This window comes from Strix aluco, chromosome 13, assembly GCF_031877795.1.
Source record: "Strix aluco isolate bStrAlu1 chromosome 13, bStrAlu1.hap1, whole genome shotgun sequence".
Taxonomy (NCBI): Eukaryota; Metazoa; Chordata; class Aves; order Strigiformes; family Strigidae; genus Strix; species Strix aluco.
The window spans coordinates 14,599,081-14,671,169 of record NC_133943.1 but is presented as its reverse complement, the minus strand read 5'-3'; positions in this window follow the sequence as shown (position 1 = coordinate 14,671,169).

The following is a 72,089-nucleotide window of genomic DNA, read 5'->3' as shown; positions in this document are numbered from 1 at the left end:
GTAACGCTATAGTTATATTGGTGGAAGGAACACAGTGTTCAGATTTCAGTTTAGATGCCAGCAGAAGAGATCTGAGCACAAAGTCTGACAGTCAGAACATTTTAAATTTTTTTTTCACATTATCATTACTTCACCAGTGATCTGACACACCACTGACACTCACTGTCATGGCCTACTAACCAGAAGATAGGGAGGGCGGGGGGGTTTGCAGGAGGTCTTGTCTTTTTCTCCCAGAAACGAAGTGGCAGAAAGAGGCAGGTTTTCATAAGACTCAGGCTTCTGTAAAACAGTAGATTTGTTCAAATGCGGAGTGATGCATGGGTTCAGATCCCCTCAGGGAAATCATCATTACAGAGGTGGGATATACACTGACATCTAAAAATAACACAACTTTAGTGTCAGATGCAGCCCCTCTTTCTGAAACCTGCCCCTGGTCTGACTTCAAGAGAAAACATTCAGATCCTCAAAGACCTCTCTCCTGAGCTAAAGAAAATCTCCATTATCATTTGTCAGCAAAAGATTTGACATCCTCTCTGCATGTTCCTACTGCTAGAGGGCATGAACATTAGACGTGCAAGCAAAACACACGTATGTAGAAAAGCAGTAACAAAAAGTGCACCGAGGGGAGTAGTTGTCTTTTTACCAAATATCCCATGGCCTATTTAGATATGTCTATGAAAAAATTTATTCAAAAATTAGGGGGGGAAATGCCAATCCTATCTCATCCCTTTAGTTTCCAGGTAGCTGACCTCATTTGTCGTTTCAAAGGATGACTGGATGAGCACTAAAAGGCAGAAGGTATTATCAGGGCAGTGACCTCTCTGATGCTTTATAGATTCACAACAAAGCAGCTTTATTGATATGATTTTAAAGAGCTCTCAGAGGCACAAAATGCAGTTGCTGTAGGAATAAATAGCAGACATCCCTTTGAGAACAACAGATGGCATCCAAGGTGACTTATCTCCCAAACAGGTAAGCACTTTCACTTATTTGTAAATAGCCATCATTTATCCTGGTTTGTTCAGCAGGTCCCAGTGGTGTCACCTGCATCAATGACTAAAAGGAACGGATGGCAAAAATAAAATGTAAAAGTGCAAGTTTAACTTCTTTTGCTCTGCAGCAATTCTAAGACCTGAAGTGTTACATAAAGAAACCTGTGAAAATAAAAAGTAATGGCACTCTTGATAAAAATTATGTGTTCCAGTAGATTCTGAATTCAGCATAGGGGAATACTAATATCCTTTTTTTTTCCTGCTGATATTCTAGTATAAAAAGAACTTACTTCACCAGAACATCTGGGTAAAACCAAGTTTTGTAACTAGCCTGGATATCAAGAATGAGCATTAACAGCCTAAGCGGAAATGCACAGCTGCAAGTTGCTTATTAAAATGCTTTATCATTCATTAAGTCCCAGTGGCAGAATCAGAAGAGCTGGAAGACCTTCCAGGCCGTTCTTTGAAAGTGTTTCACGATTGTCATTAGAGGCAACTCAGTTAAGGACAAATCATGTCTCAGCTACCCCAAAAAAACCCCTGCAAAGACAGACCTCCCTGGCAGACATAGCCCAAGCTGATGTTCAACTCATCAGGTAGGACTGCAGAATGGTTCGATCTTTAGAAGAAGAAAGGTGCCTACATTAGCACTGTAGTTTGGATCAGTAGTGCACTTTGGAAGCAAATCCCTCAGCTGCCCCTCTGAGCACACTTTGGTTTGTGTGACACTTGGTCTTACAGCACTGTAATGGGGATTCCCCTTCAGAAGATGCTGAAGAGAAACTGCTCGCTGACAGCATACAAAGCACACTCAGCTAGTAGAGGGCATTTAGTCCACACACCCTGACTAAAGGTGGTTTAAAGTAAGCTTCTCCCCACTCCTACCAGGTTCTTCCCATCAACTTCTGTTCTACAGATCTGCTCCTACCTGCACCGTACTGTGGCTAATGCATTTATTTCTAAAGGCAGGGGCTCAACACTGAAGGACCCCACATTAAATTACTGAACTGCAACAACAACATATTTCACAGAACTCAAGATGCCCTCTGATACAGAGGCAGCATTCCTCCTCTTCCTCATCCTGGGTCAGACTCTGTTCCAGTCTAATTACCTGGTCTGTATCTTGCTCCTAGGATATTTCTAGACCAACCTTTCTAAGTTCCCAAATAAGAAGTACTACTTCTCAGATATTTGGTACCTCACAGAATTTGTAATCTTTAAAGCTGATAAATCACTATATTTTTGGCAAACAGTACTATTTCATGTTAGAGCAAATATCACTTTTCTTATACCTAAAGAATGAACTAGTGATCAGATTACAATGCTTAGTTTTTCTGTTGTCACATCTTCAGTCCTGACAATGCAGGACAAAACGTTAACTCCCATAATAAGATCTTTCTTCCTAAACGTCTTGAAAAAGAATCAGGGGGAGAAAGGAAGAGAAAGGGTTGCAACTATTAGTTCAATTTTGCAAACCAAAAGGATTAAATTGGCTCCATTTACAAACAACTTCAAATTGCTACTCTCATTCCTATAGTTCAGAGAAGTTTTGATTTAAGTTGCTGCAGTGGGGTTCACATACCCTTCAATTATCTCAAACCTCTCAAGCAAGGCCATTTATGCCCGTTTTTGCATTCAGGTTGCATGCCTGAAAGGAATGAGAAAGGAAACAGGTTTGATGCCTATTCCCATTAGAGGATTTCTACAGAAATCCGCTCTCACAATTCTATCCCATGGCCACAGGAAAACCCATGAAGCACTAAGCGAGGAGTGAAAATCTGGGCAGCTATACCAAGCAGAAAGGATATTTTGTGTTGTCTGGGAGCATCACTGAAACATGCAGCAGCAAGAATGAGGCCACAAATAGATGTTTCCTCACTGCACTACACTGTTAACGTCTCACAGACTTCCCTTACTCTTGACCATGCTTCACCTCCATGACCACAGCCATGGAAGATCACTGCCTACTGTCCTATTTCCAGGAAAATAGAATGCATACCTAATATAATTCTGAGGACTCCTCAAGTGTTCCCTTCTCACGGTATTGCAGTATGAAAAAAAAAATCACCCTTTACAACGAAAAGGATTGGCAGTGTTGAGGACTTGCTGTGAAATAACACGACATCCTTCCATAGCTGAATATTGCCCTCAGAATAATGCCCAAACCATCAGAGGCTTCAACATTTGAAAGAAGTGTCATTGAGACATCAGCAGTGCCGTGATGCTGCTAAGTCACACTCCAAATTTAGACCACTCTTCTCTCTGCTTTTTGCACAATTCTGAACAGTGGGGGACTTAGGGAAGTGGCTACGAACAAAAGAAAGAATGACAGAAGAGATTTGCTTTTCCTTAACAAATTGTTAAAGAGAGATGAAAAACGCTCATAGTTTACTGATATGAAGATGTATTTTGGTGATAAGTTTCCATACTGCATACAACACATCCTCCCCCACTCCCAAAATGTTATTCATGAAATATTAGCATTCAAATTCATCTGTCAAAACGATTGTTGATGTAGTATAGAAGGGCTACATTATCATCTGCTCTGCAGTTTGCCTCAGAGCAATCTTGATTCAGATATTTACATAACCAAAGATTATGACATCTTTTCCAGCCCTTTTGATGTGTCTGTCAGCAAGATGTCAGTGGAATCAGATTAATTCCAGCTAGATTCTTTCCTGATACCCGAGAATAGCTGTGAGGCATGAAGCAGTCATTTTGCCGAGCAGAAAGTTTGTTTTCCAAAAAAAAAAAAACCTGACAAATCATTTGAAGCAGAAAACACATATACACAAAAGTGAAAAATGTGTGTTTTATTATCCTTGAGGACCAAGATGTAGTGGTTTTGAAGGCAAGTATGACCATTGGTAAACCATCTTTAAGAATAGTTTAAAAATACTAAAACATCTCCCATATCTTATATCCAATATCTTATTTTTTATTACTAGTCCTTGCATTATAGTGACAGATGTAAACTGTGAGAAACTGCATATGCTAAAGGACATAGAATTGGTCACTCTTCAGGTGAATCTTGCAAAGAATAACTCTTTCCATATACTGTTGAGACTTTGTCAAGGTTTACAGGTTACACAACTTAAATCTTTATGAAACTCCCCACACACCTCCCACCCTCACCCTACATCCACTTTGCTTAACACTCTCATTCCTCCACAGTAAGAAGAATGGAACAGAGCTTGTTGACATTAATGGAAATTGTCTTCTAACTTTTCACAACTGATTCAGATGACAAAATGGGCAAAGACACTTGTGCTTTGTCAACATTAAGGCTGCTTTATGCCATTGCCAAGGAAGCTAAACTAGGTAGTAACAGAGAAGAAAATTCTTATAAAGGTCAATATCCAAGGACAGAATGAATTGGTGTAGAATAATTCTGTACTAAGACCTTACAACATAAAATATAAAGAATATTTACAGAGAATAATGTTTGTGTATAAACTGATGCTGAAGGAGAGGAAAGAGTTACTGAGTAGATAATAGAAAAGGGTCAAAAAGGACAGATTGACAGAATAGCGAGCGAAAAAATGTACTAAAAGAAGGATTGGGACCTTAGACATTAGCAGGAGGAAATAAAAACAATGCAGCAGATGCAAATCCCAAACCGGGACTCTAGAAGAGACCGAACAGCATCAGATAAATTGTGAGAATTTCTCCAAGCCTTTCATCCACCTCCTCCTGCTGATGGATGAGTAAATCCGGTGCCCCTTACTACCAAAGGCTGGAAATGATAGACAAGTGATGGAAATTAATTTGTCTTACAAACATTCTCATAGTTGAACTTCACAATCCCAAATATTTTACGTTTTCCAGTTTGTTTTGCAAAATTTTAAATTCTTCCAGAAAACATCTGTCCTGTTTGTCTAACATCTCTCATTGTTAGGAAAAGGTTACTTAGCAATGACATATGGTGATACAGTACGTCTGCTGACCTTATTTGCTTGTCCATTTACAAATATATCATACTAGAGATAAAACTCTTCGTCTAGAAAGGCCCAAGTTAAGTATCATCTCAACCATTCTTGCCCTCAGAATACAGTAACTACTGTCATTACCAATCACTCGTTAGCTCAACTGTCAAGTTTAAATCCTCCTCCATAATTTTAAAGCTTTCTTCTCCAGTGTACCAGCACCTGACATTATATTATGCGTACAGATGAAAGACAAAGGTATCTGACTGATATTAAATGTTGTCACTCAGCTGGGGCTGGGAGGATGCCAACTGGTCAAATTCTCCACAATCTTTGAACAGATGCTGTGGATATTCCAGTTATTACTTCAATTTCACACTCTTCCTATCTATGCTGACAGCTGGTTTTGACAGTCTGCTCTCTTCTTCTCAGCTCTCATGTCAACCTCAGACACATAATAGCTGGGTTAGAGCTTAAACAATAGTGATTAGATCAGGTAGAGGAGGAAGCATGGTGGCAATAAAAATTAAGATGCTTCAGTAAACCTTGAAACTCTAGCCACTTCAGCTGAAAGCAACTGTACAGAAACTCATCCAGCAAGACAAAAATTATTCAGAGGAGAAAAGCAGGAATTTTATTAAGGCCTTGCGGTATCTTGTTTGTTTTGTGGGTGTTTTTAATCACAGTAAGACTAATTTCCATCAAAGAGTCTGACTGACTGATTCAGTCTTCAGTCTCAGGATTTAGATGGGTCAACAGTTATGGTGCATCACCTTATTCTTGGCAGTTCTCTTTGTGAAAATTCTTACACCATCCAAGTCATTTGATGCAATCTAGCCCTCATTAAAGTAATGAAGCTCCTTGGCTTTGTAAACCACTTGAACATAGGTAATATCAAATAAATAATCAGAAGAAAGAGTTGCGGATCAGACCCCACCACATTTAAGCATGCCAAGTAGTACTGTATGCTGTTAACACTAGAATCTAGCCCTACATAAACACTGCTCTCGTCCACAGTAGGGATAGCTGTAATAACTGAAATGCATTTTTGCCATCTGTTAAATAATTCACACAAACAAGAACTGCAGATGTATTTTTTTCCAGAAATGCTGGCTGTATATTTAAAAAGGTAACCTCTACAATCCTCACATTCATAATTAGGTTTGTGGGTAGACTGAAGAAAAGAATTCCATTTGCAGAAAAGCTCAACAGATGGTATTGTGTATTAAAGTAGAAGCATGTGAAAACTATTTGAACAAATGGCAGATGTGTCTGTCAACCTTATCCTGTGCCATTAAAATAAAGATTGGCATTCGGGCCATTATTCAGACTACAGAATTTCACAAAGGTCCTTTGAAGCTTGTGTTGGTTAAGGACCTTTGCAGGCCCAGAGACAATTAAACAGGAGGGGAGGGAGAAGAGGAGAGGAAAAAAAAAAAAAAAAAAAGATGTGGGACTTGTATGGCATCTAGGTTTGTCTCCTTATCCATTCTCAGATTCTTTCCAAAGGCCCCTCTTTAAGTACACAGAAGAGATTGGATTTAGCTGGATTTCAGACAACAGTGAGTGGCTGTCCATTATGGCAACCTTTTGGGGTTTTTTTCGTACATATTGTACATCCCATCAAGGGTTAACACTGCTTCAAGAAACACTAGCTTCTATCCAGTCTCTTCTGCAGTTGCTTTACTTTAATATGACTCACGCAAAGTATGCAGAAGACAAATAGTACAGTACAGAAAAGGCAATCTATTATAGGTTCACAAACGCTCAATATTTTTAGGATTTGCATTCTACCACATGAAATTTAGGTTTTCCCAGATGCCACCTATCGGTGATGCACCCTTTGTATTTAAAAAATACATTATTTTTTCATGGGACCAACAGCAGTTCACTCTGTATCATAGTCTGTGTAACCTGGTACCACTACAAAAAGTTAATGTCTCTAAATACATATACCTAACATATACAGACTCTCTCCTAAGTGCCTATACCTGCTACTACTGAAGTGAGGTAGGAGTTTTTCCATTGGTATAGCAAAGTTGGGTGCCTATTCACTGAATCGGTAAGAATAAAAAATTTTGTTCAGTTACAAGAGAAAATGCTGCTTAGGAAATACACATAATAAAATGAACAATCTGTTTTACCTTTGAAGAGCTTAGATAATTTTATTTTTAGGAATACCTTTGAAAGAGTCAAATCCTCTCTAAGAAGCAATTGCCCAAAGCAATAAAACACATCAATATTTTCATGATAAAAAATCCATAGTTTTAAACTCAGCTGTTACGGAAGTTAATTCTTAACTAAGGCTTATCTTAGGCTTTCGTTTACCCAGAACACACGAGGTATCTTCCCCAGGGAAGAACAGAGAGCCTGCTAGCTAGTTCTGATTAACAGGGAATCAAAGACTGTCTCACACTCCAACGCTTTAGGAACTGCCTGGTCCCAGTTCGGTCTGACCTGCAATCCAGGCTCCAATTCTGCATAGCGCCAGAGACTTCCTTACTGTGATAACTCTTTAAGAGTCTCTTTCATTCTAATGCATTCTGTTACTAAGAGAAACCTTGCCTAGATTTAAAATGAGAAAGTACCTTTAGAGCCAGCATGTGTTTAAAAGCTTTCTCATTGTGCATGCTGGTTTTAAAAACGGGGGGAAGTCTATTGGTCCAAATTCAATGCCAAAGGGAAGAGCCTGTCTGCCTCTTGGGAGGCCGAATATACTACCATCACAGAGGCAGCTTAAACTCAGGTTATCCCATTATACACATCAGGATGTGCAAGAGCATCCTGAGCAGCCCTGTCCTCTATCTACCTTTCTTTCAACAGCTCTGCAGTCTGCCAAGGCACAAGCGTGCCAGTGACAAGCGAACAGCACGAGGTGTACGTAGAGGCTGTTTCTCCAGGAGTCTGCCACAGCAAGGAGCACAGACCAAGGAGGAGAGGCCACTCCACTCCCAGGGGTATGAATCACAGCTTCATGCAACACAGTTATAAAGGAAAGGTAGCTGCAACCCATGGGGCATAATGCGGCATCCAGGAAAAAAAAACAAACCTCTAACCATTCACCCCCAGGCCTGGTGTATTTGGAGGGTATACAAGTATTCTGATGGCTCTTTGTGCAAGCCTCTGCAGAAGTAAATCCCTTTACCAAAGCAAGCTTGGATGAATGGATTCCCCAACTCCATGAGCAGAGGTTATGCAGAGAGCCCTTTTCATGTCTATGTGATGCATCTTCTGAACTTTTGGCAGACAGTTGCTGCAAATTTCTCTTCTCCTACTTTACTGCATCTTCCCACCTTCATGTACTCATACTGGAGATGAAAATCTGATCTTCAATAACTACTTTCTTTAATGCAGCTCTTTTTCTTCAATTTTACGTACATTTCTTTTCTACTATCAACTCCAACTACTTTAGGGAACAGTGTTTAAGCCTGTATCTAAGTGGACTGTTTTTCTAAAGAGTTAATTCTCTAAATATTCCAGCTTTCCCAGCAGGCTGCAAAGAAAAAGGATTTAGAAACATGCCTGTAACAATAGACTAAACCATTGACATCACATCCTTACCTTAAAATGGAGGATATGAAGTTTGTAAATTTGCCTGTAATTCATGGACTGTATCACTGAATGAGAGAAAACTTTTTGTTGCTTTTACAGCTTCTTTTGTCACAAAGCAAATAACAGGCAAATGCACCAATCCAAAGATCACACACAGCAAAATTATTTTGCATTGACTTAAAAGTGTTAGGATTGTTTACATTAAAGCAATTCTGTAACCGAACACACAGGACCAATCCACAGCTCTAAAGGAAGATTCACAACTAAGCAGGAACACAATAAATTCAGAAATACACTACAGTGCTTTCAGTTTTGTTGTGGGGTTTTTGGTTTTGTTTGTCTTTTTTTTAAAAAAGAGCAGACAAAACACTAGGAAATACACTGAGAATATCTTCAATGACTAAAAGTTCTAGTAGCTCCAGCTGGTCCGTTCTGCAGCAGTATCTGCTGTTCACTGAATAGACTGGCATAATGTAGAGTGTACAGTGCTAGCTACTATTAGTGAGACTCTGCAATGAAAAAAATAATTATTCAAGTAAGGAAAACAAGTATTTTCAAACAGTAACAATTTCTCTTTGTAATTGACCTTAAAACAATTTGCTTTATAATGGATGATACCAGGGCTTTAAAGCTCAAATCAAAAAAGAATGAAATAATTCTAGCTAAATAAGAGCAGGGGAAGTATTTTCAGGAATGAGTTTGGCATGGCTGGAAGAAGATATCAGACCTTGCTGTTAATCCCAGTTTGCATTTTGAAAAATTTTTTAGAAACAATAGCTTAACTTGATAGTATCTATGGCTAGGAAGAACAAGGGACCATTTTGTTCAAAGGAAAAGAATGTTACATTAACACTGTACCCATAACATTAAAACCAAACCAAACCAAACAACACAAAATCAAACCAAAAAAAAAAAAAAAAAACCAAACCCACCCTAATTCTTTTACTACATAATTCCTAAGAAGCCTGTACTTACAAATTCTGATTCCCAAACTTGCACTTCATCCAAACCAAGCTGGTGGGGAAATATGCCTGTATTTCACCTTTTCCTGTATCTAATACATCTTAACCATCAACCACCCATCAACAGCTAAAATATGACCTGAAGCAGGTTTAAGACACTAAGTTGCACCTAACTGCAGAGATTCCTAAAAGCAGGTTATCTCACACACACCCCCATTTCAATCAAGCCCCTTTTTCTTTCTATAAAGCTTGTGCAGTGAAGGGAAAGACAGGGCACGGAACATGAGGATATTCCCACAGAAGAGGCCCTTCCTACCAGTGGATAATGCTGAACCAGACAGACCCTCTGGAACACCAGAATGCTTAGAGAAGCCACATCAGAGCAGTGCAGAAATTTGATCTTAGAAATAGTTATCCTCTTCGCCCACACTAAGCAGATCTGCCTCCTTCCTCACTGAAGATCAAGCGTTGAGATACACTAATAACAGGAGAATCCAGCACAGAGCTGTTCCGATCCAAATAGCTGAGAGTTAAATAACTTTTCCACCAAGCCAAATCATCAAATCAATACTGTACTGACGGTCATCACTTACAGGTTCCTGGTACGTCATCTCAACAGCCCTAAATAGAGTTGATAGGAATACCAGCAGCAGAGGAGGCTCTGCCAAACAGTGAGGCGTTAACACACAGTTCTGTAAGGGAAATCTGCACTGCCACTACTTGGATGGGCTGGAGGATTTTTTTGAAAGATTACATTCCTCATTGTTATCAATCTTGTTCCTTTCATTTGTGTTAAACTCACTCCAACAAAAGAAGAAATGAAACAAAACAATCTTCTTGCCACCTACTGATCAAACTCTCATGCAGGCTGTTCAGGTGAATTTTAATTTTTGAAAAATATTTATATTCCCCATTTCTAAAGCACGTTGCACTTAGAAAATCACAGCTAACAAATCATGTCTCTAAATGTTTTACAAGAATGAAATCCTATTCAACTATTTGTGACATTACTTATCTGCTCAAATGGAACTTAAATCATCACCTTTACACCTGTGCAGCATGCCACAATGATGTACTGCACGCTGACAATGCTTGGTTTTGATGCTGTTTTTTATACTAAAACCCACATTACACTGGTTATTGATCCAGTGAAAAGCATGATTGATTTCCTACTTGGCTTTGCCATTAAACAGAGAAAGTCCCAGCAAATGGCTCTCTTTGTAAGGTGTCCTAGTACATGAAAATCAGTGCCTACTCCTTAATTGCTGACAGATGGCTAAATTCTAACTACAAGCTATTAGGCAAGTAGGATAAATGCACCAGAGAGTTGACATGTATTAGATGCAAACTTAATATACCTTCTGAAAAAGTTAAAACTTCTGTTTAACAGGAAACATTTTGGGCAACTAAATTCTTACCTTCCTATTCTTGAATCTGCTGTATTTGATCAGCCCTTGACACAGAGTTAAAGACTTTCTGCTATATGACATAATAGGAATCGGGTTGTTTAGCTCTCTTCATCTTTTGACACCATATACCTCTTCAGTTCGTCTGCATGGATGTATCTGAAAACACAAGCTTGGCATCAAAGAAAATTCTTTGCAGTAAAACAGAGATTTTACTGATGATGTGAACAGAACTCAGGAATACCACCCAGTTCACCAAGTTTTCATCAAAACCTGTTTATGTGAGGAGGTTAAAAAAGAAAAACAATAAGACATTACAGCAAAAATAGAATCATGCCATTTCATTTTTGTACTGTCATTACACTAATGTTCTACTACAGCTCCAAACACAAATAAATAAATAAATAAATAGGAAGAACAGGCAACAATGTTTTTTCTAACCTGATTTTCACCAGTATCTGCTTGGTCTGTGAGTAGAACCACTCTCCAATTCACAGAACAAAAAAGAAAATCTCTCTAACCACACCACCCAGTCAATCCTGATACTACATTCTCTATTGTTAAGTGCCTGGTTTCATGAGATTTGAGGGTAACTTAAAATCAGTGCAAGTCCAATACTTTTATAGTAATTACAATGTTTTCATAGCAAGTAACATGAGCCACACTTGGTATTACCCTTGAACAAATAACAGTTTCAGCTACTGAAGAAAAAGGCTGTTCCTCCAGTGGTTAAATCAGCAATTAATTTTTGTATTTAATAAATGTTTTCATATTTATTTTTACATCCATACCAAGATGATAAATGTTACTGAATGGGCTTGCAGGGAAAAAATGGTATTACATGAGAGTGAATCTTTCCTACCTTGTCACTTTAGGAGGTTCATGACAAACGGAGGGTGAGAGAAAGGGAAAAAGAAGAAGTCAGAAAGCCTCCCAATCAGGAAGAAAGGAAGGAATATAGCAAGTATATTGACACCACCGTGGATCCAATCCAATTCAGAGTGTCACATCAGAATGTCCTATCACTTGTCAACACAAGGGTATCGTAAAGCCACCACAGAACAGCAAAGTTAATCCAAAAGACAGAACACATAGCTAAAGGTAAAAAACATACAATGGAACCTAGAGCTGATATACTTCACAGAACCAGATTATTTTGCACTATTTTCCTCTTAGATGGCACTATAATAAGCAGCCCTTTCAGACAGAAAAATATTGGTATTGTACGGACATCTTGCAAGTAGCATTCACTTATTTTAATAAAGCCTTCCCAAGACTTGCAAACCTGCTTACTGTCTCCCCTTATAAAAAGTATTATTCTGCCAGGTGGTTTATCCAGACTCCCACAAGCTTTAATTATCTCTTCACTTAATGAGTACAGTAGCTGATCTAGATTTATTGCAGTAGCTAGAAGCTTGTGTGAATAAAATATCAGTTCTGTTTGTGATGTGGCAGTTATCTTTGTTTGCAGACTCTTTTAATTACTTCCAGGTCATTAAGCCCATCTCCAACAGATATTTTACTGTCATTAGAAAAAGTGTTATAATGACACCAAAAAAGTCAATGAGTACAGAAAAAAAAAGTCAGAAAAGGTCAAAATAAGGCTCAAACCTGTTAATTCAAAGCTGGATTACAGATCACAGAAATCATGCAGATAACTTGGCACACATCCTATGAGACACCATAGGAATCAATAGGTTACACTGGGCATGTGTCACGGCAGAATTTCAGCTTATCAGTCACCATACTACATCATTTGGTTTATACAGATTTGTTGAGGTTAAATTATAAGAATAGGTTAAGTTGCTCACTAGTCTAAACACTGACTTCCCAATATGCAACGCAGTATTTGAAGGTAAGCATATAGATATACACACACACACAAATATATATTGATATACACACGTACCAACGTGTGTGTGTCCGTGCATGCGCACGTGCGTGTGTCAAAACTGACAGAGGATAAAACTATCAAAAGCTGTCTGTGCTTGACCAAAGGCAGCACTGGACCATGTATAATTTTCTTCCATTTCACTAGTGAGCAATCTTTCAGAGGCAGAAATCCAAACACACTCATTTGCTATGTCTTCTTCTCCCATCTCTTCCAGAGACACTATGTGCTGAGGCAGAAACCACGGCTGCTCTAATTGCTTGATCCACTTGTTCACTGAAAGATTGCCTCCATTACCAACATTTTCGTGTACCAATCCTTCCACTATCAGTCCCTTCCTGAGCCATTTGTTTGTGATATATTTTAAGAAGGTGTAGCCATGGGTATTTCAGCAATAATTAGATTCTGCCACTTCAGCTATCCAGTCAATGGCTGTGATTGTAATTCCAAAGGAAGATTTCCAAATGCGATGTCACAGAACACCTAAAAAAGTGCAGTTTAACCGAAATGTTCAATTGACCACTTATGCTGACAGCCCTAATTGCTCACAAGTGGACAAAACTAAGCATTAAAATGTCTTTCAGCATTGTTCTAAATCAAAGGATAACCTGACTTCAGTCATCATGTTTGAATTTGCAAACCAACTGCATCTCTTCCGTTTCCTTTCAAAAGGAGTTCTTCCTACAATTTAAAAGATTGCCAACATATTCTTTGAGAAATACTTCAATCCTTAAAAACAAAAAGGCATTATTCAGTACTCCCCAAAAATGAATCACACAGCTTCATATTAAGTGTCAATTTTCAAGAGGATTCTGACCCCCCTGGCTAGGTGCATGGTGTTGCTTTTCATTCCCTATTAGCTGGGTATGTGTAGGTATAGTTCATAAAGGTGAAAAGAACTGAGTTAAAACATCTAGTTTGCAGCTTTGGATGTAGACAAGTAAGGAGAACTGAGATAAGGTTTAAAGGTAAAATCTACTGAAAAATGTACCTTCACACTATGCCTAACCTCACAATTACTGGAGTTCATCACTCAAAGAAGGTACCCTAGTGAAAAGTTTCCTGGTAGTGTTTGCATTTCCATCTCTAGGGGTTTTTTTACCCAGCCCCTCCTTATTAGGCAGATGTCACGTTAAGCTCAAGTTCATAGTTTTGTATCATTTGATCAAAAAATTTTTGTAATAATAAATAAGAAGCCCTGGGCTGCATAGTGTAGTCAGTATGCTGAGTCCACTAGGTTCATTTTCCAATGTATGTTTTGCACTATTGCTCTTTGATTCATCTGGATTTGGCAGAAAGTCATAATGGTAGCACAAGTTTGTACCTTCATTTGTACATTTCCCATTCTGTTCAGGTATGTACTGACAGAGCACATTGGTTCCTTTCTCTCACGCTTGGGGTTTTAGCTCCCTAATACATGCTGCACTAACAAGTGAATGATAGCAGTCCCCATAATACGAAAAAAACCCAACTTCATCTTCCAGCCCTTAATAGAATCACCAAGTATCAGATCATGTACTAAAGTTTCATAATTCTGTGAAGGGAAAGGATGTGGTCAGTGAAGTTTCCTATATTAAACACACCAAATCAGCTTATAAACTGTAACTGTAAAATGAATACTACTGTAATTTCTGAATCAGCTATCCCACTTCATCACTCAGGAAGTGATCATCTAATGATCACTGATACAGATGAAGCCACAGAAAATACTGTATGTTATCTGTCCAGTGCACTAGTCACTGTACCAAAAGAAAATGAAGTTTTACACCAGAGGCTGGGGAATGCAGAAGGAGGAACTGCATTCTGGAGTGACTATGAAAGCAGGTAAGTCACTGGTGCACTAAGAGGAAATTTTTTATATCGGGGTTCCACTGGAACACTATGCATTTTACATACCATTTTGTTCACAAAGGCCAAAGACAAATACAGATTTTCCTCGGCACCTCCCTTTCCCCCAAAATCAGCAGCAGCAGTCACTGAGCTTTGCTCTTCCTGTTCTTATACTCTCCAACCCCCTGAGGTGTCAGGCAGCCAGGGCTCCAGAGCTCTTGACAGTCCCCTGCGTAGTTATTAAGAATACACTGACAGCCATTTAGGTCCTTTCTCAAGCCTTAACCTATAGCTTCAGATTTAATTCCGACTCCTTAGTGTCTGAGCAGATTGTATTCCTGGAGATACTTCCTTAGATGTATTTCTTTTCTCTGCAGTACTCCAAACAGAAACTGCTTGATAACCTTTTCAATTCTTCATTTACTACCATAGGTCACTAGAAAAGAAGAAATGGTCTTTCTCACTAGACATATATTTCACAGTGTCACAGACACAACAAAATGATTCATAATCACCTAGGGCTACACTGGTCTTTCCTTTGTCCCAGATACTGAAAGATGTATTTTCTATGTTGAAAAGATGGGGAAGATACTGAAAATGCATCCTTCAGCTCAGAATGTTTAAATCATCTCAGTTTCTTTTTTGTATTCTTTGTATGTCCATTCACTTGCAGGCTGCAATGATTGTAAATCAAACAGCATCACATCCAATTGCACTCCAAAATCATAACTTAAAGGATAAATAACCATATATGTTTAGGAGTGTCATAGCGACGCTAAAAAACCATAAAATTTCCATGTTCTAATCAGAGATGCCTTAGCAGAGAGTTAGGGAAGTCTCTCTCACCATGGGCTATTAAGAAACCACTGGAATGTGAGGTAACTCTTCTTGGAAAAGGAATTTAATACTACAATCTTTATAATGCTAGAGAGTTGTCAAATCACTCATAGATTGCATGCATTCTATTCCTTCTTCCAAGCTAAACATGCATTAGAAAAATGGTCACAAGATGGAGTTATTAATAAAAAAAATTCTGTTTCTAAGAAAATTTATGTTTGTAGCCTGATAGATACACTAGATTGGGTAAATTATCTCCTTGACAAAAAAATGTTTGTCACTCATTTCTTCTTTTAAAAATATACAATCTTATACCTGTTATTAAACAGTCTATAAATCTTAAATAGCACAGCCTCCAAAAAGCATTTAATCCAGAAAGAACTCCCACTCTGTAACTGAAGAGTAGCTTCAATCTCAAAAGAAATCTGATGTAGTATGATAAATTCCCAGCTGTTATCTATGCAATTTCTTTTGCAAAAACATCCAAGAAATAAAGTATTAACTACAGAAACACTTCTAGAAGGTATAACCTATGTTGTTGACCTTGGGCTTTCAGTAATCGTCTTACCAACAAGGAACACACCTGTCACTGAACTAGTTTGTAATCCATTTCAGAGTCAAATCATTGGATTTGCAAGATACTACCTCTGGTCTTGATTTTGATCCAGCTTGCTCAGTTGACTAACAAACATAAGGATACAGGAAATTAAAAAACAATACTGACTAAAAGTTTGCTTCCCATTCTTGTCCAAATCATTTACTCAATGATGTGAGCAGAATATCACCACAGCAGATTCCTCCTTTCAGTTCAATTTTTCTGCCAAAGCTTAAATTAATGGCTTTTCCTTCAAACCTAGTGGGCATTCCAGCTCCAGGGTCCTTTGAGACCACACAACTGTGGTCATGTAAGCCAGTGATAATAATCTTACGTTAACCTGGAATTTTCAATATTATGGAATTGGATGTCAAGTTCTTAATTTTCATGCATTGGTTTAGACCAATTGGAAAATCTCAGGGTTTTACAAATTAAAACCAACCATTAAATTCCAGGTGGAAAGACACCGACAAGTAGTGCACTGGTAACACACTGCCACCGGAAGGCTCTCTTCAAGGGTGAGACTCCTTTTTCGACATAGTCTAAAATATCTCTTGAAAAATAATGAGGTGATTAAGTTTTAAGAACGTAAGAGAAAATGAGATCCTTTAAAAATAAGAGAAATGGAACTATGTTATCTTAATTTGTTGTGTCATGTTACTTAACAGTATCAGAAACTGCTAGTTACAAAAGCAAAATTTTTGACAAAAAGAAAACAATATGAGAATTAAAACAACAACCCAAATCCTGCATTCCTATCCATTCAAAATTAAACAGACCTGTCGTCTTTGTCCTATAAAACACTAGCTCCATCCGTAATGCTGATTCCCATGTGCTTAACTGTGTTCTAAATTGGAAATATTTCGACACCTGTTCCAACTTAAATCAGACATTTTAAGGCCATTGACTTCATTTGAGCTGAAGCACAATTGCATAGACTCAAATTTATGTGCTTCTCCAAGCCTGACATCCACTATTTAGCAACCTGCATTAACCTCTACAGCACAGGATCAGAACTCTTACCAGTGACAAGAAAACAAGCACATACATCACTGAAACCACATGCACAACAACTGACTGTTTCAGCAAAGATCTTCTTTAGGTGAACAAAAAGAGAAAGATGATGAATGATTAAATCAAACCTTGCTGCCAATAGCTTCCATGCAAAAAAAACCCCCCTCAAGTGGGAAAGGAGAGAGGCATATTTACAGTGCCTAACTGCAAGCCACAATTTATATGTTAAAGGTGGGGAACTAGATACCTACCAAAGAATGCTGTTCGAGTGCTCTAGAAAAGCACGAATTCTGCAAGGCTCCCAGAACGTCTAATCTCCTAACCTGAGCATCTAAATTAGATTCTTACTAAACAGAAACATCCTTACTTCAAACCCTTGCTGTCACACATATATATAATTCTTACTCAGTGTGCTGGCCCATGTACCTGTCTCCACCATCTGCCACCACTGGGAGCAAACATCCTAAATCAGCAGTCAAAAAGAAAAAAAAAAAAAAATCAATGAGAAGAATTAGCCAAAAAGCTGTCTACTCACAGGGTCACAAAGAAATCAGGTGATTTACTGGATTAAAAAAAATGTAGAGCAAAAAGTCACTTTGTTCAGAGATTTGTGGTCCTTGAATAAGCCCAATATACTATATTGTGGCTAGAAGTGTTGCTCAAAGTGTTGCATATCATGAAGAAATTATTATTAAAAAGATACAAAAACTCAGAAAATAGGCTCATATTAAACATAACTTTACAAGAACTCATTAAAGATCTAATTAACTCATTACTGTTAGTAAATAGCCTTGAGGATTAAAATGGCTATTTAGGCTACATCATACAATATTATTACACCATATTATATATAATGCTTGTATTAACAATGCATTTGAATTAAGTCTGTAATTAAATATATTTATTGTAAGATATCTAACATGAAGCCATCCAGAGAGAAAACTGAGAAAAGGATTTCAAACACCCTGGTTTTGCTTTTCACTTAGAAGTTCTTTTGTCCCCACTTAAATAACTGATTGGAATCAGCGCTTCAAATTCCTTCCACTTGTATCCTACAGATATTTCATCACCTCCACATGTTTAGTTCCTAAACTTTAAATACTCTTAAATAGGTCAAACTCTGTTATCAACTGACCTATTATGCAGTACAGAAACTTTGACCAGCCAATTTTGTCCGACTAGTTCTGGAAGTCCATTTCTCTTCTTTTCACATACTAGCTTCACTAAAGGACTATGAATCTATCACTTTTCTTAAAGTGATTTTTAGAGTTACTTCAGGGACACTAAGCAATTGCAAAGTATGTTCCAAAGCATGTATTATTCTTTTCCTCCTTGGAAAAATAGTTTGATCTAAAATACATGACTGTAATGGTTCAGAAATGTCATTTTCTAGCTACCACTTTTTGATTACTAGTATATTAATATGCATATCATATATAGTTCACACTGACATATGTAAATATATGATGATGATCCATATGACACATTTTATGCTGAATAGTACATTTTGGGTATAATTCTAGAGACGGAGAAGCCCAATCTGAGTTTGTATTTAGAGTTAAGATTAAGCTCATATGGAACCAGGGTTTTGGTTGACCTTATATCTACTAAAAACCTTTTCAGACTTCCATATCATGAAGTTTCCCATTACCACCCAAGCTGAGTTAAAAGTACCCAGAAATGCACAGCCTATTGAGACTTATTGCTTAAATATACAAAAGGTTCAATCAGATAAATTACTGAATCTCATGGTTTTACTTTTCTTGCACAGAGTATATTAGACTACTGCCTTTTACAATATTTAATTAAACAATTCTATCAATTATCCTGAGCAAATATGCAAATACAACCATAGCTGCTTCATGCAGTGTTTTCAGACTTAGCATTCATTAAAAACACTGCTAGACTGTGTAGCATATTAAATTCATTTTGCAAACATAGCAATTGTCTTACCTAAGAAAAGTGTTCCTTACAATTAAAACATTTGCTCTTATTTGGCACTTTTCCATCTGTAAGTTGAATTAAGAAGCTACAAAAGGCTCCCCTGCAGTATTGATCGGTCTCGTATCTCGGGGCGGTAGCACACACTCAGGGCTGGGTTGTGGTTTATTTCCCCCGAATGAGAAAGATATAATTAGCCAACAACAAAACTCTATCTTTAATCTCATCCGCACAACAGGCTTGTAAAACCCATTGCCCCAAGATATTACTGGAACCAAGGCCTCGGTATGATACACAGAGTGGGTACCTACACGGAAAATGAGAACTCTATATTTACAGTGGCAGAATTTTAAAAAGGCAAGCTGTTTGGAAGGGATTCAAGCTCACATATCTGCATGGTTTTGCCTGACACTGTTACAGGACTGCCTGTGCCAAGATACATCTAGGATGTTTAATATTGAGATTGTATTCAACAACACTGAACTGCCTTTCCACCCACATTTGGTTGAGACTATCGGATGCATCTAGTTAGTATTTCGCTTTCTCTGAGCCCAACATGAGTGTACATCAGGTATCCCTACACGAAAGTAGGTATCTCCTAAGCATCCATACACAAATTTGCTGCATCCATCCCTGGACTCTCACCTGCAGCATCCCTAAAATTCAACCTCCTAAAAGAACAGAGAGTTTGGAAGTGAGTGGTAACAGGTCTACATTCAACTGAAAATTCAACAGGGTTCCCACAAGCAGGCTGAACTGCTGTCAAGATCTGAGATTTGAAGCTTACAGTTCAGATACTTGGCAGTACAAGCTTAAGAATAACCTTCCTTTTCCGAAGGACTAAGTTCCACTATCGTAGATGGTATACTGAAATAAATACCCAGCAGAGTAAATACACTCATGGTACAATCTGATACAGCAATCACCATAGTAATCAGCAAACACAGTGTACTCTTTTCTACTAACATCATTAGGTTAAGTTATCTATATCAGTATTAATCTCAAGGACAACTAGCTTCTGCAAAGCAATCACACTGCAAAATAACACTTGAGCTGGATGATATGGTGGTATTAACAGCTTGGTCCACACTGCATTACCAGCTCAAATTAGCAGAAGCATCCAGGTTTCAATCCATAACTTGACAGGTACAACATTTTAAAACTTCGTGCATTCAGTGGAAGAGGCATACAGACACAGACAGAATAGAACAAAAGCATGTCCCACATCCATCAGTAAAAAACAGTTACTTTGTGTATGCAATGTTGGAAATTAAACTGAATTCCATAAACATATATAAAAGATCGACATGCTGTGTCTGAAGGTCTTACCAGCATGAAGACATTGTTGGGATGGGCAACAATGCATGAGACATTGGACTCATAGACTTTAGTAAAGAAAACAGAGAGGGAAAGAACAGATTTCACTGTGTTCTGCCTAGGTCACTTGAAACTTACTCTCTGAAATATTAGCCAGTGAGAATCTCTGAATTAACTGAAGCCACCTGCATGGACAGTCTTTGAAGAGATGATCTTCACACTGTTCTAGACAATTTCAAGAAGATTTGCTGGACTATTTTTTCCATTCATCTCCACACTGACTTAGTAAAACCAAAAAAAAAAAAAAAAAAGTGAACAGGGGTTTTTTGTTTGTTTGAATGCCATGAGATCTCAGGCTCCACCTAGAGAGCAAGCTAGACTCCTAAAGCAAACAAAAACCTTGTCTTTCCTGTGGTATGTTTAAGTAGACTGGTCCATGTTATACCAGCCGTTCATACCCGTAAAATCCAATTTAAGTCAAGAACAGTGAATTGTCACACACAAAGATACAGCTTTATAACAAGTTCTCACTGCAGGAAGAACACAGCAACCTTTGTGGATCAGGCTGGTACTTAAAAGACTAATCAGGAGAGAAAATGCTAGAAAGTTTCTAAAGAAATGATCCGGGTCAAGCTAACTTACTATGAGATATTCCTCTGTATTGGTGCAGAGCAGGTCTGTTTTTCATTCCAATATATTTTAATAGTATTTTTCTTTTATTTTAAGGCAAATCTGTGCCTAGATATGATTCTTTTTTACAGAAAAGTTTTGAACACCTTTTTAAAAAATTAGAAGCATGTAACATTTTTCTAAGTGGTTTTAAATGGACCTGCACTTTATGCAGGACTATCAGTTCCATATTTAAACAGTGGCACCACCGGCAACTAATTAAAATAAAGTGCAATTTTATGCTGAAAATGTTTACTGGAGTACCTTCATGAGAAAAATATTCTTCACAAGTGAAAAACCCTTGTCTGACTTTTTAAAAACAGCTTACTAATAAATCTGTTTATCAATAAACAATAATTTAAGATATTATTTTAAGAAATGGATCTTATATGCACAAACAGTCTTTCTACCATTAGAGATTAACAGAAACTTTTAAGCAAAAATGCAGTTTAGGAATTCTACTATTTTTCCTTCCTTTTAAAATCCAGAGCTGAAAGCTAAAATGAAAGTGCAAACCACTGCAACCATGAAATCATACATTGAAACTGCATCCTGAGCATCCTAAAGTGTTTGGTGGGTTATATTTGATACATAACACATTTTCCAGAGCACTTCCTGTTCTTATCACAATAGCTTTGCAGCTATTTAGGGAATTTAGTCACTTCAGCAAGTCTTTGCACATAAATAAAGACTGAGAGCACAAAAGAGAAAGTATTTTCAAGGCTTTTAAAAGAGATAAGAGATTATACAGAATGTATTTTACCATGTTACGGGTTCTGCGTACTGAAAATTAGTGTTATGTTTTTCTTTATAGGCCAGTATTTCTGTTTGTCAAATTAAAAGTCAACAGTAAGATCTAAAATCCTTTCTCTTTTGAAAAGAGTCTGAAATGGTACACTCGTGAACGCCACAGTGGAGGTAACAAAAAAAGCAATCACTTCGAAGTTTCCTGTGTACTCCAGTGCATGGCATTCATCCTGTAAGATAGAAGGAGACAAAGAAAAAAAAATATTCATCATCTCTTTGGGAGCTGGGAAGAAGTGGAGCTGCAGATCCCAATAGGATCCTTATCCCTCAAAGAAAGGAGGACTGTGAAAGAAGAGTTTATTGCGAAGCTAACCCAATAAATGCTATCCTTTGGTTCTGTGTGGCATTTTTAAATGTTCCAGTGTCTAAAGATCACTGACAGGACTCTAGAATCCTGCTCCACTTACTAGCCCTCACAAGAACAAACACTTTAGAGAATTGATCTGAGCCTTGGGGCACCTAAGTCATTTTTCATTTCTGAAAATATTGGCCACTGATACATTTCACACAAACAGTTATAAGTTAAACAGGAGAAACTTGTTTTCTTTTCCTGGTACACTTATTAACTCCTTGTTTCTATTCTGTTGTACACATGTTATCATCCACATATAAGTCTTCCACTTATTTGCTAGAAATCCAGACACAAGGTGGTTAGGGTTGTTGAGGTTTTTTCCCTTCCTTTCCTGCTGGAAAGTGAAGGGCAAAACAAAAGACTGGAATCAGTTTTTTCCATTTGTTAAGCAACTCTATCCAACTGAGGATGCAGTTGGTGAGATTGACAAGAAAACGGAAGTTTGCAGAAGCTTTACATGAATTTTCATGTAAATGAAATTCATCTACATGAATTTTCCAGGGTTCAAAGACGTCCTGTATGGCAGATTCATTTTACTTTGAGAAAAACCACTAAACAATTGATTAAACTATCCAATTATCAATGTAGTAGTTTAATTTCTATTTTGTGAAAAAATGACTAAAAAGGATATTTGAAGTTATCACAAGTAGTGTATGTGCCACACTATATGAGTCTCTCTGGGGAGTGAAATACGTTATGAACAAAGCCTTCTCATTATCAATAAAAAAACGTAAAAATTATTTTCTCATCACTGGGAACTTTAGAGTCCCAAATATTGATCAACACCCTACAGTAACAAACACAAATACAGATCAGTATTATTGAATTTTCATCTTTTTCTGATTTTATACGTGTATATGCATATAAAACAGTGTCATTACTAGTAAGACTACCAAGAGGCCAACTGCACAGGCAACAGCATTCTTACTTTTTTTTTTTTTTTTAAACTTCAGTACCTATCCTTGAATTTTTTTTTCTAAAACAAGGTTTAATTTTATTACAGACTTTAGAGTGGAGAACTGCTGGGTTAGCTTTTTCACTGCAATGCTCTAGTTGTAAATAGTTTGAGTAAAAGTTGGAAAATTCACAAGATCAAAACCTACCAATGTAAAGCAACAGTTATTTTCCTCTTTTTTATCATCAACTGTTATTTTCCGCAGAGCACACCTCTGCTGTTATTGCAGCACAGCACATGCTGAAGCTATGTAATCTTTCCATCAGGTTCACTGTGAATTAAACGATTTTTGTTACAGCAAAGACCTTTTGCTCAAGATAGAGAAATGACTTGAGTCTCCATCAGATATTAAAATCACTTGAAGTCAGTGGAAAGAAACTATTGACAATACTGGGCTTTGGATCACACCTTATAAGAAGCTTCCCTTATATGTCACATTATGCTAATTTTTCTCCCCTGATATTTTTCACATTCTTCTTTCTATGACGCTTTATTACTATCCAGTCTCTATAGCAATAAGAAAACCATTCAAACATAATCGGGTATCTCCTTGCTAAAATAGTAAAATTACCAGATTCTTCCCTTGCTCAAGGTTAATATTTCATTGTACACAAGAATAATATTCATACACAACAGCCATGCTAAATGTTGCCCTTCTTAAATCTCAGTGTGTTGCACAAAGACATACTCTTAAAGATGGCATTACACATAAGTCAACTTCTAGTGTTATCAGATTGCATATGCACACCAAAGAACACATTCAATTAGGGCATTAATGATTTTTTTTTTCATCATTACTAGTACAATGGGGTGATGTATTAGTATCTGCATGTGTAAATAAATTCAATTAATGAGTTAATTGCACAGAGACATGAAAATTAGTTTAAACAAGTCAAATCATAAACAGCTCAGAAATAAGAAAGTGTGCTTGTAATGTAATTAGAGTTCTAATATGCTAGTAACTTTAATAAACTGGTTCTTAATTATATGGCAGGTCAAAAAATATTTCAAATTATATAAAAAGGAGCTTTTTACTGCTACACTGCAGAGTCTAGCTGAGTTTAGAGAAAATGATCCATGTTAATGAGATCAAAATGCTGTTATCTAGAATAATAAATAAGAATTTTTTAAATTTTTAATAGAAATGCGTCTCCAAAGTGGTCTAGATGACTGAACAAAGCATTACTAACTGCAAGAAACTAATCGTGCCATGATCTACATGTGACTGAATTATACATTCATATAGTGCTCTCCCAAAAGCTTTTCAGAATAGTAAAACAACTGCTAGAATAAAATATTTGGTAATATTTTAATATTAATCATCATAAATTAATCTTATATTAATACAATGAACAGTACCGCTGCTCAAAAAGAAATGAGTTGTATGAAGTGATGACTCATGGAAAAGGCCATCTCTCTTGTTATTGTGTAATTGTGTGTTAATTTATGGGGCACTGAGATCTATGAGCGGTGCACTCAAGGTCGCTGAATTCCATTCACCAGACTTCCTCTTATCTGTCAAGTTGTAGTGCTCACTGAGAACACTTGTGGTGGAAGGGCTCCTTTCAGGTGGCTGGTCAGTGGACTGGGGGATCATTATTAGCGATGATCAGATTCACTGAAGAGAAGAGCTAACATCTTAAATGCTGAGGACAGTATTTTTATTCAAATTTAAAGGACAACTAGCATGTATTACTCTAGCAATTTACAACCTGTACTTAGGAAAGCACAACAAGGAAAAGCCCCAGAGAGAAAGAAAAAATCTGCTTATCTACAGCAGTAACTTTACTTGTTAGCTTTAAATTTGAATACAAAACCTGCTATACTGCTGGGACTTAGAATAGTTTAAGTGTATGAACAAGCTCCTAAAAAACATGAATTTCACTAAGCTGAAGTCCACAGTACTGATTCTTGCTTGCTGTGCATTCTTTGCTGTGGGCTGGACACAGCGGAGTGGGGATGACGTGCTGCCCCAGTCCCAGCCCACTGCATTGGCAGAAGAGCAACTATGTCCCAAAATCCTGATCTCCCCAACAACCTTGAAATGAGGAGTAGCCATCTGCATCATCAACTGGTTAAAATTTCAATAGCAACTGTCATGAATATTTAATTTCTATACTAAGCAAGCAATAGTTTCCCCCGTAATTGGGGGATGCAATTCCAACCTAAGTAGCATGAGACAAAGCCATTACTTGCCTGCTTTTTAGTTCCAAGAAAAATCTCTAATATTTATTTATTTATTGAATCCACAGTCCAGTAAATTAATGATTAGTTTTACAGGAAGAAGTGGCTAAGAGGATTTTCCTAAGAAGTATTTGTCTAAAGCTCCTACAGTAAAGTCTGAATGGAAAAGATACAGAGGGAGGAAAGTATTTTCCTGCCTAAGGCACTTATACAGACCCATTATCATCCTATCTTGTGACTCATAGTATTAAGCAACTTGATCATAAAAATCATCTCCAAAAGCCATTATCTGCACCATTTAAAGGTGCAATTATAATCTTTAAGAAACAAAAAACCCCCAAAACCCAGAGCTTTAGTCCAGAGACACAAATGACTGCTTTTAGTTTTTAACAAACAAGGTAAACTACTGGGATTTTCTAAATGTCTTGAAATTTGGTCCTAGGGACTGCCCTCTGGAATTAATAATTTGGAAATCTTAGCATATCCTTCTCATTTTTTACAAGTCAGTGGAAATCAATTACTGATATTTTTACAATATGCCACACTTCCCTTAATTGGATTTGCTCATGTTTTTATGATTTTTTTTACTCCTTAAGAATGAAAAACATATTTACCTATTCACTCAGAGCTGCCTTGAGACAGGGACAGCAGCAAAAGGGAAGCAGCCTGTCACTCCCCCAGGAACTCACCACTAGAGCAAATGGCACAGGGACCCCATTCAGGTTGAAACATGTATCTATTCTCTTTTTCTGTAAAGAAACAGCAGTAGAGTAGGGATATTAGCCTGGACTGATTGGGATGGCAGGGGAGGGTAGGGATGAGGGCAGCAAAGAGAGGATGGAGGGGTTCAGTGCTTTTGTATCTGTGTGATAATGGAGCGGGACACAGCAGCACCGCTGACCTTTCAGGTTCTGGTACTATTGACAAGTATCTGGTACTATGAACAAGATGTGGATCACAGGTACCTAATCTGTCACCCTGAAGTCCAGCAGGGATGAGTATTCACTACTCCAGTGACTCGTCAGTGCACATCTCCAGAAAAAACAGCCTTCTTACATTTCCTTACAGCACTCTTATTACACCCCTGCCATAAATCAGAGCATATATGTGCTATTTCTGTCCTTGCCTGACTTTGAAATCACCTGCATATCTTTCAATAGCATATAACTACAAATGGCTATTCAGCAGTCTCTGTTGTTTTCAACGCTTCCATGCAAAAAGATGTTACCAGGAGTGGGACAATATACTTTTTCAGCTGAAAGTAGTTTTTCATACACTGAACTCTAGCAGAATACTAAAGAGCTCCCAGAATTTCACAAAAAAGGAAAAAGATATAACTAACACACAAAACTGTGTAAAAACTTCTATTTTTAAACAAAGTCCTGAAGCCTGATGCCCAAATACCTTCGGAAAGCTCTTTCTGGGTCTTTATTTACATTAGTTACTGCTAGGCTGTCAGCCAAGGGCCTGCTGCAGAGAGCCAGCCAGTCCCTGAACACACCGATCAGATCCACACATCTAACTGCCCTTTTGGTACTTCCCCTTTCCAAACACATGAAAACAAAGCTTGGAATAAAATTTACTCTTTTGCTCTCAGCAAGAACTAACGCAATAAAATCACACTGGGTTAGGAAGCCGCTTTTGTAACTGATTAACTAGTTTTCATAGAAGAAAAGGCATGTCGGTAGCATTTTCATTGAACTGCTTATCTACAACAATCACCACTCACCTTTGCAAATTTCTTTTTTCAAAAAGCCAGTATCTTTGTTTGAAGTAAGTAATGGAATGAAAAAAACATTGTATATGGTGTCATATTTTGTTGTAAAAGAAGGTCTGGACATTGAGATTCTGAGAATTAGCCATTCCTTGGAACTACCAAGCATAACACAGAAGCAGCAACATGGTTTTTTCTGTAGCTGAAGCTGCAGCACGCCAGTCAAGCACAGCGTGTGCAGGAGTCTTGGGCTCTTGATTTCTTTGCACTTCTCTTGCCTGGCTACTGGAAAAGCCTCGTAGAGCAGCGACCTGGCTCATATTTCATCATTTCATCATAACGATAACCAGCAGGATAAAATACCTGGGCCTCGGAATATTTGCAAGAGTCCCATAATCAGTCGGTGACAAAACAAAAAAACTTGCAAGAGCCTTAAATACCTAATGAAAATAACCCCAGAAGAACCTGTGCTTTCACTCTGCCTGGAAAAAATGTGTTAGTATGATGAACCACAGAGACAGGCAATTCCCTCCCTTAAACCAGTATTTTGGGTTTTTTTCCTAAACATCTTTCATTTAAAATGTTATGCCAATGGGATCATATCCATAGAAAATCTTGGGCCATACCACATTACCACTGCCTGGAAAGCAGGAAAATATTACTCATGTACTACATAAGAGGTTAAATTCATTAACAGAGAGGAAGTTCCATGCTACTCCCACAGGAGAAATAATATAAAAAGCTGAAGTCTTAGATAATACAACAGTCTGTTCTCCTTTTCTAATCACCCCACTTTCTTCTCTAAGAAGGAAAACACCCTGTGAATAACCCATGTCTCAAAAACAACAAGAGAAAGATCTCTATTTTACTAACAGGTAGAGTGAGGTACATTTATTTTCACATAGTGTCTGAGAAAAACTAAAAAGGCTAAATTTCCAAAAGGCGAAGCTTTGCAGTCAAACCCCAGAGCTCTTAACGCCACCATGAAGAGTTTTTTCCATCCAGCTCTCAGTTTCCAGTTCCTCAGTACCAGCCCCATCCTCTGCAAATCCTCTGGTATGCGTCTGTCCAGCACACCCCAATTTTCCAGCTCACAGAACTGAAGGGTTTGCAAAAACAGGCATGTATATACAGCTGTATCTGAGACAGCCTAGAGACATAATTGAAGGCAAGGCTGCAAAATTCAGCTTAGTCCACACAGAGCTCAGGGCTTCTGCTGTTTGAATTCAGTCTGTTGTCAAGACAGTTCAAGAGTGTCCAGCCCTGGAGCACACTCCCTGTGTCTATGGATGGCTCTATCCTGTCATACATACCATCCATTTTGAGCTCTGAACCTAAAATCTGGAATATCTATTAATTTTTAAAATAGGTAATATACAAATCTTGTAAACAGTCTGATTCTTGATTCTGTCCAATTTGTACAACATATCAGAAAAATACCAGGCAGAGTAAAGATCCAAGAATCTTCATTAAAATCAAACTTAGTTTCTGCTGCCAAATTTCAAATAAAATGCTAGGTTGACATTTAAAACACCTTCTTGCACAAAGGGCACTGTTCATATTACAAAAAATTAATTAACCAGATCTCACATACTTTTATGTATTGTAATTCATGGATTACTGAGATTCATAATTGAATAATATGTAGATGTCACCTAGAGGTACTAAACCAATTCTCCTACTTGTAATTGCCTGACTAAGTAAGAATGACACTAACTTTAGCATTTTCTCTCTGATTAAGGCTGCTATAGATTTGCGGTTGCCTCCATGTAATATAAATCAATAAAGAATAATTTTCCAGGCAGTAAATCAATTGTCAGTTCACAGACCCTAATACCCCTGTGCAGGATTTATCGAAAAAATGAATGGCAGTCTTGTTAGTGGACGTACAACATGCTTTACAGGCACACAACGGTGTAAGGCCCAGTCTATTACACACACTGCTATACCTGCCAAGTTCATTAACGCTTTCCTTGCCTTTTAGAACTATGTTGAAATAGGAGGTGAACAGGCATCTTAACAGAAAGAAAGAAAACTAATAAATTGTATTTGCATTATACTCTTCCACATTAGCATCTTTGTGTCCAGATATTCCCATCTCTCCCATGGAAGCATGCCACTAGGCAGAGTGAATGTTGTGAAATTATTAGCCGGTAGATAGAGCTGAGACTTAGATTTTAGTAGTTAAGCTGTCTGAAAAAGCACCAACAGAAAAAAAAAAAACAAACCACACACATTGGAAAATGCTAACCTGATTAGATCCAAGCATTTTGTATGCATATTTTTGTCAATTTTAATCTTTTTTTTTTTTTAAATCAGATCAGATTCCTTTTTCTATATTTCTCTTCTCGACTGTTATACAATACTGCACTGCTACAGGGTACAGTTCTAGATCCAGTGGACCTCTTCCTGGATCTGTCATGGTATTGTTCATGTTTCCACATAAAAGTTAATTTTTTTTTGTCACTAAGAACTAGTTTTATTATCTCAGTGCCAAAAACAACGTGCCAAATGGTAAAGGGCTACTGGTAAAATCATATCTAGACAGCTTGGAAGTCCCAGTCTGTCAACCTGAAGAGCACGCACAGGTGAAGAGCATCCATGCAGACCACACCCCAGCATTAGACGGAGTGAGTGTAGCTCCTTCTTGAGGGAGGTAAATGCATCTTAAAGACACTCAGCAAAAACATACAGTTGTCATTATCTAGCAATGAGCAACAGGCACATTCTTTGCCAGTGTTGGAGGAAGATTGCAAAGATGACTCTACCTCCTTCACAGACAACTGCCAAGGGCAAGTTCAGCCCCATCTAAAGTGGGAGCTAAAATTTTAAAAATCATAATAATAATTTTAAAAACCCACACCATGGGAAAGTGTCAAGAAAGAGTTTTAAGAGACAGTTCAAAAATCTGTTCTATGACAGTCAATCTGCATCACTGTAATTCACTTTCGAATCATTTAGCAATGCCACCAATGTCACCTTTAAAAATGAAAGGTATTTGAACTTTTCTCTGTACAAAGAACAATGGTTGCTCTCTTTCTTACAAAGCAGTGGAAAGAAAAAGTAAAATAGAAGCTATACACATAGAATTTTATGCAGAGAAGGCAAAAATTATGCCTTATGCCAGACTATTATGAAGAAAGAACTTGTCATAAATTCAAACTAGGCTCATTCTCTTACACATAAAATAAAGGTTGAGTGCAACCTTCAAGCAAAGGAGACAGAAAATGTGCAGGCACTGTAATATCCACACTCTCCCACAGTGCTGAGAAAATAGGGCCTTAATTATCCAACATTGTTGTCACCTAAAGTAAGAACTAATGCTCCCCCACTGGTTTCTGAAAATATGTTCCACCCTCAATTCAGTATCAAACCCACACTGCATACTCTAACTTCTCATCCTACTTCCAAGGTTTGTATTTTTTGGTATTGTGAATTTCATGTCTTTGCTGGGAAATAAATAGAATTGGACAAAAAGTATTCATTAAAACCCATTTCTCAAACAAAATAGCCTTCAAATGAATACCATTTTCCCCCCAGCCCCTGCCATTACTGATGACATTTTTCAATACAAGAGTCAGATTCTACTTAAAACCAGTTTGTGGATTCTTTTTGTCAAGATAAGTTATGCACATCTAATCTGAGAGAACGGCACATTTAGGGATTCTAAGAAAGAAGGAAAAATAAGCCAAACTCAAACTATTAATTCATACATATTTGTCTTTTGACATTTATTTAAAGTAAACTTATTTTCTTGCTCTTCATTCTTCTTGTTACACAATAAATATTTTCAATCAGCTAACCCTAGAATAATACAGTTTAGGCTGAAAGGGAAGTTTGGAGGTCTCTAGTCCATTCCCCTGCTCAAAATAGGTCCAATTAGTTCAGGTTGCTTAGGGTCTTGCCTGGCTGAGTTTTCAGCATCTCCAAGAATGATATTCAAAAACCTCTTTGGGCCCCTATTCTACTGTTTGATTAGTCATGTGATGGGTTTTTTTCCCCTTATATCTGACAAAATGAAGTTACCATTCATCCCTACCACTTGCACCCTCCATGATGAATCTCCCTCCAACTTCTCTAAATAAACTGGATCCTGTAATTTATTCTCTTCTGTCATGAGGAGTATCCAGAGACTTTCTCTTTTTCCAAAAGCCCCAGCTGCCCAATCCTGCAAATTCCCACCCATTTCCTGCTATTCTCCTTGTAGCTTCTCCAGCCAAACAGGGCCTTTTCCAAATGACTTATATCCTATAGCTAGCAAATAATGCATAGAGAAACACTGGGAAATGACAGAAGGACCTGCTGGAAGCTATTTTCCTGCCACATAGCATGAAAAATTTCTCCTTTCTAACTGGGATTTAGAAGTGACCAGTAAATGACCAGTAGCTACACGTCATTCTTAATTTTGTATTTAAAACAAAAAAATGTAAATCACGGAGAGGAGAACATCCCCATCCTTCCATTGTAACCACCTGATGACTAGAAGTGATGGCAGTCAAGCTTCTGAGTAAGCCATTAGATATACTGATGATAAAAGGAAATGTTATGATATAAAAAAAATACATAATGCTATTATATAAATTGACAAACATTACAATTTAAAACCACAAAATCAGCTTTCTAGAACTGGAAATTTGTGCATAATTAACATGTTTGTCACTTTGCTGAGGCTGGGGATTGCCGGCTTTCTTTTCAAGATTACATTTTCTTGCTTTTTTCCCCATCTTCTCTTTATAAACTGAATGAGAAGGATACTCAATGCATCAACTGAACGCAAATTTTAAAATAACAGAAAAAAAGATGCACCAGACTTAGAACCGGAACTTGATTTTTTTTCTACAAAGTTTGACTAAAGGGAAATTGTTCCAAGGAATTATTTCATGAGAAAGAGCTTAATTCACTGCTTACATATGAACCTGAGTAACATAGGTTTCTCCTTTAAAAAGCAGAGTGAACAAAAACTGTTCTGACATTCCTGAAATGTTTCATTTCATTATTCCCCACACTATTCCAAACAATGCTTTGAAAATAAATCTAAATATTTCTAAATATTTTCAATACTATTTTATCATCTGTCTGTGCTGCTGTAGGACTTTAGACAGCAATTCCCACTCAATTTCCTGACTGATCTACATCTCCCATAAACTACTGGCACCTCAAGCCTCCTGCACAATACCACACAACTTGCAGGGCAGCCAAGGATTACAGCACACAACACTGCCTGAGTCCTCTCACTTGGTTTTGGGGTGTAGTTTGTCACAAATGATTGCAACCAATATTATAATGTTTATTACTTATTCAGTCCAAAGAAAAAATTATTTCAACAAATTTACCTAAAATTGAATGTTTCATTCCCCACATGTGACTTACCACCTTTGAGGAGAATGAAGAAAGACAAAACCAAACATTTTCCATGATAAATTTCTGAGAAGTTTTGTGCAAGAACAAAGGAATTATCCACTAGCTCTACAATAACCATTCTTTCACATGAAAAAAACAAACTAGAGGCAGGTAGCTAAGTGAATATGCTTACACCTCCACACACAACTCAACACCACTTCTGCATACGTTTCAGCATGAACTTTTTACTCCGTGCAGCTGAGTACGTGCAGAAAGCACCTATTATTGCCAGTGCTGAGAAGCTCAGATTGTATCCCGATCTACCTATCCCACTTACTGCATAAACACGAAGTTGCTCAGGTTATACATTCGATTTGCAATACCAGTTTCCAGAGAGTCCCTAATGAACAAGACTCCACACAAAACTTAGAACTGGGCTCAATTCTCCTCCCAGCTCCAGGTCTCATCTTTGCTATAGAAGATTTATCTCACACACAGCGACCTAATTCCAAGCTCCTGGATGAGAGGAAGTGTATCAGATGCCCTTCTTGTGGAAACTATTCCATTTTTTATCAAATCACTCAGTAAAGAGAGAAAGAATAGCAAAGAATATTGCTGTTGCCTAGGGGAGCTGAGAGGGCAAAGACTAGGTGTCTAGTCCCTGTCTCAGTTACAGCTGCTGGATGTCACTGAATATCTGCTTAACATAAAACGGAAGCACTCAATGCAGGGACTGTGAAATATTGAGCTGTTAAGTGAAGAGGGGATTATGACCAAATCCTCCTACTCCTGAGGTTATGTTGTATAAGAGTAATCTTACCTTCATTCTTGAAAGCAAATCTGAAATGATCCAGAGCTGGTGTGAACCCCATTCTGAGCCATCACCTGGGAAGCCTTAAGGGCTGAAAACTGTGTACTGAAGGACACATGCCAAAACCACACATACTGAAAATCTCAATCTTGTGTTTTCTGTCCCACTTAACTCTTCTGCAGATCTAGCCCAGGAACCTTAAAAACTTTAGAAGGCAACATGGTTCACAAGGGCTAGCCATGCTGCCATGCTCACAGAAAACCACTCGAGCGCTATTCCTGTGGGTTAGACTCTTTTTGAAGATTTCAGAAAGTTGGAATGTTTCCTGAGGCACACAGACTCTGAATGCCTCCCTTCTGCTATGCTCACGCTTTCCACACTCACACTCAGGAAAAACAAATTCAACAAATGATGCCTGGGTCTGATCTATATGATCTATATCAAATGATGCCTTTACATAGGGTCTGATCTATAGCCCCAGAAAGATGTTCCTACTGACACTAAACTCCAAGGTAGGTGGCTAATTTCTATTAATAAATTCTAACCATACTTCTACATTGAGAACAGTATTAAACAGTCTAACAGATCCAGATGGCTGGATGACTTGCCTGAGATGCAGTCAATATTTTCTTTTAAATGAGTTCAAATATGTCTACAGCTTTTCTGCTATAACAGGTCATCACTAACAGTAATCCAATTTACCATTTTTTATGTATGTGCATCATTTTTAATACTTGATCACTCGAAATATATCAGAAACAAGAGAGAAATGGAAGGAGATCTCATCTGCAAAACTAATTTCATTGCAAAGACACCCAAGCTGACAAGGGATTTGAACTCAAGAACAGTGAACATAAGCTTCATCCAATAATTTCAGAGCTGATTTTAGCCCTATTTTGTTTATTTTTAAGGCTTTTGTGCATATTCTCCTCTATAATTTGCACATCACCTTGTTCATTATTGAAATAGCATTTCAGTACATGTCTAATCAAAATAATTACTACAAATTGTTTAGAACTGTGAAGCATGTGGGACTAAGCTTTCAGTTCAGCAGTAAGTCTATATAATCACACAGAGAGCTGCTCTAGAGACTTTTTATAAAGTAATCAAATTGTGAAACTTAGCAATGCAATTGATTTTCTTGTCAGAAGATCTCTATCACTGCCTGGGATGCCAAATGGCTGATGAGAAATTCATTCACCTACAAGCCTGGGAGCAATCACCCACCCACCAAAACATTTGAGTAGGTGGGGGGTCTGTTTTAAATGAGTCACCTAATTATCTGCAATACACTGGTACAGCAAAGCAAGAAACACTGAGGAATATGCATTTTACTCAACAGTTTCTTTCTTTTTCATTTCTCATTGGCACTTTTTCCTTCTCAGATAAAGCTCTCTTCTTTTATGCCATGTCAGAAAAGACTCATGATAATGTTGTAGCATTCAATGAGGAGCTGCTTCATTAACAACTGAGTTATGTCACATCCTTTCATACCTTGCTATATGACTGCAACAACTTGACAAGACAAACCCTAACACAATGCATCAGCCAAAGTGGATAGAGAGATATCGCTTTCAGAAGCCTGCTGTCATGACAGGATCTCTTTATTTTTTGCTCTGTAGGTTCTCCTTGCTGAAGGCTGCACAGGTCTTTCAAATACATCTTGGCAGGCCACACACTGACTCATACATCCTACTGTTATCCACTAACTAGCCACATGGCACAGAACAGTTTGAAGTAAAATCGTAGACAGTACCACAGTACTGTACACCAACTATTATTCCTTTTCAGCTTTTAATTTCAAATTTCCAAACACAAACAAAAGGCATGCTATTATGTGGGGCTTCATATAGTGTTCCTGATTTTTCTATTCCCTGTATGGTCTTTTCCATAACACTTCACCTTGCCCAGTCTGTTTTCCAGGCTGAATACAAATACTTAATACAATACAGTTTCATTTCTCAGGACTATTATAGGAATGCACTAATGGTTAAATGGACTAAGAATTTTTTCAATAGTGGCTAGGGGACTCAAACATTCAAAGGCAGCAAAAGACTTACACATAAGTACAAGATATTGTTTTTAACCACTTTCTCCCCAGGCAGAGTTGCTGGAGACCAGGTTGTACCACTACAATCTGCGGTTGATTTTCAAACGTGCCTCAGCAGACTAAGGTCTGCAAGAACCACTAAAATTCAGACTACTTATGCTCCTAAACTCCATTTTGTGCATTTAAAAGGTTCATCCTACTTCACATATTAGCCACAAGCTTTGTGGATGAGTACAATCATCATAATGTGCAAATTAAAAGTACACATTTCTAAGGCTAGGAAAACTGTATGACAAAACTCTTTAACAAAGTTATATGCAGGGGGTTCATTTCATTGAAATGCTGAGTGCTGCAGTTATTAGTGAACCCACTTATTGTGTGCCCTGTGGAAAGCTATAGGTGGTAGCCACTCTTCTCTTATGAATCACCGTATCTACTTCTGATTTTACCTTTCTGGAGAAGTAACTCCCAGTTCATGATGTGGAACAATCTGACCTCTCCAAGTCTCCATTTTATAGACAAGAATTTGTAAAAGAGAGATAAAGATTTTATATTATAAATGCTGACATTCTTCTAATACACTCAAACCCCCTAGAAGATGGGAGGAAATATGAGGCCTTGTTAGCCATGAATTTATTTTCATGTGTCTACTCAAAACATGCGATACAGTAATGTCACCAAAAGAATCTCCTTCACCACAATGAACTCAGATTCATACAATGATACTTGACACATGTCTTAAGTCAGACACGGTACTAATATTCAGTAGGATAACATGCCTGGCCACTTACAATGCTCACAAAACCAATTCTCACATGTGTGTTTTCCACTGACTTCAATACGTGTATTTTTCTGCTTTTTCAGACAGCTGATGCATCAGACAACACTTCCTGAAGATTAATTTTTCTGAGATTTTTGTTAAAGTCTAAATAATTCTAGAAATTACTTTCAAGAACAGAATGAAAAGGGAGCTCAATATTTTATGCTTAAGATTGAAATATCAAGCAACTAATTGACAAGCCAAGGTGAAAAGAAGTATCATCTAGCATACAATAAAGGATTGACGGGTACCTCACACGTTCATCATCTTAGCAATGCAATGCCAGTTAAAATACGGAACATCTTTATGTTTACTAGTGTTTTTACTGAGACACCAAAGATTTTAGTTCATTTGGTCATGCAATGGGGGCTTGTGTTCAGCAGAAGTCCTGGGAATGCTTTCCCAAGTAGCAGGGGTGAGCTTTCAAATACTGGCAAAGGGAAAAGCAAGTCATTTTACACAGCTCTTACTATGCATGTGTTGTTGGGAGACGAGCCAAGTGTGCTCCAGAGCTTGAACAAGATCTGCATGTTTAGCTCCAACTTCTCTAACTCAGCTGTTTCCATTATCCATCAACCACAGTGCACCTCACAAATATATAATGTGCTTGAATTATGTAGATGCAGATTATGAAGACAAACACAGTCTGACTATTTTGTCTGACCTCCTGCCTAAGAAAAGCCCTAGTACTTCCCTAACCGAGCATCCCTTGAACATCACTTCCAAACTTGAATTAAGATGCCAGAGAATGCAACAGCAATGGTGAGTTATTCAGGAAGTTAATTACCTGTACTACTAAAGCAACGCACCTTATTTCTAGGTCTGAGTGTGCATCTCATTATACATCTATGCAGTAGAACAAAGAAACTTTCACTTTCTCAGCCCTTATGTACACACTGATTAAATTCCTCTCCAGTTCTCTGATAAAGACAATGGTCTGTACTCCTTGAATCTCTCAGTGTAATATGTATTTAAGCTTACTCTTCCTCCAACGTCTCAATATCATTCCTTAATGGTGTATTGTTTAATAGCCACTGCATCTTTATCAAGTAGTCTTTACTACTAGTAGTGTTTTTCTTGTTGAAACACTAATAATTTCTGATGATTCCAGGGACAGGCTGATGGGACTACTACTCAGGCAAATCCTCCAACTTCTTGTTTGAATCTTTCCCAGAGCAGTTCTCTGCCCTAGAGACAGAAGTACTTTTCATTTAAGCATATTAAAAACACATCACTTTATCATACTCTGTTTTTCAAGGGGAAAAAAAAATAGCTCTCTGATCAGGAGCTTCTGCTGTTATTTACCATTTTACAATCGTTGGGCCCTTTGTGAATATCACCAGTGCTAATCATATCATAGAATCACAGAATGGTTGGGGTTGGAAGGGACCGTAAAGATCATCTAGTTCCACCCCCCTGCCATGGGCAGGGACACCTTCCACTAGACCAGGTTGCTCACAGCCCCGTCCAACCTGGCCTTGAACGCTTCCAGGGAGGGGGCAGCCACAGCTTCTCTGGGCAACCTGTGCCAGTGTCTCGCCACCCTCACAGGAAAGAATTTCTTCCTTATATCTAATCTAAATCTACTCTCTTTCAGTTTAAAACCGTTACCCATCATCCTATCCCTACATCCCCTGATCAAGAGTCCCTCCCCAGCTGTACCCCCTTTAAGTACTGGAAGGCTGCTATAAGGTCTCCCTGGAGCCTTCTCTTCTCCAGGCTGAACAACCCCAACTCTCTCAGCCTGTCCTCATAGGGGAGGTGCTCCAGCCCCTGATCATCCTCATGGCCTCCTCTGAACTCAGTCCAACAGGTCCATGTCCTTCTTATTACTCTCAGTGGTCATTTCCCTTCATTCCCTCTCTTCTTTCTGATATTCCACTCTAACCACCTCCCTTCCACCCACAGCACAGTGAACAAATTACCTTGAATCACAAAGCTCCTGCTGACACTTCTCTTCAAAACATTCCATTCTGGACCGCTTGTTTTTTCATACTATAACCCTGCCTGGAAAACAAAGAACCACCTAATTTTTCTTCTCCTATCTGCCTCCCCACAAGTTAGGCTACAGTCAGTTTTTATCCTAAGTCTCAGGTCCATTTCATTGTCATCTAGGGATGTGTAACCTACCAAAAGACTTCAAGTACAGCAAGTGATCCCAAGAGTCAGATTAAAAGGAAAAAACCTCCAAAGAAGTAAATTTGAGTGGCTTCATCAAGTGGATAAAGCTATACTGGTTTTTATTAATTAAGAGTATTGCTCTACAGTGTTTAGTAAGTTTTACTGTGAGGTGACTGAAGAAAACATCCTTTTTCTCCTTGTAAATCTACAGATGTTTCCCTGCACATTCACAGTATTAGAGAAAAGACTGTCATCTGTGACAGTGGACCTGCAGCATGGAAAGAGACATTGCACAGTAACACAGACACTAACAGTCTTTTCCTTCGGATCAAAAATCTTCCATAAGCATACATTTCATTAACCTAGGCTACAGAAAAAGTTGAGTACAATCTGGTTCCACACTCCTTTGTAGCATACAAGCTCAAGTGGGGTGGAGAGGGTATGACTCATCTGAAGATCATTTGGAGGTGGAAAAGGTACAAGTAGATGATCCATTCACCTATCTCACCTTAATACTAAAGCCTGTACCAATACAGAGAAGCATAAACAGATTCCTGTGGCTGTTGAAGATCTGTCCTCATATTCTCTCAACTGCTACAGTCTCTCCCCCAGTGAGCTACCATTTTAACCAGTCTCTATAAAAAGAACTATTGGAGTAAAAGAAGCTCATTCCAGACTTGCAAAATCTTGTCCGACCTGAAGACAACTTTTACAAAGGCTCAGGCATTTCTTGCCTTTTTTTGTTAACGTTCAGCACAACGCAAACTTTCTTTTTTTTCCCTAACTACTTTTATTACATCTTTCTCTCTCATTCTCTCATTTAAATAAAAGCCCTGGAAACCTATGGTTTCATAGATTGCCCACAACCCACAATTTATGGATGCTACTTGCAACCTTCAAAAGCTTTTAAAAATAGTACTGGATCTATTATTGTGAATTACAGTAATTGCAGCAAAGATTTAAGAGGCACTTTGAGAAATTTCAATTTCATGGTATGTTTCTGAACCCACTTCCTTGGCATCTGGGGGAAAACGCAGTTATGTTTTGTGAAAGAGCTTTTCTTCATATCTTTTGATATAAAGTTTCAACTGAAACTTCAGTATCAAGATTTCTCTTAAAAAAAAAAATAAATGCTGGGTTTCTAATTCAAACTGCAACAGAGGGGAAGACTGTGTAAGACTAGAGCCTCACCTCAGCTATATGAGTGTAAGCAAAAAGCAACCCCATCAGTAGAGAACAGCCTTTGGGATCTCCATTTTCTTCAACTTTCTTGGAGTTTCTTTTTCCAAGGTTTTAAATTGAAGGGCCTGATGTGGTCAATATACTCTTAGATGAACTATCAAAACTGAACTTAAGAACATGCTATTCATGAGAACATGAGTATGTTTGTGCTGAAGAAGTAAGAGTTCATTGATATATAGGACTGGAAGAAAATTCAAGCTGGAAACTCCAGCTTCCCTTACACAGCCTGCCCACTACCCTATCACAAAAACTGATCACTTGCACTTGGAGAGGACAGGAACCATGTAACAAATCAATAAACTAAGCAAAGAGGACAAGGTTTCCTCCTTTACTTTGTCCTTCTAAAAAAGCAGTTTTTCCTACCTTAATCCTAAAAGTATCTCTACGGCCTGCACACTCAGGGTACAGGCTGGAACAGACACACCTACCACCTCACAGACAGACAAGAACTGAGCATGCAGCAAGACAGAGGAGAAACAGCGGCAAACATGATGATCTAGACATTAAAAATATCCTAAAAAAAAAAAAGGGATCCTTAAGATCCTAGGGGCCTCACAAAGAGTTTGCTTTCACTGGGCTGAGAGCAGTCCTAGCAGAAAGGATCAGCTCACAAGGACAAAAGCAGATTTGAGACCAAGTCCTCCAACTTCCCCCAGTGACCTCCAGTGATTCCTTCCTCTTGAAAGAAAGAAAGAATAAAACCAAAATGTTCTAGTTAACATTCTTATAACAGCTGGGTTTCATAATTCAAATTCTTTCTGGTGGATTTCAAGTGTTCATTCCAGTGACAAGTAGTACTTGAAATTTCTAGCTGATACTACTGTAATAGCTTGAAGTCTAAGTCTCATCAACTGGGCCATCACTGATGCAGACTCTGTTACATCCTCTGGAACTACTTTGTAAAATTTTGTAGACAAGCTCCTGAAATTTCCCCCTATCAATATACAAGGGAAATTCTCTGTCTGGTACAATATAGTAATTTTTACAGCTTTAGATGCCACCCAGGTGGTTTCCCTTAAAGTCAGCTTAGACCACCTCTCTCTTTGAAGCTGGAATGTTACACTTCATTCAGAGAAGAGGAAAATATATTTTTGCTCTCAATTTTACATAAAATGGGGAATGAATCAAAAGCAGTAAGTTCTTTCCATGCAACTATACTGGCAGTAGCAGAGTAACACAGTAGCAGAACAGAAGTATCTTGTCCCCAAAATACAAGCAACTTTTAAGAGGAAAAGAAACGATCATTAGAATCATTGGCTTTGACTTCTGATTTGTGTGCTCCTTGCAAGGCAGTTTCATTGATGGCTCATCAAGTTTTAAATTACTGGTAGGGGAGCAATCATGTTGTTCAGATACCAGGAGGATTAGCTATTACCATAGGAACAGGAGCTGAATCACATTCTCCTGTCTCTCTTCCCCTTCCCTCACCTCCAACTCCCTCATACTACAGATATTATCAATGCTTATGTTTGGATGAACAGCCTGCAGAACCTTGCTAATACCAATCTTCAAATGACAGATTCAGACAACTGCTCTACTGATTAGACTCCTGCACAACTGCATTAGTTGGTGTTGGACTTGGTCTTAAATTTCCTGTTCAGCAGGTTTTGAAGTGAGTATCAAAATTTCACTGTCATGACCTTGAACTCTCTCTCTGAAATCGCCAGCCCCAGAAAGGGCAGAACTAAATCAGAGGAGAACAAAGACTCTGGACCTCTAAATTTGCCTTCTCAGAAGCAACAAATGAAGAGCCTCTTGGTTCCTTTGGATTAAAAAGAGAGTTGCAATCCTCCTAGACATGTGAATCCAAAACCACCCCCAAAAGTAGTTTTGTTTTTTCCTTTGGTGATGAAGCATACACTAACCAGAGGACAAGATGGAAGCAGAACAGACTAAGAGTTGTGGAGAGAGCAGGAGGGCAACAGAGGCTTAGGACATACTACTGCCTGAACAGTAAATGCAGTCAAGTCTATCACATAGAAGGGAATATGTCAAATATTTACAGTCTATGTAAATCTTGTTACAACAGCATGGTGACAGCACAGTAAAGGGATTCCTTTCTCACTCTCATCTCTCCTTCATTTCTTTGAATATCAGGACAACAGAAATAAACTTGCCTCTTTCAGAGGCTGAGCTGGGCTGCCTCTGTTACTCTGACATACACAGACTCACGGGCATGCCAGCTCCCAAAATGCTCTCCCTGTACTGCACTGATCTACGTCAGTATTTGCTGCAGCATGGCAGAGGTTGTTGAATAAGCTCTTTCTGAAAAAACACTGTTAATGAAGCACATTTTTCCCAAGGTTTGGTTTGTTGTATTTTTCCCCCTACTGCTCTCCTAATGAAAAGATAACTACATTGCCCACATACTGTAAATACTAATAAGTGCTTCTGCTCTGTTTTGTATGGCTCAGATTCATGCAAATTTTGACATGACAAGCAAGCTTACTCTGTCCAATAGTATTTTATTATTTTAATTTCTCCAAATGCTGTGGATTTTATTCTATTTTACCATTCAGTGTGCAGAATTTTTACTTAACAGATGCTCCTTTAATAGGTCCCCTTAAGAAGAGGAATCTGGGGACCCCTCCTCTGCCTGGTATTAGTTTAAGCTACAGGACAAATCTGGTTTTATCGATATACATTTTTTTCCAAGTTAGCTGACAATGGGATGTCTAGTCAGAAAACTGCAACAATATTTCGTGAGTGGTAGAGGACATATTTGATTCCTTCAGGAATGTTCCCCACCAACACGTCTGGTTTTCAATGGCCTTACTGCTTCCTTGTTAGCAATATACTGTAGAGCCTGGAGCAACATGCTACAGTTCAGAAGCCAGCCAACTATCACTGCTTTACAAAACAATTCTGTTGCTGAATCAATATTTTCATGGCCTCCAGCTACTAGAAATGTCATTATTTTTAGAGCTGCCAAAACACTGAAATGTCATTTTCAAATCAAGGCCTAGATGATGATCTCCATTACACTTGTATAATTGGATGTCAGCAGAATTACTTAGGATTTGCAGATGAAACTGCTCAAAATACAGCATCACCTTATTTATTTTCTACCTTGTCTCTTAAGCCATTATTTTTAGAACCCCTAATCGTGAGGGAAGGTAAGAAGCCAGAGACCTGACTCCTATTAGAACAGCTGTTATGGCTTCTTAATTCTCCACTGACCAACCTCCTCGCAGGCTGTTAAAGTTCTGCTGCAGCAATGGGTAGAAACGTCATCAAAAGAGCAGATCCCTCAGCTGGTACACTGACCAGATACTCTTCCCAGCAAACTCCATGCTCCTTTTGATCTTACTCCCTAGCTTTCGTTCTATCATTTATTTTCTCCTCTTCCTGTAATATTAGCCAAGTTTCTGGCAATCAGTTATTTTCCTGATAGGACTCCTGTGACTTTCTGAGCGCTGATAATCCAGAGAACAAATCCTTTACTTAGAAGTTCATTTTTTACTCTGTTACAGAGTTTTTTCTTCAGTTGATACCTCATAACACGATTGCACACACAGGAAAGATGCAGCTTTTAAGTATAACCACTGACCATACAGTTAGTAGTGGGGAACAGAGGCTATAAGGTATCCAACAAAAACAGTGATCACATAAATCTAAAAGGAAAGGAAAGAAGGAATGAGTAATTTTTTTTTTTTTCCCCTATATGGCTATACCCTACTATTCATCATCATCATTGTGAAGAGTAGTGGAAAGGGAATGACATGAGCCAGAAGAGAGCTCCTGCACAGAGTGCAGGCCAGGCACAGCTGTATCAAACAAGCCAGCCCACAGTCTCTTGGGTCAGCAGATAACCAGCAACTGAAGAGAGTTAATTAATATTTTTGGTGCATGACCATGCTCTTCAGTTTTAATTGGTGACAAGTGAGCAACCAAAGAATTATAAGTGGAATTTCATTTATCTGTATAGAGCAGATCAATATTCACTCAGCATGCAACAACTCCTTGCATCTCAAAGGGATAAAATAAATTGTCAGTCAGCAGCATGCTTTTGTTGTTGTTGGAATTTTTCTAGCTAAATTATTCACCTTCTCCAAAGGCAGTCTGATAAATGTTTATTTCTTCATAATTGTGCTGGTTTTGGCTGGGGTAGAGTTAATTTTCTTCACAGTAGCTAGTATGGGGCTATGTTTTGGATTTGTGCTGGAAACAGTGCTGATAATTCAGGGATGTTTTCATTACTGCTGAGCAGGGCTTACACAGAGTCAAGGCCTTTTCTGCTTCTCACACTGCCCCACCAGCGAGCAGGCTGGAGGTGCACAAGAATTTGGGAGGGGACACAGCCAGGACAGCTGACCCCAACTGACCAGAGGGACATCCCCAACTGTATGATGTCATGCTCAGCCATAAACTAGGGGGCAGGTTGGCCTGGCGGTCGCTGCTCAGGGACTAGCTGGGGATCAGTTGGTTGGTGGTGAGCAATTGTTTTCATTTGCATCACTTGTCTTTCTTGGGTTTTATTTTGCTGTTATTTTCCTTTTCATTACAATTTTTTTAGTATTATTATTAATAGTATTACTACTTTATTTCAATTATTAAACTGGTTTTCTCTCAGCCCACGAGTTTTCTCACTTTTACCCTTCCCATTCTCTTCCCCCCCATCCTCCTGGGGGAGGGGAGTGAGAGGCTGTGTGGGGCTTTGTTGCCAGCTGGGGTTAAACCATGACAATAATGCATTCTAACAACTGATTTGTGACACTTGCAGTGAACAGAATTTAAATTCAGAGCAGGGCTCTAGGAAAATACTAAGTGGTACAAACAAGAGCGGGCTGCAAGAATTTTTTTTTCTCCACTTCAGATATTGCAATGGCCTCCCATGGTAGAAGGGGCACTAATTGAATTTAAGAGATGTAATAAGCGAGAAATTCTCCCACTCACTTCATATCACAATGAAAGCCAACTCAACAGTACTGGCAGTAGCAGCAGCACCAGAACAGCACATAAGCACCAATTTCACAGCCAAGCAGAAGAGACTGTGGAGATGTAAAGTTCACTGATGAGTGTTAGCTGAGGGCAGTCCTGTATAGCAGCGGTGAAAGTTTCACAGGCACTCTCTTCAAGAGGGTACAAAATCAGACTATCCATTTTGCCAATAATAATCCTTGACTGGTGTCATTTTTAACGTCACAGAAAATTTAGATTTCACTCATCCCTTATCAAAAAGTTTAACTGTATACTTCAACAGTATACTACAAAATCTGGAATCAGAGTCCTGGAAACAGAGGTAATTACAAATATAATTTCTACATTAAAGCATTTCAGATTCTGAAGTATTACCATCTCATGAATTTAACTTTGTTTTTACTAAAACATAAATCTTCTCTGTTAGTATGAGTTCTATTATTAGTTTCAGTGCTGAAGAGCATAATGCAGGCAAAGATGCATAATTCATGTTACGAAGAGCCCATAAAGACACGCACCTGCAAACTGCTATGAATATGACCATTAGTGTCAATTTGACTTCACATGAACATAGAGCTCAAACCTACAGTATGCTCAGAACCACGACAGAATCACAGTTGTGATTCAATGTCGGCTAACAAAAGACAATTTGAGAAGATCAGAGGGGAAGATTCTTGGGAATACAGCAAGATTAAATGATTATCCAGGGAAGTTAAATATTTTTCACTGTTTCGTTATCTTTGTTGAAAAGAACACTAAAGATAGAATTTCCTTCAAGAAGAACCGGGTCTCAGTACAGATTTTGAACGACGAGATATGCAGCACTGTGATTTTGCACAGAAAGCCTCCAAACAGAGTAATATGGCAGAAAGCTACAGTTAACTGGCAGAAAAAAAAGAAAGGAGTTATGATCATTTGTGAAGTAGAAAGAATATGAACAATGCAATAAAAGATGATATAAAAAAGGAAACTGAGTAGCACAAGATGTAAACAGGATAAAAAATAAAATTAAAATCTGATGAGGCATAAAGGCGGGGTTCATTTAGGGGAAGGCATCGTAGGCAGGATGTTCAGAGCTGTTGCATTTTCATGTACATTGGAAGAGGGTGATACAGCTTTGATAGCAGCTTGCAAGGATGCTGCAGTAATCCAGATGGTAAGTTACAAGAGCCTGTTTAAAAGTCCTAATGGTAGAGAATAGAAAAGGGTAAACAAACTTATACTGCCCAATTTTGAACACGGCACATTTCTCATTTGATTCAAATGCTGCCGAGTTTACCTTATACCAGAGGGAAAACATAAATGTAGGGAGCAGAAAACTCTACTGCAGAAAAAAAATAATGAAAAAACCTTGGTGAACGTAGATTAATCTCTAATAATTATTTTAAAAGTCAGCAGAGAAATACAAATTGTACATCAGCTGTGATTTATATTAAATGCAGCTGTAAGTGCCACATGTGATATGACTACATCCTCAAAAACAGAAAAGGGGAAATATAACAGATGTTGTTGCTGTAAAACATTAGGCAACATGAATGACTCCACTAGTTTTCCTAAATAAAAATAAAAAAGCAAGATAAATGAACACTAAGGACCTAAATTCATAAAATATTAAATACCTCAGTTGATTCAGTATGTGACACCCTTTCTTGCTGCAAATCTCACAGCTGCTGCAGTGTAAGTGATGGTAAAGAAAAGAAGCAAAGGAATAGGCAGTGTAAAATGATGGGATTTTGACATAAGTCAGGGCAGATATGAGAGACCCTAAAACCTGTAATTTAGAAGCTTTCCGAAAACTTGGGGTAGCAGAGCTTAAGGTGATAGCCTCAAAGAACTTTCTATAGTTTTGTTATATTGAGGAGGGAAGCAGGACAGAGTTTAAATCTTGACATGAGAGTTATTTGGAGAAAATATCTGAAGGCTTCTCAGAAAAAATGCAGACTTTGCTAACTGAAGAACTTCATCTGTCCCAAGAGACTTCTCTGAAGGGCTTTTGCAAATAAGATATTAGTTTTATCCCTCTCACCCGCCTGCTGGTGGAATAACCACAGTGCCAGCAAGTGCCCTTGCAGCAAGTTCTAAAGTCCTCTCTTCAGCTTAATGACATCCTCCCCTCTTTATTCTCCCAGGACAAGGCTCGTCTAGACAGAGCAAGGATTGCAAAGAGCAGGTCTGTAATCAGTCAGTGAGAAACGCATGCAGAAGAGGAAACAAGGAGAAAAAGCATAGAAAGGCAGAACCTGCACACAGCTAGTGTCTGCGTCACACAGCAGCAATCTCCAAGCAGATGGACTCTTTCGTAGGTAGGAGGGCTTTCTCTTTTGTTTTTTCTTTTTTCTCTTTTTTTTTTTTTTTACTGGACTTTCAAGGATTTCTACTTATTTTTTTAATCCCTCACAGTTGCTCTGATTACTGTTGCTCTTTCATTATCCTTATTTTATCTTTGCTGAACAAAGGTTCCCTTGCTGCTGCAGCTTACCTCATTATGTACCAATCACTCACGACAGTGACAGAACACAGAAAGAAGCTGGATACTGTGGGATCAAGGTTCTGCTCTCACCTTTCCAAAGAGCTATGGGGCAGGGGAAATCAAGAAACCCAGTTTTCTATTTCTATGCTTCCCCACGCATCAGACTGCTTTAACAGGAATTTGAAAATTACTGCCTCATTTTTATCCCCACATATTCTCTCCTCTGCACATTCTCCTTTCCCTGAACTCAAACTACCAAAAAAGCTTTGTAGTATTATATTTGCAGCATTCAGCAAAATGTAGTAAAGACCCACAGTAATTGCTGAGAAATTTTTCACTTTTTTCCCCCAACAAATGTAATTCCTGTCTGCTGCCTGCACATCCTCCCTCCTCACTGAGCCAGAGCACTGTGATAATCACGCCAGTAACATTCAGATAGAGATCAAGTGATGCAGCCAGCTCTATCTGAACTCTGACTTTCAACTTCACATTTTACTTGGATGCACATTTTTCCTCTAATGAAAACTGCTTTTAGATAACAGCAGAACTACCCCAGATTTAGATAGGAAAGGAAGGAGTCTAATCCATCTAAACATGGGAAAAAGGATGAAATTCTGTTAGGTGTTCACAGACACCGGTCATCTCAGAACATGCAAATTAGCCATCCAAATTAATTCCAGTTGAAAAAGTATGTTTCATACATTTGTGGCTATAAGGACATCACTTAAATGACAGGCATTCCTGAGGGTTTGACATTGCAAAACCCAGTTCACCTAACCCTGATGCTAGTAAAGATAGCAAATTTGTCAAGTGGCATGTTACCAGTCTGACCATCCATTTCATAACAAAGGTCTTTTAATCTTCATTTCAAAGCAAATTTCCAGTTGTCATTCTTACCTGTGAAATGTTCATACAGATATATCTTATGCAGCTGCATCACCTCCTTTCTGTCTGACAGATTTACAGGGATTAAGAAATAGTCCCCACACTGGTGTGACAAATGCAGGGAGTGTTCACTTTCACGAGTAACGGAGGCCCAAGGATGGATACTCAGCTTTGCCCTCCCTCTGCATGTGTCCACCACTACTGTCAGAGCAATTACATTTTAGATTGGCTAATGGCTTTAAGACATGAACTGAAAGCATTTCCAGTGGAAAATCTTTAACATTAAGAAACACCTAGAAGTAGGAACAACAGTTATCAGAAAAGTTTGGATTAGCACAGGTATGTTACTAAAAAAACCACACACCCAAAAAAAACCCCAAAACCAAGGTTAAAACTATCAAGATGAAGACCTGCAATGACTTCACAGTCCAATGCCTACAGAAAGCAGCTATTAAGTAAAATATAAAGTAATTTCTAAATAATTACACAAAAAATTAATCCAAAGTTTTTTGAAGATTCTGCCAATTTAATGATTTGTTTGTTTTCTGGGTTATGGTGTCCTTTTTAATACACTCTTTTAATTTAAGAACACTGCTAAAAACATTTATTCCTCAAAAAAAACCCAAAAAACCCCCACAACCAGCTTGAAAGACAGACAATATCTCATTTCTTTCATTCCAGCCTTTCCAATACTGGATTCATACTGTTACAAAAACCAGTCCTGTCCTGTACATATGCACACAGTCAAAAACTGAACTGAAAACAAGACTAATACTGAATATGTTAGATATTCAGAGGCTTCCGGAGCTATACAGAATGGCTATGACATAGCTAAACACAGGTAGGAACATCCATCCTGAAATACAAAGACAAAACCTGGGGTTCCTCTTCTTGTTACACCTAACTTAAATAACCTGACTGTGAACATTCTGGCTCTTCTGGGTTTTACTTTAAGTTTTGCTTTATTCTGAAACACTTACAGAAGAGGGAACATTCGGGTTTGGTTACTAAAAATACCAAAGGGTACAACTGCTTCACTTCCATGCAAGCTGTGTGTGGATACCCATAACCACTGCTCTCGTCACCACTTCTCTGCATTTTAACAATGAAGACCGGAGATTCTGGAAGAACTCACTGACAATGATGTGCCTGAATAAGCAACTATCTATAAACAGCTCTACTGACTTCAGAGGGGCTGCTGGTGTAAGAAGCGATTCTACAGCCATGACTAATATGAAAAAAACATCAATATCCTCTGTTTCTTCTCTAAGTTGTCATAGAGGTTGAACCTACAAACAATCACTATCCCAGTTACGTAACTCAAGTTTAAGGTAAGATACATCACCTTATTACCTTTTTGCTACAATGGTTCTCTCCATGACCTACCATGGACAAAATTCCAGGTTTCCTTGTAATCTACAATGAAGTGCTATAAAATCGCATTCATCCATCTCATACCGCTTTTATTGTTAGGAATACTTATAAAGTGCCAGGACACTTAGAGCAAATATATCCCCAAATGAAGAAACATATCAGCTTATGCTTCAAAGCACAGCCTGTGCCCTCTGATTCACTGCCTGCTCTGCCTTTGCTATCATATAACAGCAGAAACTTGGCTTCTAAATCAACTGCTGAAACAATCATGGCCTGATGTAGCTGTAAGAGACTGAGGAAACCAGCTCTCCCCCTAGAAATCCAGTCAATTAAATTCTGCCCGGAAGGGATCCAATCTAATATCAAAGATGCTGCCATAAGGGTAAGTTCCCTGGAGCACAGGGTTAATGATTTAGAGCATGTCAGGCTGGCCTGAAGCAGTGGAAATGAAGCCACGCCTAAATAAATAAATAAATACATAGGGAAACAACCGAAATAAATACCTGCAGTAATTAAAAAAAAAAAAAAAAATTGCCATGGAGACATACTGCAGTAATTGGCATCCCATTTAAGGAATATTCAAATTTTCCTGAAATCTCACCTTAATGCCTGAATATTTTATTTCCCAAGATCACTGAAACATAAAACACCAAAGAGTCTGTTAATACCCATGAAAAAACCCAAGCATAAGTCAATCATCTCTGAAAGCGACTGCAGCTCCTGCTAGGAGCAGGTGAAGAATTTTTTTACATTCAAAATGGAGACTGAAGGTTGGATGTCTTCTTTGCAGATTGTAATTCATCCTTATATATACATTGTCACCAGCATTAAAATACAAGAACCCTTGTAGTCTCTAAAGTCTTTATTCCTGGAAACACAGTGAAGTATGAAGATGAAATTTCTCTAAACTTAATACTCCAGACCAAATCAGTACAATTAGCTGCACTAAAGTCCAAGTGTGGGTTTTTTTTTTTAATTTTCTGGTTTTTTAGTTGTTACTCCTGAGTAATTTTTGCATTTATCTCACTGTAAATGCTAGACAGGCATCTGTATTCTACAACTACAATTAATTCAGTATGCAAAAATTAACAAAACATATAAAAGCCATTAAATTACAACAATTGTAGAATACTATTATGCTGCTTTTGAGAGTACTTTTCAGGCAAACTTATCTGTCTGTCTGTCTGTCTAGAAGGGTTGAACATTACAAGGAAGAAGCTTACACTTTGCAAATATGGCTAAGATGTAAATTAATCCTGTCTTGGATAGCTCCTTCTGAACCACAGCTGAGCAACATCTAGAAAAAGTACTGTTCAGACACACAGCAGCTGAGAAGGAATCTGTATTAGAATCATTACTATTCAGCACACATTTGAAGAGGCAGGAAAAAGATACTGTTGTGATTTATGTTCTGGACAAGATCTCACCAATAACATCTCTCAAGTGTTCTAGTTCTCCATCTAAAAAAGGGATTAAAAAGTAGCTTGAAGATATTTTTGCCAGGAATAATGAAATCTATATCCTTAAATGTGGGTTTGGGAACATCAGTTCTCTGGAGTAGTGTGCTGGGTTTGTGTGGAGGGGTGTTTGTTAGAGGGGAGGGCTGTGGTGGTGACCCTGTGAGAAGCTTCTCGAAGCTCCCCCAGCTCCAAGACCCGCCTCCGGCCAAGGCTGAGCCAAGCGATAACGGGTCTAAGAAGGGGAACCGAAGAGCTGGGGGGGCTTGGAGGAGGAGTTACGAGAAGGAGATCTCTGTGAACACCGAGGTCAGGGGAAGGAAGGAGGAGGAAGGGGGGAAGGTGCACGGAGCAGAGACCCCCCCCTGTATCCCGTGGTGAGATGACAGGGCCCCCCCGGCACCACGGAGATCCCCGGAGGAGCAGAGCGTGGAGGAGCCCACGCCGGAGCAGGCGGCTGCGCCAGGCCAGGGCTCTGTGGGAAGAAGCAGCGCCCACTGCTGGAGTTCGGCCCGGGGAGGGCTGGAACACGCGGGGGGGACCCACGCCGGAGCGTCTCGAGAAGAATGCACCTCGTGGGGGGGTCTCACGGCGGAGAGAGTCTGTGAAGGGCTGTCTGCCGTGAGAGGGACCCCAGGCGGAGCAGGGGGAAGAGTGCAGAGAGTGCTGCCCCCACTCCCCTTGGAGGAAGCGGCAGACTGACTGCACCCCCATCCCCTGCCCCTGCGCCGCTGGGGGAGGCGGCAGAGATACCGGGAACAAAAGCTGGGCCCGGGAAGAAGGGAGGGATGCGGAGAGGCGTTTTAAGATAAGATACAGCAGCGCTTCTCATTGTCCTATTCGGTCTGTTAAGTGTTGGGTTTGCTAGTGTTCGAATTAAAGTGATGTTCTCGTTTTTCTTCCCCTAACAAGTCTGTCTTTTTGCCTGTGACCGTTTTAATGGGTGAGTCCTCATCTCGATTCCTGAGCCTTTTTGTTTAATTTTTCTCCTTCCCAGCGGTGGGTGGGAAGGAGTGAGTGAAGGGGTGCATGGTGCTCAGTTGCCCTCTGGGCCTAAACCAGGACAAGTAGAAACACAGAACTGCTACTGGAGCAAAAAGCATTCGTTCTCCTTAACCATCAACTCAGTGCTTAAAGCACATTCTCAGAAGACTCATCCTGACCTCTCTCCTTTTCTTAAGAGATATGATTCTCCCTCTCATTAAAGCATTAGGTGCTACCATGCTAAACAATACATCTTGTAGCCTCTCCCACAGGCCATGTTCTGTTAATAAATAAAAAATAATAAAAATTAAAACCAAACCCAATAAACAAAAAAATTTCTTCGCCATCTTGACAATATGCATGAGTACACATCCTTATTGATCAAACAAGAAATAGTTTTGCTTGCTCTCTTTCTCCATTTATTCTAAATGAAACAGTTCTACCTAGAAAGAGTGAGGGCTTATTACCCTCAAATATACAACCCCACAGTTAGGGCGGCCTCAGAGAACACAATGGCTCAGATTCTCTGCTAGAGAAACTCAAGTCTGCCACTCTTCCACTTGTTTCAAGCTCAGCTGTCAAATTAAGAGATTCATTAGTTTTGCTCCCCAAAACCAGAACACAGTCTTCCTTTCCTATTTTGTGTGCACTACTTTATAAGATGTTATAGCAAGGACAATTTACCCACTAGATCCAGAACCACCAAAAGCTTTGAGAGATATTTTGAACTATTGTAATAACATGTAATTGATTCCTCAAGCAGCAGGAAGAACACACCATACATATGGTTCATGCCTATTACAGTAACACCAGCAACAGCCAGAGGAATCCAAAGAGGCTGAACTACTTTGGAAGACAAAGAAAAGAGCAAGTGACATTTTTAACACCTGTGTTTGATGATTACATACATTCAATGTATCATCTCTTTATATGTATTTTAACTTTTTTTCTCACACTTCTGCAACATAAATTTTAAATACATTTGGCTAAGAAGATTTAGAAAACCATGGTAATGTTATAAGGTAGGCAATAGCCTCACTCTAGTTGAATTAATTTCCCCTTTACAAGCTGTATCTAATAAGTCAATTAAGTGAACGGAGTTAGTTTCCAGGATCATTAATAGACTGTGTTAAACTCATCAAAATGAAAACTCTCTAGAGTTGGGCAGGTTTATGTTCATAACTGAAAAATATTTGGCCATTTTGCCAAATTAGTTCCACCATCCTTTCACAGCAATCTTGGATATCTTTGCTTTGTCAAAAAAGTATTTACATAGTTATAATTAGATCTACACCAAAGCCTTGCTTTAGGAACTCCCCATGCTATAATTTGTAGCAAGCTAGTTACATAGTCTCTATTATCTCAGCATCTTAACCCTCCAGTACAGGAAAGTGCTCTTGTGTCCACCTTATGGCCAGGGGCTAAGGCACAGGAAAGTTTCAAAGGAGCTTCCAGTAGTAAGAGAAGGCCCTGTACCCATGGTCTCCATAAGGTGAAAAAAGAGACCATATTTCACAAAATATATTCAGAGAATAAATGTCTATCAGAGAACTGCTAATTAAAAACAAAACTCTGTTGACAAAGGACAGGACTTCCTGACTCCTCTTTCTTTATGACCAATAGCCCAAGCTGGATCCTGTGACATAAACAAGAAACAAAGTGCTGGGCCTTTAGATAATGTGAGAGAATGTCTGATGCTAGAATAAATCAGTTCTATGCTGTTAAGGTGAACGAACATGACGGTGATGGGCAAGGCATAAGAAAATATTAGTCAAAACAGCAACAGAACAACCAAGTAGGTAGATACTTGTTACCATGGCAACCAAACAGTATGTGCTAGAAAGCATATAGGCTAGAAAGAGCCTCTAGAAACTACAATCAAAACAGGGGTTTGACTACACTAGACTTGAAAAGGAGTCCTATTCCATATCTGTTAGTAACATAATGACATGCAGACCATAGGACTCTATATGACCTGGTGGCTAGGTTCTTCAGGAGCATCCACAGTACAGGGAAGTCATGTTCAAGTTTGGCAATAAAGGCATTGTATGAATGAAGATGGCAAAAGGAAGTCTGAACTATCAATTAAGACAGACTGTTCAAAAGTCATTGCTGTATTTCATTTGATAAAAATCTCCCCTGTGTCTGTAATTGGTTCTGTATATTAGCAAAAACTACTCGTATCCATTGGTATCTTAATTGATAGATGTCAACTCCCAGTTGATAAATCAGGTAAGTCTTGTAAAATCTCTATTAAGTGTCTAGTACATGCCACATAGAAGATTAAGGTCTAATTATTAAATTTTTACTCTCTCTGTAAGAAGTTGGACAAGTTCTACAGACAGCATTTGATGCTTCTATGAAGTGTCAGCAAGGAGAAGAGGCGCTGGTGATCTTACTAGGACATGGCAACTTGCATCACCTCAATCACCTCCACGCCCAGCTCATTAGTCACTCCAATTTTTGCACCTCAGATCACCCAGATATTTTAGCTTTCTGCAGGTAGTCAAACAGGCAGAACTTTCATTACTTCTTCCTTTGAAGAGAGAGAGAGAGAGAGAGAACTAGCAGCCAAGGGTCCTTTACTTTCAAACACTCCTTCTGAGTTGGATATTTAATGTTGGCAGTCATACTGTAAGCTCATTCCTTTAGAAAAATTCCTAGGGGAAGGAGCTATACCAGAAATACTGGCTGAAATAGTAACCCTTCATCCTTAAGGTCGAAGGAAAAACTGTTCTTGTAAGCTCAATGAAAACCAATCTGATGGATACGAATGAAAGCAACAAAAAAAAAAAAAAAGAAGTTGCCTACTGTATAAACACCTCTAAAGTAAATAAAACCCTTGAAGGGAAATGACAAAGTTACAGAGTCAAGTGAAATAGCAGAAAGATAAATTATCTCAGGAAGCCAGATTCACTCCTGTGCAATAAGTGAGTAGCAGGACAAAAAAAGACTGGAAATCATGGCAGGTTTTAATAGATCAAAAAAAAAAAAAAAAAAAAGGGATGAACAGTCTGACCCAACAACTGTGCATTCTCCCTCTAAAAAAATAACAAAACAAAAAGCCAAAAAGCAACAAACCAAACCAAAACAACTTCAGAGAAGAGTGTTAGCACTGGAAATTAAAATCTAATAATATCTCCAAGCATTTTAGATTATAATGCTTTTGACAGGGGTTGAAGGTGCTCATTTCAAACTGGCAAAACAGATTAAAATCTCACTTGAGAAATTAAAAACATATGAAAAAAGCAGAATAATAAAGTTCAGCACAAGCATTGATAGAAGAGAGCCATTGGACTCAATTCTTTAAAACCAAAATACATTTATTTTGATTGAATTAGTCTGGATTTACAGTGCTTAGCTGAATGGAGTATTTGGACCAGTTATCGTTAATTTGAAAGGAAATGGCTGATTTAAGAAACATCAGTAGCACAGAAGTTTGCTGGTGGTGAGGAATGTAAACAGCAGAAATCTTTCTGTTTGTGATAATACACAATATTGACAATTCTAAACACAAATTGTTAAGGAGATTACTTAACTATATATATTCATGTGAGCCCTGTTTTATCATTACACCCTTCAGTATTATTTTGTGTGTAAAGCTGTACAGAGAAGAGTACTCCAAAGCAAATACAGCCAGGGCACAGGATCAGGATTCAGGAGACCTGCTTTTTTAACTCTATCACAAGCCCGCTTTCATTTAATCTCCATTTCCCTTTACAGATATTTGACCACAGCCAGACCCATGCCTCTAGACATACCCTAGGTATGTGCCATCCTACAAACATCCTTTGAGTATTCACTCAATTCTTCTTCATGGAAATTTCAAGATCCATGCCATCTGCTAGGAGGTTTTTACCAAAATTAGTAGTGCTCTAATGGCAATAACACTGCTGCCAATACTGTAGCTGTTTCAATATACGTCTTCATGCCTACCTTTGCCCAACACAACCAAAGGGTAAGAGGCAGTATCAACAGAAGTGACATTTTTCAAGTGCATAATGAGACGTCAGTTCTCCTGTCAGGAAGTTGTACAAGACAAGGATCAAAATTTCACTTTTTGCTTGTGTTCCAACCCTTTTTGATACCTTTCCTAATAAGTCTCAAAATTCTCTTTTTATATGTTACTAATGTCTTTAAATCTCTTCCTTTTTTGCAAGGCTATCTTGGCAATGCACAAGACAGAATCTAGTTCAATACTGATCAGACTCATGATGTGACAGGATTTAAATAAAAACAGCTCCTTCCAGTTTCATTTGAAAATATGACAAAGCCTGTTTATCAAATACAACAAACCCATCTATCACCTTCTAATTGGAAGCATTTTTTGCCAGCATGCCTGGTGCCTCACTAATCTGTACACAACTTAATAGGGAAGTTAATAAATTATACAAGAGAACTAATTATACCTATTTGTCAAAAGATGAGATAGTTAAACTGGGATTTAAATAACAAGAAATGAGCATTTTTATCCTAATTAGTTTGACCTAAACTTTGGGGGACATGGGAAAAGAGGCAGAAATTTTTCTGACTAATCTCTGAGTGGTAGGAGCTGTTATCTTACAGGCAATACAAGGCTGAAAGGGTCACTGTTTCATGAAACACTGAAACATGCATTTCTTTCACATCATAGCATATCATCCAGACATCAATCTCCTCAGCTGTCCAATCTGTTTATGGTAAAAATCTATGAAAGGAGAAAAGTTAACATTAAGTCATTTTATCCACCTCCCCCCCTTCTTACTCTGAGGTTGCTTGTACCCACATACAGTTAATGAAAATCTACCTTTGTTTCTTCCATATAGGCTATAAAAATACTAAGAAACGAGAAAAGCAGCGTATTACAGTATTCATTAAAAAAAAAAAAAAAAAAAAAAACCACAAAAGAAGACTTATTCTAGGGAACAAAATTATTTTCTCTAAGCATATGTAAGACAGGTCTAGTAAAGAAAAAATATATTTGAAACAGATAGTCACCACTGGAATAGAAGAGGGGCTGACCAGAAACCAGAAATAGAAGTTAAAGTACAGAATATGTGACAATCCCCTCAACATGTTTCCCTGCATTTGTTTTTACCTGCTGACTGCTGTGCCCAGACCAGTATGGAATTCTCTCTCTTCAGGTTGCATCATCTTATGTTTCTCCCTGCTCCTGTGCTTAAGAGGCAAATTACATCAAAAGAGACTGACAAAATCTGCATAAAACACCCTTCTTGGTAGATATCTTTTCCAAATACAGTTCATATTTAGATGATCTCTCTTCACCATAGCTTTACAGCATGGATACTGCATACCAAGTGGTCAATTTAGAGAGGCTAATATTGTTTTTGAGAAGAACTCTGAGCTTTTAAGTTAGTATGCGACATCTATGCTTCTCTAGTCAAGCATCTCTAAGAGACAAAAAGCAACAGCAGTATTCCATACTCCAAAAGAAACTTGCAATTAAACATCCTAATATTAGCGTAGGCTAGCACTAGAGCTACTGTTAACCTATATTACATGTATATAGCACACCCCAGTCTTTTAATACTTAATTCCTATGCTATTATATACAATATCAATATAAGCTTCAGAATCCTAACTGTGTTCTAAGCTAAATCTTTAGAAACAATTTTTACAAGTATACAAAAAATTGTATTCATGATGCATAATGAGAGCCTGACTGTTGCAATGTCAAATCAAAAGTGATGCGACCTTTTTGTTGACTTAAGCTTCCAGCCATACCCTAGGGACTCTTTCTCCAACCCTTGCACTGAACAGCAGTACACGTGAGAAGCCACTGACATCGAAGGAGCTACCTGTTGCATGTGCTCATCAGTATGAGTGTGCACAGTGGAACTGGATTCTGACACATGACCTACGACAGTGCAAGCACGAGGATATACTTGCTAGATCTCAACCTAGTTCTCCAGTTACCTAACTTATTAGAAGAAGCATGCCTTAAAAAAGTATTATTTTCACAAGCTACAGGTACTCTTAAAAAACATGCGGGGAGTAAAAAGAGCACGCAAAGAGCCTGAAGACCTGAGTCGACTGCTAGAAGTTGACAGTTTGTGCATTTAATTGAAAGCTGAGTTTCAAGAACACTCCAAGACAGTCAAGGCAGCAGTGCCACTGAAAGAGGTAATTCCGCCCCTTTGCCATCAGTCTTGTTTTCCGTTCCTGTCTCACACAATCACTTGTCCTGGCACAAGTGTTTGCCCAATACAGTGAAACCCAAGGGACATAAGTGGCTGAAACAAACACAGAACTGAAGGTGGTGGAGGGTTGAAGGAGAAAGTAAAGGTTAGCTTTAACCACAGAGAGTTTCCCAATCCACTTTATCTCACAAATCTTTCCCTCTGTAAGACAAGGGTGTGAAGACAGAATCTGAAAGGCAGGAAACACTAATTTAAACCTGCTGACAGTGAATGTGCCATTGCAATCTTACTAAGGATATACTGGGCTAACTTTGTAAGTCTTGTCATTCTGTTTTTGTACAAAACGCACATTTGTATCCCTATTCCCTGCTTTTTATTACAGCCAAGATAGAGAAAAACATGTCGTATGCAGAAGCTGAAGTAAATTCCCAGTTTTGCTAATGGCAATAGATGTAAGCACTTTTTAAAATTAAGCACACAAGTCTTTGTTTTTTAATTGAATCCAGTGATCACTGTTCACTTTCTAAAGAGAAAGTATTTTTGTAACTGGAAGTAGGAAGAAGCTGTTCTTCTCTCCCTTCACTCATTACAGTTCTCATAACCTGTTTTTTAAACTTAACCTTTACTGGCTTACAGCATTTACCAGGCAAGTCAACCTTTAGTTCGTTGGAGCTGTTTTTGAGGGAGAAGAGAGAGGCAGGAGGGAACAGATAATATTTACTGCACAATTTTAAGATTCAATCTGGATGAATCAAAACTAGTCATCTCTCAAGCCAGGAAGTGTATGAGGGTGTTTAAATGCAACTGAAAACTTTCAATTCCACAAAGAAAATTCTCCTTCAGCATAGATCAACCATTGGCAGTCTCAACCCTAAAAGGTGGGGAGTTTCAAAAACTTAATGGTTATAAATAGCTGGAGAAAGGTTAGAATGGAAACAACTGCAATTATGACCTCTCTGCGGTTATATTTACATGTATATAAGGTTTGCATATAAGCTGGTTTTATCTCCTTCACTGGAAAACGAATGTAATCTGACTTTCTTGCCTTTGAGTAGTGAATAGATATTGGCATACTGTTATAAAATTTGAGTTCCCAAAACCACACTTGATAGATTGAATCTTCTTTTTTCAAGTGTGCATGCTTGCTAGTAGTTCAGCTTGGTAAGGTTTCAGTCTGATCAAGATGAGCCTGCAGTGAAACCTGTTGTTGCCTTAAGTTGACGAATCCTGATCAGGAGCTTCTGAGAATGCCATTACAAACCCTTCCAGCATCAGGATGGTTTTAGTTCAAAATGGAAAGGGGAAAAAAAGGGGTTATATATGTCATGGTTTAAGCTCAGATGGCAACTGAGCACCACGCAGCCACTCACTCTCTCCTCCACCTCCAGCACTGAGAAGGAGAAAATAAGCAAAGATGCTGCTCACTCCCCACTTCCCTCCCAGTGCTGGGCAGAAGAAAAGCAAAAAAGCCCAGGAAATTGAGATAAGGACAGGGAGGGATGATCTCATCCATTATCAGCACAGGCAAAAGATAGGCTTATTAGGGGAAGAAAAAAAGAACATAAAATTTAATACAGACACTAACAACAACAACACTTAACAGAGTAGGACTGTGAGAGGCAGTACCACATCCTCAAAACACCCTCCCCCATTCCTCCCTTCTTCCCTGGCTCAGCTTTGCTCCCAATATCTTTACCTCCCTCCTCCCAGCGGCGCAGGGGGAAAGGAATGGGGGATGCAGTCAGTCCTGCCATTTCTTCCACCTCAGGGTGGGGGGAACTCCTGGCATTCCTCCCCTGCCCCTGCGCAGCCCCCCTCTCCCAGGAGACAGTCCTCCACAAACCAGCTCCAGCATGACCCACTCCCACCGGGGTGTGGGTCGCCCCCGCGTGTTGCAATGTTGCAATCCACAACAGCGGGGCCTTCTTCCCATGGGGTCCCGGCCTCTTAGGGCGCGGTCACCTCTCCTGGCGTGGGGCCCCCCCACAGGCCGTCTCTGCTCCACCACAGACCCCCGTGGGTGGCAGGGGGGGCCCTGTCCTCTCATCACAGGATACAGGGGAGTCTCTGCTTCGGTGCACCTCCCCTCCTCCTCTTCCCTTCCACTGGCCTCAGTGTTCGCACAGATGTTCTCCTTGCAACTCCTCCTCACAACTCCCACCACTCCTCCCAGGTTTCCCTTCTTAAATATGTTATCACAGAGGCACAGCTCATTGACCCGGCCTTGGTGCAAAGGAGGGTCTGACTTGGAGCTGAGGGAAGTTCAAGAAGCTTCTCACAGGAGGCCACCGCTGTAGCCCCCCTCCCCTGCTAACAAAAACCCCTGTCACTCACTCAAACCAGGACAATATATTAGAACAGTCTTTTATCCTCTGATTTAAGACTGAGACATATGCATGAATAATTATTACAGGAAAAATTAGTATCAGGAATTTACTCCACACAATTTTAATTGCATTTACTTCGTCCTGGAGGTTAGAACAGACAAAACCCTCATCACACAGACTCACTTGGGTTTTAGATTACATTCATGGGGAGAAGTTTCACTAACTTCAGTGGATTTTTGGATGAGTTGAACAGATTTCAAGCCATATATTTATCAGCAAATCTGATTTTTGCTTAACTTTCTGAATTATATTTCTCAATGCAAGAAGAGTGCCAGGAATAGGTAGGGTGTTATGTGCTCTCCCCCTGAATTTTGCAAATGCCAGAGGAACTCAGTCTGGGTATATTAAAATACATTGTCTTGAGTATACCTTTGTTCTGCACATTCATGAGAAAATGACGCTGCAGTTTCTACTTTCACCAGTTAATGATAGTTTTGATTGGATAGATGCTTACAACTTCTACTGGGCTATTCTTCTTCATTTTTTTAGGAGTATTAATATTCGATAACAAAACATACAGAACACCATACAGTTTCTCTGTCAGCACAATCAGCAAGAGGCACAATACAGAATGCAAGATCAAAGAATGAGAGCAGAATTACGGAGGTGAAATCACTACAAAATTACTGATTACATCTTCCTGCAGCAAATACACTCCACAGGTGTACAAGACAGACCAGTCTCATCAATCTAATCTTAAAGGCAAGTTTTAAAGACTTAAAATGGATAGTCTACAGCCTTTAGGAGCTTCTATGGCCTTCATGCTATAATTTAAGCTCCATACTTGCTCCATCCACCATAAACAGATAACAGATTACTCCCTTTCTTCTTGAAACAGCATTCTGTATATTTTAAGATTTATTACATCCATTTTCTTTCTATTTTTAGGCTAAACAACTCTAGCTCCTCTTTATTACTTCCTTCTTTCTCAGCAATGTTTCCTGGAACTGCTGTTTTTCTTCTGAGCTGTCTTCATTGGGACCACAGCTGTCTGAAAAATAAACCTGGAAACAGTTTTCTAATAGAGGCCTCACCAATGCTGAGTAAGGCAGCAAGATTATTTCACAAGTGTTACAGGCATGTTAATATGGTGTTAATTATCATCTTAACATTATATTAATGACTCACTATTAGTTGTTACTCTCTATAAATTCTAAATCCTTTTATACAGAAACACCATTTAGCCAAATGTTTCCATGCTGAATTTATGCAGCTGCTTCATCCTGCTGAAGTACACTACCCTGGTCTTGTCTCTGTCGAACTCCATTTCCCAACATCATTTTAAAAGAGTTCTGTGCCTGTCTCCCCATGCTCTTGTGTTCCTTCTCAATCTGCCAGGACTGACAGATTCAGAAAATACTCTGCATTCTACTGTCCAAGTCATTAATAAAATTACTGATTATTGAGACATAGGATATTGACGAGTCCTCCTTGATATATTACTATGTTCTAACATTTGGCCAATTATACATATTCTTTGAAAATTTTTTTCTGGCCAATTCGACATCCACCAGGCAGTAGACTCCTCTAGACCACTTTTCTTCATCTGACTTAAGAGAACATGACATGAATACAGTGCAAGAAACTTCAGTCAAGTCAAGGTATATAATATCTACTGCTTCTCTCCTAACTACCTGACCTGTAACACTGCCTTACAAGGAAATTAAATGGGTTTGTCATGACTTGCCCTTGAGAAATCTGTTTACTTGGTAACTGATCTTGCTAACTGGCAGGGGCTTATGAGATATCTATCCAATTATTCCTTGCTATATTTAAGCCAAACAGACTGGTCTTTAATTACCCAGCTCATCCTTTCCCTACCCCATCCTGAAGTACTATATTTGCTTTTCCCCAGATACCACTTTCTTCCCTATGCAGCCAATTTTTTAAATGCCCTAGGATTAATCTCATCTGGTCCAGCTTCCCTGAAAGCATTTAAGAACTACACTTAGAGCTAGAAATCTTCTGCACCAATTTCTTCATTGACGTAAGTCCCTCAGTACAGAAGACAGTTCTCTTAAGCAGCTAAAAAATGTATTCAAAATACATAAATCCTAAAAGAAAACACAAAGTGACAGTTATTTGGCTTAAGAAAATTTTCTTCCTATTCAGCAGGCATTAAGATCAAGAGAAGCAGTGATTTCTACCAATAAAAATAATTTAAAATTTTCAAGCAATTGAGAGCATAACTATGCACCTGGGTCTCAGGATTTTTTAAAAGTGCGTTTCTAGCTTTCCCTCCTCCCATTTATTTCAGCTTTATTGTTCCATTTTTGGAAACTAGATCATAATGGTAAAGCTTTCTGCTTTACATCCAGAAAATGAGAAAAGGGAGCAAAGAGAAACCCGAGAGGCAACACAGCACACAGAGGACAGTAGAGTTAAGTCAAACGATTGTGGTTTCATTCTCCACTACCCTGCCACATAAGGACCTGAGCAAGCCACTTCAACGACTCTGAAACATGAATTCCTTTCCAGCTCTCTCACAGAATCACAGAACAGTTGAGGTTGGAAGGGGGGTCATCTTGTTGACTCTGGAGGTCATCTTGTCCACCTGTCCTGCTCGAACAGGGTCACCAAGAGCAGGTTGTCCATGACTATGTCTAGACGGCTTTTGAATATCCCCATGGAGACTGTACAACCTCTCTGGGCAACCTGTGCCCGTGCTCTGTCACCCTCATAGTACAAACGTGTTTATTGATGTTCTAATGCAGTCTCCTGTGTTTCAGTTTGTGTCCATTGTCTCTTGTCCTGTCACTGGGCACCACTGGGTAGAGCCTGGCTCCATCACCCTTGCAGTCTCCCTTCAGATATTTACAGTGATGAGACTCCCCCCAGCCCACCCCGCCTTCTCTTCTCCAGGTAGAACAGTCCCAGCTCTCTCAGTCTTTCCTCATAGGAGATATGCTCCAGTCTCTTCATCATCTTGGTGGCTCTTTGCCAGATGGACTCTCTCCAGTTGCTCCTTAATCTCTTGTACTGGGCAGTCCAGAACTGGACACAGTGCTCCAGGTGGGGCATCACCAGTGCTGAGTAGAGGGGAAGGATCACCTCCCTTGACCTACTGGCACTACTCCTTCTGGTGCAGCCCAGGATACCATTAGCCTTCTTTGCTGTAACAATACACTGCTGGCTCATGTCCAGATTGGTGTCCACCAGGATGCCCAGGGCCTTTTTTGCAAAGCTGCTTTCCAGCCCACTGGCTCCCAGCATGTACTGATGTATGGGGTTATTCTGCCCCAGGTACAGAGCTTTGCACTTCCCTTTGTTGAACTTCATGAGGTTCCTTGCAGCCAGTTTCTCCAGCCTGTTGAGGTCCCTCTGGATGGCAGCACTATCCTCTGCTGTATCAGCCACTTCTCCCAGTTCTCCATCTGTTCCCTGTTTCATCTATTCAGACCATATGTTGTTAAAACAAGGGAAGTTTTTCCTCTCACTCTATGTTTGGATAAATGCAAACATTTTGCATATCTAGTATATACCTAATACATTATGTTCTGTGAAATACAAGGCCAAAGGTGAAAAGAAATCTAGAAATACCAGCTAAGAGGTGACTGAACTAGAGATGTGTCAATCGACAGTTGAACCCTTATTTCATATTGGGTGGAGTCAGCTGATCCTCAGAAAGCAGGCACAGTCTGAAAAATCTGTCCACTGCACACAGGGTAAGACTCTCCTGGTCATATGGATGTCAAGACCAGATTAACTCTTTTTATCACCTTCAGATGTTCTACGAATAAGAACCTGCTGCTTCCCACCGCTACTCATCCTCAAAAAAACTCCAACAACAAATCCTTAAGTCAAACTCAGCACATGCCCATTCCCTGAATGTAGAACAGTTGTAACTTTCAAGTTACTCAGTGTTTGCAGGACAAAGCAATGGTGTAATTCAGCAGAGAGGACCAGAGATAACACGATGGATCTTCAGAGGACTTCAAATGTGACACAGGTTTTGATTTCACGTCTGAGAATACAGCTGAACTAACAGGCAAGAATATGTTGTCTGGTACTTAGTTGACTGCTATCTTTATTTTCTTCTTTTTTTTCTTTGTGAGAACACACTTTTACTATATGCTGTCTTAGAAAGATGCATTTCATATATACCTACAGATGGCTATTTCCCACCTTCAAAGTGCTATTTCTAGGGGCCAAGGTCATTAAGTGGCAGTTACGAGAAACTTGGGTTTAGTCCTAGAACTGTGTCTGTAACTCATTATGAAAACTCCTGACCTCCATGCTTTTAACCAAGCAAATAGCTGAGACGTACTGGGAAAGAATCAATTCCTTCTTGTGTGAACTTTCTTTAGATGTAGAGTCCATTGCAATATAAATATCAAGGCAAGAATTTAAACCAGGTTCTGGACTCACTCTGATGCCAGCAATTCTAATTCTTCTCTTTACTTTGCATTGACTACTGACATTAGAATATCTCACTATGGTTGTACACAATTTTGAACCTTACAATGAAAGCTTGCTTAGTATAGAGGGCCTTGTTCCATGCCTAAGGTAGGGTATGAACCAAACTCCCTCCTTCTCTTTTCCCATGTAAAAACAAATCTGTTCTAGAAGGAACAAGCCTCACTAGAACAACGAAGCAAATTTCTCACAGACTATCACCTTCTCTAATTACTGCAATTACTGCTTACTGGATTACACATGGTCACTATGATAAAGAATTAATGCTTGGCAAGTCCCTGCTACCAAATATCCAGAGATGGATATGTTTCCTTGAGGGAGCTACACAGTATTTCAGCTCTGCACTTGTTCTTCCCGTATTATTTGATTGTTCACAGCAGTTCTATAGATGCCAGAGCAAATGACTCAGCTCTTACACAATGATTGTTGATTGATTACAAAATCATTACTCTGAGTCTTTTTTTGGCCAAAGATGCTGTGGTTTGAATACCAATTTTCAGCTTAGGTTAGCTTAAAGGTGCTTAAACAGTTACATTCAGTTGATCCTAATGGAAACAATCCTGAAGTATCTGCATTAAGGACATCACGATATCAGAGAGTAAGCTCTAAACCACGTAAGATAAATACAGCTGTTACAATTAATTACACTAAATTACCTGAGCCAGCAAAAAGGGTAAATGCCAAAGATCTGAGGCAGTTATCATTCTACCCAGTAGAATGCCTGTATAATCAATAAGTATAGAGACTTGCTTAGAAATCAGAGAAGAGCATTGGTTTTTTGACATACCTGCTGTATAACAACTTACTTTAAGAACACTTACAATTAAGGATCACGCTTCTTTAATAGCTTAAAAAAAAAAAAAATCAAACAAACAAAAACACCACCAAGAAAAGCCAATGTAAATTAAGTATCAATTCCATTTTCAAGAGGGCAATCTCTCCTCCTCAGAAAATCTAATTTGTCCGACATAAAATATTCCACTTGACCTTCAAGCATACCTCCAAAGCAGAATATTTAATTTTTGATCTTTTGAAAGAAACACAAAGGAAACCAACACTCCCCTTTAACTAACTATTAAAAGGAAAGACAACCTCATTTTTTCTAATTTCCTTTTTCCAAAGGGAGGGCACTCACCCCTTACCACAGGATCCAACCACCATACCCTCATCTCTACAGCTGTTACAGGAAAGACGCTTTGCAATGGGCATTCTTAATATTTGTTGAGGTTATTAGAGACTGCATAAATAATGTAACAATGATTTTCTGTTGCAAAATGTAGAACAAGTACCTCAACCCCCTGGTTACATGTTCTCCTCACTTGACTCTACCACTCCAGCAGACGGATGTAAACTTCATATAACAAGAATAGTTCCCCAGAGAGACCAGTAAAGCCCCACCTAAAAATTCTGCAAAATGCCTGGCATTATGACTTTCTCCAGAGGAAGATGGAATATCACAGGCTTGACATGGAACAGGAATTTGAATCAAAGTCCTTCACTCCTGAACTATCTTTTCTCACTATCAGTTTAAAAATATTCCAGTTGAATGCAACCTGGGCTATGGAGTAAATCAGTGGCAGAGCAGCAAACCTTCTCAAGGCTGTTTCCACCCATTTTCTGCTACAAAATTCTGCAGTGCTACTTGTGTAGCATGCTATAAATCCTTGCCAAAGTATCTGCATGCTATTTAACAAAATATCTTCCAGATGAAGTAAACAATGAACAAAAATTGCTGCTGAGCAAACAGATCTCAAACCAAAGACTACAGATTCTTTGAGAGGTGAAACACTAGTTTATGTTACTCAACAGCTAGAGACTGAGGATAGTTGGGAAAGACAAATCTTTGTTTAGAGTAAAGAAAGCAGAGCAAATCAGTAAACAGTTTAATAAATAGCTTGCCTGCATATTGCATGTCTTTGACATCAAAGATGTAAAAGAGGGGCAAAAATACAGAGTTAATTTTGTCCTCAAAGTAAACTGTAAGACTGTACTTCACTGGAGCTTGTTTCTCACCGATACACACCCCTCCTACTTCTGCAGACAGGGCTGAACAATAGGTAAAAACTACTGAGCCATTTTATTAAAGTTCTGTTTTTACAGTCTACTTTCTCTATTAACTTGCTGGTAATTATTTACTTCCTGGAAGCTTAATTACAACCAGTTAAAGAAATGTTGTGAAAGTCTGCAAACAAAGCTTGGTCAATTTGAGGTATGGGTAGTTGAAACTAAATGAGATTTCTACTCAACAATGTTCATATGCAGTCTGCCCAACATGTTCAATATTACAGCTTGAGGTTCCAAAGGAACCTTGAAAATTAACTGTAAAATTGGTACCCATAAAAAATTATAAATCCGTACTTGCTTAGACTGACAGAACAAACAATATTCTTACAACAAATGACTTAAGGAAACTTGCAGCAGCTATGTGATCGGTTCACAGGACTGTCCTAGGAACCCTTCCTCAAATAAAATGGAAAACCCTAGGCACACTTAAGGCGAATTTTCACTCCAGATTACCAGAAGGTCATACCAATTATATAAACAAAGTATATCTAAAGAAAACAAACACATCAAATATTTTCTTAATTTTGTAAGAGGAGGGAAAGCGATGGGCATCTGTTAGGAAACAATTTGGGGTTTGTAGTGAAAACTTGTCTCTCTGGAAGCACATTTCCATCCAGTTCCTGCTAGCTGAAATCCAACTCATAACACTCCAGAGTTCCCTCTCCATCTGAATTCTGAAAAGGCAAATGTAGCACCAAGAGACAAAAAAAATCTAAAGGAAGGAAACAATACTGAAAGAGTAAGGAGAATTTTCCTTAAGTACCTCACACAATAATCAGCATTAGATTTGTCCCTGCATTTCTGAAAGTTCCCTGGCAGATGTCTCCTTCTCACACAGTTCTTCGACTGTACATTTGATTACATTCATTACCTATGCAAGGTATAATTCAGTGAAGGCTACAAGCTTATCAATTCCTATTGAGGGGCCAACCGTACTCTCACAGACATGACAGCTCATGTTCCAGTCTCTTCCTTCACTGGCTATTCTTTTCCCTCTTCACTCTATCGCTTTTCTAAGTTGTTCTGGCCTATGAAACTAATAATGCAGACTATTTATTACTGCTTACTACTTTGCTTTGTTCTCTCCAGTAGTGGTCAAAATACTGCTCTCCCAATGGCTCTGTTTGAGTCCACGTGTACCATTTTAACCTTTCCTTTGGAGAAGTTTAATATGCTTTAAAATCATGTTACAAACCAGATCTTTCAATGGAGCCTACATATTTCTTTCTGGCACAGAAACGCAGTTTCAGTCTTCCTCAAATCCACACATACCCTTAAGCAGTTCAGCTAAACAGAGTGAATCTCGGTTTGAGAACTGCAATCACAGCTCTTTGTTAATCCCCAGTGTAAACTCGTAAGTAGTCAGCCTGTCCAGTAAAATGTGTATTGGTCCAGCAATTCTTTCTCAACACTAAGACAGCTACAGGCACTGTTGCTTGAAAAAGCACATGGTATAAATTGAATGTCTGCTGATTAGTTTCCTTTTATCAAATCAATTTTCCTCCCCTAGAATATACACAGTTACATCCTGAGGAATTATTCCATTTATGGTACTGTAATAATATCCCTTTCTGACCTTTGTGGTGCGTTACTTTAAGTCAATGTGGCAGCATCATGTTTCAACATTCAAAATCACACATTTCCCATTAATCAATAAGTCAACAGATTACTAATACATTTTTGATGTTGAGCAAACATTAATGCCTCTATTACAATGAAACCAAATACTTGGCTATTTGTTTAAGAGCCTACTCGTAAGTGCTGAAGCCAATGCAGCCCAGTACCAGAGAGAGATGACTGCAAAGAAAGCAAGAGTGCAGAAAGATAATACACATGGCATGACTTGAGCTTTATGCTTTCCCCCACAGCCTGCTCCAAAGGCACTCATTTTGTTTTATGTTGTGCTGCAACAGTTCAGAACATCGCACCTGACCACTGCTAACAGCGCTGCTGGAGCAGAGGGAGTCTGATGGGGCAGCTACCTCAGCTGAAGTTCTCTCCTATGAAGAACTGCATTGTTCCAATGGTTCCTTCAGAAAAAAAAAAAAAAAAAAAAATCCACCTCAAAATTATTAGCTCAAGGACACCTAAGGTTGCACCATCAAATGCCCTGCATTAAAGGTGGTTGTTGATGTCACTCTGCTTGCCAGAACTAAGTTCCCAGGAATATAAACAGTTGCTACTCTTTGTGATTATAAAACTTACTAATAAACCCAACAATTGAGTCTTTAGATGTTAAACTACTTTTTCACATATCATCACTCAGTTTTGTTTTGAGTCTTGGCACATTTCCTCAAATTCACCTTTGCTGACAAGTTATTATAACTATTTAGTAGCAGAAGTTTTTCAAACAGTAGATTTCTAACTGTCTTCTTGTTTACACCCTGTGAGAACATTCTAAGGTTATTTTTCAATTGTTAAGATCTACTGTTTCATGTGTCTCATCACCACAGCCTTAAAAAGTCAGACAGACTTCATGGGTCCCTTTGGAACTTCATTTGCCTTTTATCATCAAAAGCACATGCTGCTTTATATATGTATGCATAAAATTTTTCCTTTTTCCCCCTGAAAGTTTGTAATTGTCAGCACTGCAAATTCAGAAGTGGCTTGCAAAACAGTATCATAGTCTTATTTTTAAAACTACAGCAAGGATTTCATAGAGCACTATGCATACAAATAGGTGGGATGAATGCAATGGAGATACACTGTAAATTAAGTGAATTCAGAACCTGAGCCTTCTGCTCATCTTGCTTGAAAAGTCATCTGCACATATGGCTACCCAGACACACCCTCCTTCACCCATGTACCTTGCTTTGTACTAGAAGGCACAGACAAAAATAAAGAAAGGAACAGATTTTCTGGTATGTCTATAAATCTAACTTCTATTTAGCGTACAGAAATCCACATTAGTTTAAAGCAAACCAGTTCATGCAGGAAAGCAGTCTAGCTGTAGCAAGACAGTTATGAAGGATAAATTAGCTCATAAAGACTTCTGGATTGCTGCATTAAAAAATTACTTCTGGTACCCAGCTAACCTCTTTAAAGTTAGCTTGGACACAGTTTATACTATATACATTTTGCTAGTATCTCTGTTGTAGGTTAGTTCTGAAACCTACAGAAAAAAAGATTTACAAAGGGGAGCAGTATATATACTATATTTTTTCCATTACCATAACATCTTTCATTCCAAAGGACTGTTATATTAATTCTCATGTAAAAAAGGCCCAAAAAGCAACACATGTTAACATGACCCTGTAACTATACAACATTAAACACTGAAACCAGATTAATGATTTTATAACACAAAGATTTCTGCCTCCTTAGTATCATAGCAACATCTACCCTTAAAAGGCTTTGTCACCTTTTGCTAAAGATACAGGAGGAAAAAAGGAAAACATTCAAAGCCTTGAAAATGTAAAGGAATAAATGAAGCTTTCTTTTTTAAAAAACACCATTGCTTTCCATTCCTTTTAGCTAAAGGACATGGGGAGGGAAACAATCTTTTAGAGAGTACTAACTGTTATTTAATATATTAAAGTTCAGGCATTCCGAAGTTTAGCTCTGCTTCTTTGAAAATAACTTGGGTTCACACAGAAGGAGACTGAGAACTACTGGAAAAACAGAGAACATGGTTTCTGGTGTTGGCATAGTTAAATTCCCTTTAGGAGAAATTCAGGGGAAGCACAGAATGTGTCAGCTACTCCAAAATCTGGCAAAATTATAACAGCTTTACGTTTAAGACAGAGGTTGTGTCTGACTTTTTGCTCAGAGGGTCAAAGAAGTATTGACAAGAAACCATCTTTGTTAGGTAGCTTCAGCTTGTTTGCTTTTTGCTTTTTTAAGAGTAGATTAATGCTAAACAAAGAGGTGGAAGGAGTCATATGAGAGATGCAGAGCAACAACATAAATCAGTGTAATAATCAGGCTACAACCAAGGCCAGTAAGATTAGACATGCTAAGATCTTAAATCAAGACCATGGTGTTGCAAGGTCAAAAGGAATTAGTCAAAGGATTTGGGGACCCCAAAAGATGAGAGCATTGGCCGTAAGAGCAGATGTCTATCCATCTGGTATCAAGTTGTAGCTCTCCCTGAGCGCTAGCCAAATGCAATACTTCATTCCTCTACTTGGCTCACCATGCAAGCTGAATACACTGGTTTGGTTTACAATTTCTCTGGAGTCTTAAAAGTCTTACTCCTCTTGTGTGGACTATCTCAATGTAACAATAACAATTGCCAGCTTGTATAAACTAACTTGCACAACAACTTAGAGATCTTTACCCAACAAACTAAGTAAATCTAATGTGCAGTAGACACCTTACTCTGCACTACATATCTCTCCCCTTCTGCAGAGATCTGCAACTGGAGCATCATTTCAGGTTGGTGTTACAAACAACATTAAGTACAGGACAAGTAATAAAATAAGTGGTAGGATGCCAGGTCCAGCTGAAATAAACAGTGACAATCAAGCCCAGATAACCATGAGCGATCTCTTAGTGGAAAGGAGGGGGTGTGTGAGAAAGACATAATCCTATCTACAGAAGTAGCAACTCTGAGAAGTATCAAAATGGTAACTGCAAAACAACACACTTGGATGTGTTTACTTCAATTCTGATAACTTGATTTCTCTCTCCATTAAAGCTCCTTAGTCACCTCTCCAGGAATACAGGTATCAAACCAGTTTCCAAGTTCTGGAATTTAATTCCTAAATTTTTGTTGCAGAATCAGCCGAATTCAGTTTTCTCTGCTTTAAAATCCATCAATATGAAAGTAATGCTCGTACAGGTATTTGCTAAACACCTCACTAAAGGTGGCATAGCAAGGAGCTGAAAAATGAAATGTTATCTGTATGTCTATCACACAAACCTTGTACTGAAGGAAACTGCGCAGTTGTAAAGTCATGTACTTAAAAGTTATAAAGGAAAATCTACTAAAGTTATCGTCAAATTGCTTAGAAAAAATTGGAATTAGGGTCATTTCTGCCATCTCATTCAGCTCCTGTATGTATTTATTTTACAGATATTTTACAGAATTTAATGCTTCCAGCTGCCCATTATCCACACATCGGATCCCGGCACTTCAATCTACAGGAGAAATAACTGGCCCAAATTCACTCCTCTAACATTAAGCATGGACAAAGTAACAGTGCCTGCCCAACCAGGGAGAAGGGTAGCAGAGCAGAGTAGAGAGGAGAGAGGGACGGGGAGAGAGGACATGCTGCAAGAGTGGTTTTAAGCTCTTATTCCTGGTCGTTTTCCTGTCCTCAACTTTGTCTTGTCATTTCTCCATCCTAGACTCCCAAGTCACAGTCCCATTTTCTTTACTGAGTTCCTCTCTCTATCCAAAAGAGAGTTCCACAGCACTTCTCCCTTTCTTGATCCCAATTATATTACTCCCATTCCAAGTCAAACACTTCTTGTCCAGCCAGTCTTGTGGCTCCTCACCATCAACTGTCCCACAGTTTGGTTCCTCATCCATTCAGATGGTGCAATCCTGCCTTCAACACACAAACAAGAACATTTACCTTGCAAGACATCATCACTCTTTTGCCATTATCATTTACAGAACTTTGTAGAGAGAGGACACGTTCTCAGTATCAACACAGCTTCAAACTCCTCACTACCCTTTGAAAAAGGGTACATGTCTCCTTTGGTATAACTGCACAT